Source organism: Alligator mississippiensis, chromosome 14, assembly GCF_030867095.1.
Source record: "Alligator mississippiensis isolate rAllMis1 chromosome 14, rAllMis1, whole genome shotgun sequence".
Taxonomy (NCBI): domain Eukaryota; kingdom Metazoa; phylum Chordata; order Crocodylia; family Alligatoridae; genus Alligator; species Alligator mississippiensis.
In genome coordinates this window covers 9,949,687-10,005,208 of record NC_081837.1, presented here as the reverse complement: position 1 = coordinate 10,005,208, position 55,522 = coordinate 9,949,687, and the positions used below count along the sequence as shown (strand labels likewise).

The following is a 55,522-nucleotide window of genomic DNA, read 5'->3' as shown; positions in this document are numbered from 1 at the left end:
TTTTTAGCAAACTAGGTGTGTTTTTCCAAGTTAGGTCCCTGGTGGTTTGAGTGGGGTGATGATTATTTTAAAATCTTTCTATAAACTGGAGAAAACTCTCTTAACAAATAAAAAAGACCTCTTCAGCAGTGGGTTGATATCAGAAATAGGGGAGGCCATCTCCAACAACCTAGAGCTAGAAGAGAGTTCCTGGGCCTTCAGATCTGTGGCACTATCACTTGTGACCATGTCATATATTCCCTTTCATAACTTAATCAAGCTGGCCTATGTTTGCTGTAGCATATGTTGGGATCCCTTGGAATAAAAAGTGCTCCATAAATATTTCCTATTATCACATAACTCTCAAGGGGCCCTCTGTAAAACACCAGACTTGGAAGTATGCAGCAGGGTTGCTAGTGATGTGCTGACATTTGTTCAGCCAGGTGCTCTTCCAAATCAAGATTCCCCACCTGACCATTTACACAGGTGCAGGTGTTGGTGTCTAGTAAGTCAGCGGTTTCCGACACAGTGGATAAAACTTCAAAAGAACACAAAGTAAAAGGAAGCTGCATTTTGAAGTTGCGGATCGAATGCAATTTTACATAATGGATGAGATGATCGGATAGATCTACATTCTAAGCTTTAATATTCCTATTGGCACCCGCTGCTTTTTCTTTTCAATTCGAATGTGGGCACCTAAACGTTGCAAATCCCTGATCTAGGTGCACATCTACACCACCACCAACATCCACTTTTCTTCGACCTATGCTTCTGCTCTGCAGCTGTCCCCTGAACGCAGGGTTTGGACACTCAGCAGCTCCCAGCTGGTGATTTTGGGGCTCATACACTTTTGCTGGGCAGCTGTCTCCTAAATGCCAGGTCCAGCGGCCCCCAGCTGTCCCCTGAACGCAGGGTTTGGACACTCAGCAGCTCCCAGCTGGTGATTTTGGGGCTCATACACTTTTGCTGGGCAGCTGTCTCCTAAATGCCAGGTCCAGCGGCCCCCAGCTGTCCCCTGAATACAGGGTTTGGACACTCAGCAGCTCCCAGCTGGTGATTTTGGGGCTCATACACTTTTGCTGGGCAGCTGTCTCCTAAATGCCAAGTCCAGCGGCCCCCAGCTGCTGATTTCGGTGCTCATATCCTTTTACTGGGCAGCTGTCTCCTAAATGCAGGGTCCAGCAGCCTCCATCTGCTGATTTTGATACTCATATACTTTTACTGGACAGCTGTTTCCTAAATGCCGGGCCCAGCGGCCCCCAGCTGCTGATTTCGGTGCTCATATCCTTTTACTGGGCAGCTGTCTCCTAAATGCAGGGTCCACACCTAGAGCTCACCCCGCCTGTGGCCCAGACCCAGCTGCGCAGCCCAGGACCCAGATGTTCATCTCACTCTTCATCCACAGGTTGAGGCCAAAAACCCAGCTGTGCGCCCTTCCAGATGTGCGCCCCCCCCTTCACAGGCGACAGCTGTGGAGGAAGCCCCGCCCCCTCCTGTGGTCGAGCCCCGCCCACTCTTGCCCGGCTGTCAATCAACGCCGTGATTTTATTTTTTTTTTATTTTTTTTTTCCCGGGGGCACCAATCAGACTCCGCGACACATGCGGGCTCCGGCCCCGAGCGCGGCCAATCAGGGCGCGCTTGTGATTTCCATGGCAGCGGCGGCGGCCGGCGGAGCGGCGCTGAGGCAGCGGGTCGGGTCGGGTCGGGTCGGGCCGGTCGGGCCGGGCGCTGCGATGGAGGCGGCGGCGGCTGCGCTGCGGGGCTCCCGCCGGGCGGACGCGAGGAGGCGCGGGAGGAGGCGCAGGCGGCAGCAGCCCCAGCCCCAGCCCTGACCCCCGCGCCAGGTGAGGAGCCCCCCCTTGCACGCGCACCCATGCTTGTGCATGCACACTTGCACGCGCCCGTGTGAAGGCGGAAGGGAGATCCGGCGGTTGCCTTTAAAAATAGATGCTCGAAAAGAAAAGGGAGGGGGCAGGGCAGGGGAGGGGGTGGGAAAGGATCCATTATTTTATCATATCCTGATTATTTTATTCATTATTCAGTCTTTGTGCGAGCGGGTGGCTTGTAATCTGTGATTTACCAACAGCATCCGAAAATGCTTTCGTAGGATGCGTGCGCGGCTCTTGGGCGTCCTCGGACAAACCGTCGCGAGGAAGCTGTGGCGTCCGCGGGGGTTAACCGTGCGTCTTCGGGCTGTAACGTCGCTGCCTTGGGTGTGTTGCACGGGTGCCTCTGTCGTTATCTCACGATCCACGTGAGAGAACTTCCCGCTGTTGGGGTGGCTCGGCTGCGTCCCCCGCGTCCGTGGTACAAGCGCTTTTACGTGAGGGTGTTACGGAGGTAGGGCGCGGAGTCGCTTCTTCCCGGGAGCGGAGCTGCCTAATGCACCTTAAATGTGGACGAGCGCGTTAGAAATAGCGACGAATCTAGGCGGCACGTAACAGGTGAGCGGTTGTGGACGGCCGCCGTTTCGGGTTCGCCGTTGGAACAAATGTAACGTAGAGGGAGAATAATAGAGACAAGCGCGCGTATCGTACAGAAAGCCTTGAAATCCTACGTGCGTCGTTGTTTTTGAAGTTGGCAAGAAGCCAGCGCCGTATGTACTTAATGACGTGATTTTTATGCAGCCGTCTTGCTGTCTGATAACCTTCGTGACATTCGAGTGTAAGCCGCGTGCACCAAAGCAGATCTGGGAATTTCTGATGACTATGTCCGATATGATAGATGTGACTCATGTGTCGTTATAATAGTCACGTAGTGTATACTTTTACTCTGAAGCAGAATTTACATTTCTAAATCAGATGATTAGTTTATTGACTTTCAACTGATTTTCAAAATGTTTCTCTCGCTGCACGTGAGAATGGCAAAATTATTGGAATCGGTGTTAAGTTTGTAGCCTGGTCTTTTGAATGGAAAAATTGTGAGGGGTTAGTTTTTTTTCATTTGGTTTAGAAAGGTTGCCAGTGTTAGTAGATGAATCCCCTTTTTAAGGGTTACTGTAGAGGTTCACAAAGAGGTTGTAAACTGGTGAAGGAGGGAAGTGGCTCACTTTGGCTCTTATCTATCTATACTCCATATTGATGCATCTATCCATGTTGATGCATCTTCACAGGTCCTGTAGTAACTACGGTATTAGTGCTTAACTTGCTTCCCAAGTGAGGGCTGGGTTTCATTAAATATATACATATATGGCATCCACAATAGGGAAACCTCAAAATAACTAATATGTAAGTTGGCAGAGAGCCTCAGCATAGGCTTTCCTGGTTCTGGTTTGTTGTTGCAATTTAGGAGAAACTTAATGGAGACGTCAGTTTGGCATCTCTCATTGTGAAAGGATGGGATCTGTTATTTGGTATAAGAAGGAAAGATCAAACCAGGTTTCCCCCCAGGAAACTGTACCAAAGACTTCCCTGGAAACTGCTAACGATTAAGATGTTTGCCATTTACTGTATTTTTATGCCAGGGAAAACACCAGGGTCATGTAACCAGGGAGAGAAAAAATGAGAAAAGGGGAAACAAAGAGCTTGGAGAGGCTCTGCAACATAGAAAACTGGACATGGATTTGGGAGTTGGGACTTCCTGATTTCTAATCCTAATTTGGTTCTTTATTTGACCTTGGGCAAGTCATTAAAATCACCTCTTTGCTATGGCTACGTAAATTGGTTATACCAGGGTGCTCAACCCCAGGCCTGCAGGCCAGATACGACCCTGGAGCCAAGCCATATGATCTGGGTTCCCTGTGGATCACCAAAAAATTGGTGACAGGGGAGTGGTGACAGTGTTAATTGCCATTTCCCTGCTGCTAATTTTCTAGACCTTCAGGGGGCCCCACTGGCTGCGCAGGGTGGGGACTGTGCAGGGACCCAAAACTCAATCCCACCATGATAGGATGGGGTCTGCATGTGGCCTGATCCCAGCATGTGGGATTGGGTGGGGGCAGCACAGGGTCTAATCCTGGTGCATGGGACCCAGTCTGACCTACAGAGTGACCCTTTGCTACTCATCTGGCTTGTGGGGCCAAAAGGTTGAGCACCACTGGGCGATACAAATGGTGTTAATGCATGCTTCCTTGCATACAGGGATGCCATGCATAATGCTTAGAATTTATAAACTCCCCTCCCTCCCCCCCCTGTTGAGTGAATGGGAAGGAATGGCAGATAATCCTCCTTGCTGAACTGGTTGTTTCAATGAGCTTTTCTCAAAAGGAGCAGTTTGGACAGCTGTCCTAAGCGGTATGCAGTAAATACTTCAGTTATGTTTCTTTGCACTATGCTATAGCATTATCTTGTGGCTGTCAGCTTGCCTATACAATCTTCTTTGTGGTAAACATACATGAATAACCAAAGGCCGGCCATCTGGTTGAACTAGAGGTTTTATAGAATTTGCTCTCTACCTCTGGGTTCTTAGAAAAGTGCTTGGAAATTCATTCTTGTTTGTGATGGCTCTTTGTTTTTCATTACTGTTTTGAACAGGGTTAATGTAAATCACTTCAAGTGATAAGTACATGTTTATCTTCAAGGAAACAGTGCTTTCTAAAGTGTTGTTTTTTGGTTGAAAGGGGTTTCCTGGGGATCTTCGTTGTCTATTGCAGTCCTGCTTTTATTGACCGAGTGATACGCTCCTGCTGTCCACATCATTCCTACTAATTCATTTTAAGGTATGTGAGTTACTGCTAATAGAATTTTCTGAAGTGGACCATGGTGAAAAATAAAAGGCTGTCTACTTGAAGGAATAGAAATAAAAAGCCAGATGGCAGAAGTGAAATGGCAGCGTTTTAGATCAATTTGTTTCTTCTTGTGTGTGGATTTGAGTCCTATGGAAGGATGATAACAATTTGCCCAATATGAGTGTTTTGCTTGGCTGTTAAAATGGTATGATTTGGCTCTCTGAAGTTATTCCACATCAATGCAAGTGATGCATCAGTACTGGTAATATGTTTATAATCTTCTAGAGTACAATACCAGTATTTTGCCTAGTTATTAGCTAAGTGTTCCTGTAGTCTGCTGTTTCTTGCTCTTTGCAAATACTTGGCATCAGAGGAAAAAAATCTTTCTTTTGCATGAGGGGCTAAGAACGTCTTATATTGAGTCTTTCTTGCAGTTTATGGGGAAAAATTGGCTGTCATGGAGGGGTGGGATTAATCAGTAGCTGCAGAGCCTGCCAGTTCTGTGTTGCCTCTATTAAGCAACAAAGACTTGGGCTACTTTAAGCAAAATAAGCAGGAGCTGTCTTCAGAGACCCTAGCAGCCAGGAGTAATGAAGATTTTCCTCTGCAAAGAAAATGACCAGGTTAGGTTAGTCCAAACAGCTGTATGGCAGCAAAGCAGAGCCTACTAGAGGTTTCTTTCTTTCACTTCTCCCTATTCCCATCTCCCAGGAGGTCTGGCAACATCAAGATCCAGTTGATTGGAAAGAATGCAACACTGCCTGGACTTGGCATCATCAGTCCCAATTACCTACAATCTCATTGTCCAACACCAAGCCATGTAATAATGGAAGTTAGGACCTGAAGGACTGGTTAATTAGGACATTCAGCTCACCTCCTCATTTTCTCCACCCCTTCTAACTATGTGCTAGTAGTCTAACCAGTCTCAAGTAGACTTCCTTGACAACTGACAGGATTGTAACCTTGGCTGTTGGGGCATCACCCAGTGACTTCTAACAGCGTGAGGTCAGGGGAGATCTAGTAGCTGGATTTTGCAGGGCTGAGGTGCTTGCCCTGTTCTAACCCACTTCTTGCAATCCTGTGGCTTAGACCCTTACTGCAGAGACACAGGCCCAGAAACAAGGGGACCGGGGTGACCTTCCTCTCAAAGCAGGGGTGGGTAAAATGTGGCCCAGGGACCAGATGTGGCCCGCCAGCCCCCAAGGCCGCTAAAAAACTTAGAAAATTTAATATTAATCTGCCCTGGGCTGCCTGTCATGCGGCCCTCGATGGCTTGCCGAAACTCAGTAAGCGGCCCTCTGCCCAAAGTAATTGCCCGCTCCTGTCTCAAAGGGAAAGGGGGAGGTATTATTCCAAGAGAGGCAGAATTTGTTGTGGGGGGGGAAGTCGCCTCTGACCGGTCTTCAGCATTTGTTGCTTCTATCTGCTGCCCCTGACGCTGTCTCTTTTTTTCCCATTTCGTCAGTAGGCCCCAGGGGAAAAGACCACAAGGCTTTGGGTTCAAGTAAACAAAGATGGATCCTGTAGGGGCACACCTTTATTCCAGAAAACAGCCTCTACAGAACCACTGATCCTGGACAAAAACTGAGGCATACAGGCTTGGAAAGGAGGGGACCAGCAGCAGGATAAATCCAGTCTGTTGAGGCTGTTGTGAATTGTACACTATCTTTCTGGGAAGAGGTCCAGTTACCAGATTGAGCCACAGGCTGTTAAGGAGGAAGTGGAGGACAAGGCTAATTGCCCTAGAATCCTTCATTCTTTTTCAGAGGGGCAGAAGCAGTGCTGCCACACTGCTAACTCACCCTCGTGCAAAAAAAGCTGTCTCTGATCAATCAGCAGCTCCAGAAAATGAATGAATTTGACCATCCCTTGCTCCCTTCCCTTAAGTATGAGTCTATTGAGTTTTTTAAATACTGTTAGTAAGCACCTGCATCTTAACTTTTTTTTTCTAACCAAAGAGAAAATATTTCATTTTGGTTTTTTTTCCTAATCCAGCCAAATGGGAACTGAAAGAGCAAAATACATAAAATAGTAGTGTGAACTTGCAGTGCTCTGTGGGCTACATCCTTTGAAGGTGTAAGTACATGACTGTGCACAGTTTGACCCATTGCATGTTTTTAGGTATATTCAGTAAGTGGAGAGTGGGAGTTAATCAGTCCTTTGACTTGGTTAGCACCCCTTTGTGGCCAGCTCTTGACACTGCTTTGTGAATGAATTCAGTTTTATGTCTGGCTAGAACTGCTGTGCAGATATGATTAGAGAGCAGAGAGGTAAGGTTGGCTTCCAAAGCTTTCTAGAAAAATGGCACCTGGGAATGTCTGTAATAAACCAGTGATTAAAAATTTAAAGTGTATGTATTATGCTAACAGCTAAATAAGTAAATAGTTTACTCTTTTTTTTTTCATCTTGTCATTTTTGGTGTGCTGCCCCTTTCGGACCAAGCAGCCATTAAGAAATTGTCTCCAGTTTCAGGGCGTGGATATCTCTTATTCTGAGTTGTCAACCTTTTGCCTGAAGTAGGCAAGGTTGCCTTAAGTTGGAAGTAAAGGTTGCAGCATCAAGTTAAACTAAGTAATCCTAGCAATACTTTAGAACTAACTATATCTTCTCATCATTGAATAATCCATATGCAAAAACTTTTAAGTTGTAACAAAACAAACAATAACACAGTGTTAACAGTAGAGTATTAATGAACCAGTGGTGCTCTTCAGGGTAATTCAGAACACTTGTCCCTTTATCTCCATGGGAATTTCTAGCTACATTAATGTTCTGAGTTGTGTAGATTGCAGTATGTAATACTCAAATGTAAGCTTTAAAAGAGGCCAGTAAATTAACATGAGTTTTCTTTTTGAAAATACAGACCTGCCTTGGGATTTCATATCTCTAGGAAAGAGGAGTTACATTTGGTTCATCTTCCTTCTGTATTTGAAAAAATGCTTAAAAGAAGAGCTACCAGAATGCTTTCTCTTGCTCATTGCCAAGAAGCTAGTTTCTCTGTGTAAGGTGGTTCTGAGTTCCAAGCTGAATGGTCTTTCTGGTTGCTAACTTTTTTTTTTTTCTTAAGATCTAATTCGCTAAGGAGGGATTCTGTAAAATGACAGGAAATGTGTAGTCAACAAGCTAATCAACCCCCCAAACATGCTAGACCATTAACCCAGTATCCATAATTGGACTCATTATTTCATTTACCACATGTGAACCTTTCATGCGTGGCTTAATGATGCTGGTCTTTAAATTTATGTTGCCACAGTAATTTTGCTGAGGTTCTTCAATTTCTTTCAGTTCTTTTCCACTAATTATTGACATCTCGCCAAAGGTTTTGTCAATTCATGTGGGATGCTAATCTGTTTGGAATAAAAGCTGTGCAGGAAATTCAGTGTTTCAAGGTTTGGTTTTGGTTTTGGTTTTCTTTGGGCTGTCACTGTCTTGAGGCCAGTCCTCTGAAGCAGGGAATTCTGGAATATCAGGAACAAAAATGAAAAATATTACCAGAATCATCATCATCATCATTATCCAGATCTCTATACTGAAGTCAAGGAACTTGTAAGTTTGGGGGGTGGTTTCCAATTCTCCACATAAATTTCCCTTGCGATTATCAGTTAGCAAGAGCTTCTTTTTAACTTTTTTTTACTTCTAAGATATCTTCTCTAAATTACGGGGCATAAAAATGGAGGCCATTGGCCACACAGCATCTGGTTCTAATTCTGGTTTTCCATATGTATGATGATTTGCTGACTTTCTGAAAGGCTGAAGTCCTGCACGCATCTACATCAGTGATGGCATCTTGGAGTGTCATGAGATCCTTTTAAGGGTGATGCAGGAAATGTGAGGAGATAAGCAGAGAAGGGCAGACTCAGGCTCCAAGGGCGGGGAGATGAGCAGATAGGCTGCTTACAGATGTTTTAAAAAAAAAACCCATACCAACACACACACAAAAACAAAAAAACCCACGCTGCTAGTTTGACCCGGCTCCGCAGCATCTATATAGATTATGCTCTTCAGTGGGGCTTTTTGGGTGCTTATATCTAAAAGTTGATTCAGTCAACTATTAGATAAAAATGCCAAAAAAGCCCCATTAAAGCACCTCATCTGTGCCAAGTTTAATGTACGCCATTTTTGGGTGTTTTTTTCTTTTTAAACGTCTGTAAGCAGCCCTTATGGCAGACTCGGGCTCTTCCCAGCTAGTACCCTCACCCCCACTGCAAGGCGGTAAGTACTGCAATAAATAAATTAATTTTTGAAATGAGGTGCTGCTCAATTCGCAGAAGTAAGAGGTACCTTGAGTCTAAAAATGTTGAGAGCCATTGCTCTACATCAGTTGTAACAACAATATAAGTTGGCTGCTAGCATAACTCTCCTGAAAAGAACACCAGCAAGTCTAAAGAAGATAGTTAATAACTATCGCATAAGATTTTCAGTCCTTGATCTCTCGGCTTTGTATCCCAGTGAGGGGTCCTGGTTACTACCAGATTATGGCTGTTGTGGGTGTTTGAAACTACCCCATCATCTCGGAAGTAAATGCTGAACCAACAAGAGTTAGAAGATTCTTTCCTACCACACTTGGATTTGTGGCTTAGAGAGAAGTCCTCATATTCACTAACAAACCATTCAGCTTTTTGAGTTTGCTTTTCAGCCAGAATGCTTTCCTATGATGCCCTTAGCTGCGTTTGTTTGGTAGGCAACTGTTTCATGGGTTACTCCTGTTGTAAGAGCCTATAATAAAACAATAGATGGGCAAGATTGTTCTCACCAAAAAAAAAAAAAGGCGAAACACACCGAAGTCCAGCTACCTAATTATTTGCAGTTTGGGCATTTTGTGATCTCAGAAAAGCTGTTCTTCAGAGGCAACAATATAACAGCTTTTTCTGAGGAAATGGACATCTGTGGAAGTTATTAAAAAAAGCCCTAAAAAACTTCAACTTCCCTATGATGTGTAAATATTAAAAATGTTCACTCTGGTAAACTCCTGTAGCCATGCTGGATTTTTTAACATTTTAGATTTCCTGTAGAGATGCATTTGCATCATTTTAATTAAATCACTCGTGTTTAAGCAGCAAGAAGAAATGCCACTTGCTGTTTGACAGTGGTGTTAGGGAAGAATATGTCTGTCCTCTAATTCAGAGTTGAAGCAGCACCTAGTCAAAAGAAATCATTTTTGCACTTGGTGATAGAGGTACTGAAGAGCTGACTGACCTTTGAGCTCAGTGAAGAAAATGTGGGCTTGCTACTTTAAAAAAAAAATGTGTTACTAGCCTACTTTCTGCATGAAAAGGTGAATTGCTTTCAACAAATGCAAACTGTATGTAATGCTGTCAGTGCACCCCTCTGTGCCAAGAGGCTGGGAGCAGGGAGGGGCTTACAGGTTCTTTCTTTCTTGCCCACTTTAAGTAAAATGACTTGGATAAGTTAGGGGGTTACACTTCTAACTGCTCTTTAACCCCAGCCATGGAATCACTAAACTGACCTTAGCTTAGGAGTGTGATGACTATTGATAGGAATGGGTTAAGTCAGTGGGGATATGGCAAAATACTCTCTTACAGTTCATCTGGAAAATTGAGGCTGGTTAAGCTTGTTTCAGTTCTTTTGCAGTGCACCTGGTGCTATAGCAGCTGCTTGTCGGGGAACTTCCCCTTGACTTCCTTGCCTTGGTGTCGGCTAGGTGTGTACTTGGGATGCATGGCTGTAATCCCTGCATCCCTCCGCCTGCAGAATGTGAGGAGGAGGATAGCAGCAACACCAATTTGGCCTTGCCTCTCTTTACTGGTACCTGGTTGTGCAACCAGAAACTGCACAAGCTTGCCTTTTTTACTGCAGTTGTTTGCTACTACTGATCTGTCTGTCAAGAACAGCTGTAAGGTAAGGCATCAGCCTGATGAACCTTGCTTAGGTGTTGATAAGAAGAGCATGGGGAGGATTGAGAGGCACTGGGTTAGTGGCTGAACTTAGTTGGGTGGCAGAACTGGTGGATGTTCTGGGGGTAGAGACTTGGGAGTCCTTGATTCAGTGAATATCGCATGTACTGCTGACTGAGGTGGAAAAGCTTTTGAGGAAGCTGGTTGTTAAAACGTTGGCTGTACGTTAGTATATGGAGCTCTTATACAATTCAAAATGTATGATGGCTGTGTGTGTTAGTTCAGCACTGAAGTAGAAAACCTTAATTTGCCCTAATTCAGACTAGTAGCAGTAGTAGTATTTGAAGTTTTCCAAGACAGCCTCACATCTTCAGACTAGCTTACCCTTCCAGGAGTCTAGTGCTATTGAAAGAATTTTCTATATTAGTCATTCGGTTTTCAACGTGAAATCTGTATTCCTCCAAATATAAATATCCAGATTTTTGTTTCGACACCAGCACCAGAAGACTTAAGGGCAGCTGAAACAAGTTAATTGACCCAATATCAGTTTCTTCCACTGTGAAATGTAATTAGTTGATTTTAAATTTTTTTTTTTACTTCAGTGCAAGCTATTATAAGAGAATTATGTGCAGAAAGGACTTCCCTAAATAGTACAAGGTAACTTCAAGTTTGTCTTCATTCCTCAGTGGCTGAGAAACAGAAATGTTGTTTCCTCCTCCTACAGTTAAATCAGAGAAAACTGATGCCAGAAGTTACCTGAGGGTAGTAATTAAGATCCATTTCAGATTGTATGTTTCTGTAAACTTTTTTTTTATGACAAACAAACAAAATCAAAATGTGGGTTTTTTTGGACAAATAAAACTTTTCAGGCCTTTGCAAAACAGACCTGACTTCTAGTATTTCAAACCTGAAGAAAAATAAGAATCATAATGTTCTTTGTTGCTGAGTTTTTAAATAATTCAGTTAGTTTTCATTACATGGGTCAAATGCCTTAGTTTAATTATTTGTTATCAGAATCATCTACAGTTAATTCCTACCACTAACGAGCATTGGTTATCAGCTCTTTAAAAGGTAATGTCCATGTCATGGCCTTTAAATGGGGAACAAGCATGTCATGGTCTGATGGCATGCTAAAAACCCTTCTGGCCATTTCTAAATTGATTCGATTTAAACTCCGCTCTGAAGTATGAAATAAAAATGATTTTCCCAAATGTCATTTTTCTGACTGTTGCTGTCTTGACAATTTTATTTCTCTTGGACTGGTAAACAGAGGCCATGCAGGAATTTATTACCTTACTGGTAATGGTTACGATATTGTGGTCCCAACCTCAGAAGCCCTCTGTACATTCGCAGCGATGGGTTCTTGACATGAGGGGGTTTGCTAAATCATCCTTTATTTGAATTGCCGGAACAAAAATCAACCTTGCCTCATCCTACAAGAGTCCTCCCCCTACAAAAAGAATAAGCAAAACTTTTGTATTTAGTTTTCAGTTGATTGATGTATGTCCTAAATCTTTGACTAACAGTAAAATTTGAAGTCAGGCAGAAGGTAGCATATATTTGCACCATAGACTAAACTAAATCAGAGATGCATAAACTTTTCCATAAGGAATGGCTTGCTTCATCAGGTGCTACAAAAGGACTGAAGGTAGCAGAACTTCGAAATACAACGCTATTTCTCTTAGTGACAGTGACCAAACATCATTTAAAATCTGCAGCCAGTGTGGTCCCAAACCTTTTTATTGCCTTAAGTTCCTCAAGCCTAGTTAACAGAAAATTAAGTTTCCAGGGAAACAGCAGCTGTATACCCCCAAAACCAACAGACAGTTGCATTTTTATAGGTGTACATTAACAAAGTTTTTATTAAGCTTAAATAAAATGGAGTCCATTGTGCTGTGGTATATCTTCATTTGCAATTGTATTGCACCAGTGTAACAAACAGTTTGCCCTCTTATAACCATTCCCTCTTCATTGTTCCAAAGATTCATGGGAAGACTCCTGTTTCTAATTAAAATAAAGGAGTAAGACCTCTGATTGGGTCATACAGTGGCACACATGGGCATAAATGTTGTCAAAACAGCACCCTTTAAGCACGGGTATGGAGGCTAGAAAAAAACTAGGATTCCAGGTTCTCTCCTAGACTTCATATTGAATTCATTCATTTTATAAGTACTAGCAAAGTGTTTCTAAATTGTCAAGCCCTCTAAACTCAATGTAGAATCTGAATGGTGGATAGTTTCCTATTATAGTAACTAGTCTCAGAGAGTATGGCTCTGAGTTGTCTGTACAAATTCACCAGAGTCTACAAGAATTCACAGTCATAATGGAAGACGGGATGATTCCATCCAACATGTGTAGAAATGAACCATGTATCTATGCCACTTAACTGCTAAGCCAGAATTATTCTGATCCACATTCTTCAGCAGCTTTTAACAGCTGGTTCTTTAAATTAGTCTTATCAGCAGTGAATCTTGCTTTTCCCTAATGTAAAACTTTATTTACTGAGTTATTCGTTAAATCCACATGGTCTTTGGATTGAGGAGCTTATGTTCCTTTTTTTTTTTTTTCCCCTCCTGCCATGTGTGAAGAACATTTATGCTTCAACTAATAATGAAATAACTTTAAAAAAATTCTTTTTCCTGTCCATTCAGAGACTTGCAGACATAACATCTTTGCTTGACCATATCATTTAAAAACAGAGATCCAGTGGTGGAATTCTTCCTAGCATTTTCTTAAGTGTAGCTGACAGTTAATTTTGCTAACTAGTAGTAAGTTATCAGTCTGGCTACAGATGACTCATAACTTTGAAACTGTTGCAAAGAGCTGAATTGTTCCTGATGGAAAATATATTGGTATACAGGTGTTTTGTGTAGTGTTAATATCATGCCAGGGAACTTGTAATTAATCTCTATCTGAAATCTTGATGGGGTGTTGGAGGAATTGCGTGTTAATTAGAAATTTTCTCATGTCTCTACACCACATTTAACCATTTTGTTATGCCTGCTTGTGCTCATTTATTGTACTTTGTGAGATCTTCCATTGTACATGTACCTTCAAGCAGCAGGCGTTGCAGCAAGTGTTTGCATAGTCTGAGGCTCTGCTGCGGTTGCAGGTGGTTGAACTAGTGGTGTGGCGCCACTTCTTCATTAGTTCCTTGGAGTGTCCAACTCCAGTGCATAGGCAGTTGAGACATCGCCACCTTTACCATGGTTCATCATCCCCTGGTGGTAAGGACTCAGCCACTAGAATGTCCATTTTTTTGCTGTCAGGTATTTCTTTTCAGCTTCTTGTTCCACATCTGTAGTTGTCTCCTTGTGTGTGACTTGGGTCACCCTAACCTAACAAGAACTTGGGTGCTGGTGAGGAAGCTCCTGTGTGACTTCAATCATTAGTATACTGTGGGACAGTTGTACAGCAGGTGTCTTGCATCTTTAGTTTGTCTCGATTGTTCTGTCCTGGAAATAATTCTTATTGGGGTCCTAACTCTTGTTTTCTTTTTTCTGTTCCCCATCAGGTCTCAATTATCTTAGATTTAAGATTTCCATGGCATGAAAATCTGCAGATCATCTGGAGGAACAGAGCTGGTTGTTTTTTTACAGTGACTGTTCTTTCAAAATGGTTGGAAAACTCAAACAGAACTTGTTACTGGCGTGTCTGGTGATCAGCTCGGTAACAGTGTTCTACCTGGGGCAACATGCTATGGAATGCCACCACAGAATAGAAGAACGCAGCCAGCCCGTAAGGATGGAAAGCGTGAGAACCACTATGAGAACTGGTTCTGATTTAAATACAAATAAAACCTTTGCTTACAACAAAGACATGCCTTTAATATTTATTGGAGGGGTGCCTCGAAGTGGCACGACGTTGATGCGTGCCATGCTAGATGCTCACCCGGATATCCGCTGTGGGGAAGAGACCAGGGTAATCCCACGAATTCTGGCGGTTAAGCAGATGTGGGCTAGATCAAGTAAAGAGAAAATCCGACTGGATGAAGCTGGAGTCACAGATGAAGTTCTGGACTCGGCTATGCAAGCCTTTTTATTGGAAATCATCGTGAAACATGGGGAACCTGCACCCTATCTGTGTAACAAGGATCCTTTTGCTCTAAAGTCCTTAACTTATCTTGCCAGAATTTTCCCCAATGCTAAGTTTCTTCTAATGGTACGGGATGGTCGTGCATCGGTGCATTCTATGATATCTAGAAAAGTCACTATAGCTGGGTTTGACCTCAACAGCTACAGGGACTGCTTAACTAAGTGGAATCGTGCTATAGAGACGATGTATAACCAGTGCATGGAGGTTGGTTTTGAAAGATGCATGCTGGTACATTATGAGCAACTTGTATTACATCCTGAAAGATGGATGAGAACTCTCTTAAAGTTTCTCCACATCCCATGGAACCAAGCAGTGCTGCATCATGAGGAAATGATTGGGAAAGCAGGTGGCGTGTCTCTCTCTAAGTAAGTATGAGTAGATCTGTAGAGTGTTGCAAGAAATGCATTTAGTTGTTTAGAGATGAATTGCACCTTGATGGCTGTAGGCACAAGTTGCACTTTATAGAAAGTGACTTAGTGCAAGTTTTACTTTGTATTAAAGAAAGGACACGACCAGCTCTCTGCCAGACTAGCTGTCTGCACTTGCAGCTCCTGGCTGGTAGGTCTTCATTGAGCAAACTGCTATCCTGGGATGAAACTGAGTTGAAAAACTGGCACATGACTGAGGCACTGGATATTTACCCCTCAAAAAGTGAGGAGGGACTTTACACAGATGTAGAGCAGATGCATGACACAGCTTTACCCCCCCCTTTTTTTTTTTAACTAGAGGAAACAGTCCCTTTATTCCATAGGAGAGGTGGTGTTGTGAGCCCTTATATGATACCAAGCATAATTGCAGGCTTCAGAAACAAGTACTGACAAATATCAGCCTTATTCTGCTGCTGTCTGCTTCTCACTACAGACATATTAATGTTTTTTATCTCTAAAACAAGCTTAAGGCTCAGCATTACCTTCCATTGATAACTTGGGAGTCTTTTCTGTTGTCAGAACAGAATTCCTGCAGACTTCTTACAATTCAGTCAGAGAGATGTTGGACCAAGGCTAGGGCTGCTAAGCATTAAAGATACAAATAAAGCAGAGGCGAGGTTGCAATAATCCACTATTATAAGGATACGGTGACAACACGTTGTCAGTAATATTTGCACAAATACTGACAGCAGTGCCTTTTTTGGTTGGGTTTTTTTCCCCAGTTGTTTCAAGCAGATTAATACACTACATTATACTCAGTGGAGAAGATAAATGTTAAACCTAAAGAATAGTGTAAACCAACAAACAAAAAATCTGTTTTGCTTATACTGATTAATGCTTCAGAACTATAAAGCTAACTGATTAGATGTTAAAAATTGAAAGCCAGCTATAAATGGCTATAACTAGCTATAAAAGTCCTCAGCTGGCTAAGCTAGTATTTACCTACAGAGCAATTTTTGTTGTTATTATTAATTTATTTATTAAGACTTAGTCACAGATGCATGTGGTTGATACAGAGAAGACCAGTGAAGTGTCAGCCTAGCGCTATAGAAACGATTACCTTTATAAAATCAAGGGAAAACATAATGGGCATGGAATATTTCCTCCTAAGCTACAATATGTTTGGATTATATAAGAGTCATTAATAATATTGGGGAAGTTCCTAAAAGAGATTGGACTTTATTGAGCTGTATGTTTATACAAACATACCAAATGAGGGACAGTGCCCCAAAGGAGCTTGCATCCTAAACATCTGGACAAAGCTGCTAAATGTGCACAGAAACATTTTTTTTCCAAAATAGTATAAAAAAGAAAAGCTGTGTTGGTCCATCTGGCATCTGGGAGGTAGGAACAGAGGGTTTTTGGGGGGACTAGACTCCTGAAGATGGCTAACTTAACACCATTGCTTGCAGTTGTGGCTTGGAGTGACTGGTTTGTGAATGTGGATGTCCTTTTTGCAAATCCCTTCAGGAGTCTGTCAATGAAGGAAACCACTGCTGCCAAAAATAAAAGAGAGAACTCTCCCAGCACAACCCAGCTCATGATGGGAAGCAGGGACTGAGAGAGGAGGGTTTTCTTTTTCTTTTTTTTCTTGTGATACTAGACGACTATGTAATGCTTATATTGGAATATGTGGAAGTAACTGGATCTTTTAAGTCAATGTCCCCATCTGATATTACTATAATATCTTTTTGAGTCAACAGGAACTTGTGAGTCTCACAGCCTTGCAGGCCCTTTAAAACGTTGGCTTTTCTTGGCTGCCAGCTGTGCTGCTACAGCCTTTGGAATATAGACTCTGTCAGCAGTTTCTAACCAATTAATCCTTCAGTAAAGGGAGTTGTTGTGTTTTCTGATGCAACACAGTTAAGCTTTTAAATCAGGAACTCCTAAAAATGTAGCAGTAATTGCAACAGTATTGTGCTTAGGAGTTTAAGTTACTCTGAAACTTCAATTGTGTAGTTTTAATATTAATTTTGCCATTTAAAAAACCCCCCCAAAAAACAAACTTTAAAACAGCGAAACCTTAATGTTCCATATCCTAGCTACCTATGAGATGTGAGTAATACCTAGTATTACTGAGACATCTCCCCCTCCCCTTCATAGCAGAGTGCCTTATGGGTGGTGGTATGAAGTTTCTTATTTCCTACAGAAATGTGGGACTGTTGGTTTGTTTGCTTTGCTTATTAACCATGTTGGGACAATTAATGCAGGCAGCCACTAGCAAAATAGTACTAATCTACAACTTCCAGGTTACTGTTTTTGTGGTGCTTAGATTCCTGGATGCCGAGTGACCTTGTCTAGTCTACACAGTTCTAGATGATCTGTGGTGGGTGAATGGGAGGGAGAAAGAGAGACAGGCCTTAAACTTCAGAGTAGAAAAAATTACTGATAAACATTTTTAAAAAACATGAAACTTTTCTTGTTGTGCAGCTATTTCATGTCTAACATGCAGCGACTACATTTTCCCATAGCAGTAAAGGGGTTGTTTAGAGAGAATGTGTTGGTATTCTAAGATTTGGGCTTAGCATTTGAAAAATAAATTTCACTTCACTTTCATCAAGGACTTTGTGTCCGTTGGGTAGGATGAGACTTTTTATTAGTCTCACAGGGCGTCTATATACATGCTGCAGGGTGGAGGATGGGGCGCTTTAATTGGAGCGGCTGTGGGAGCTCGTTTAACAATCTTTAGTTAAAGTGTCCCCGCTACCAGTTTGAAATGCAGGGACACTGAATACACGACACGGAGGCTGCTGGAGCATGCTAATTGGCATCAATTAATTATTTTACTTCAATTATTTAATTTTATCTAATTATTCAATTAATTAATTAACATTGATTAATAGATGAATCAAGCCTGCTCTGATGCATGAGCAGAGGTCCATCATGTGTATAGATGCCCTTAAACTTTAAGCATGTTTGAATGAAACCAGTATAGGAATTTTTTATGCAGTTTCTGGCTTTGACTCTTTCCATCTCTGCACTCAACAAGTGCATCTCTTTCCATCTCTGCACTCAACCTAGGGTGCAAAAATATCCAGCATACCTACTAACTGGGAAGTGACCTTCTCAGCAGCACAGAAGTGGAAAGGGATCTCGGAGTCATAGTGGACTCCAAGATGAACGTGAGCCATCAGTGTGACAAAATCATCAGCGAAGCTAACCACAATTTATCATGCATCAGCAGATGCATGACAAATAGAACCAAGGAGGTGATACTTCCTCTCTATGTGGCATTGGTCAGACCGCAGTTGAAGTACTGCATCCAGTTTTGGGCACCATGCTTCAAGAAGGATGTTGATAGACTCGAGAGGCTCCAGAGGAGGGCCACTCGTATGGTTAGGGGCTTACAGGACGAGCCCTAGGAACCTGGACCTCTTCAGCCTCTACAAGAGAAGGCTGAGAAGTGATCTTGTGGCCGCCTACCAATTAATTAGGGGGATGCAGCAATGGATTGGAGATGCTCTGTTCACCAGGGCACCTCTTGGGGTAACAAGGAACAATGGTCATAAACTGAGCAGAGAGCAGATTTAAGCTAGATATCAGGAAAACCTTCTTCACAGTAAGGATGGCCAAAATTTGGGATGGGCTTGGGGGTCTTTAAGAGAAGGCTGGATAGGCATCTGGCTGGGGTCATCTGACCCCAGCACTCTTTCCTGCCTAGACAGGGGGTTGGACCTGATGACCTGTTGAGGTCTCTTCCCACCCTAGCATCTATGAATCTCATCATTGAATTCTTTGTTGTCATTTCTTTTCCACATATTAGTCTGACCCCTTCAAAAGCATTTAATGTTCATGGGAAGACTAAGACATCAATTCAAAATGGGTGACGGTTTTAAAGATAGTGTTTTTTTTCTTTTTCCATTTTTAATGATTGTTGCTCCTTTTCTGAGAGGGTCATGGGGGATAAACTCCTGGTCTGCTATATAGGAATATGTGAGCTGTACACATAAAGATGGCATTTATCTGGAATTATGCTGAAGAAAATTCATCAGCACTGAAGAAACTTATGAAGAGTAATGGACAGAAATGGCCATTCCTTAAGAAAATTTTAAGCAAGATATAAAACATGTATTGTTTTAGGCTGACTGTTAAGTAGCACTTTTTTCAACTTAATTCAAGCCAACAGATCTACTTAAATTACCCGCAAAACCCCAAACTTTCTTTAGTGTTAGAATTTGGGGGAAATTATCTCTCTGATTGCAGAATTATACTTGGAGCATGGGCGTGTGACTAAGCTTTCCACCTGGCCATGGCCATTCTCATATTTCACTAGTGGTTGAAGAGAGTAAGCTTCTACTCTGATTGGATCTGTCTTCACAACGCTGGTAATTCATCCCATCTGTAGTCCCTTGATCTGACAGCATGGATGTTTGCATGCAAGTACCATGGACAGGGACTGCTGTAGGCAAGTCTAGAAGATTCTTCTGCAAAACAGAAGACAGGTACCCACAAAAAACCTTTTATATCTAAATGGAGAAAGTTTTCTATGGGTGGTTTTAGCAGGGACCCAACTAAGCCCCATACTTACCAGGGCAGCAACCACCAGTGTGCTCCGCAAGTAGCAGGCTTGCAGCCAGTCTGGCAGGAAAGCAGTGAGCCTGCAAAACGAAGGGGCGCTCTGCCACTTGCCTGTCCACAGGGTGAGAGGAGTGGCCAGCAGGGAGTAGGCTCACAGCTGGCCCCTTTCCCAGGCTGGAGCAAGAGTTGGAGCCTCGGCTCTGTGTAAGCACAGAGCACAGCCAGCAAAGCAGGCAGGTGGGGAGAACAGACAATGCCACCTAGGGCCTGAGAGCCACAGGCGCAAGTGCTGACAAGCCCTTCTGGGGCTCTTAATGCCTGTCAGCAAGCACAGGGCACATGGGGGCAGGCAGGGATCCAAGTCAACCTGGGCCAACCCAGAACTTCCAGTACAGGCGCTGGCTTACACTACATCGCCCCACCAGAACCCAGGATCTGGATCGAGGACCAGCGAGCCATTGACCCTACACTGGGAACACTGACCAACCCTCAGCTGACAGAGGTCAGGTACGCCTAGAAGCCTCACAGAGGCTTGTGGTACCTGTGGCCCTTGATTATTCAAAGGGCTCATCCCAGAACAGACCAGCCCACTTGGACTTGGCTCATGGAAGGGGATAAACCCCAGAAGAGCTGATCACCTGAGACGAAACAACCGAGGTACACTGCTGGATCAAAGAGGCCTGAAGCAGGCATAAACAACATTATTTGAGTTATAGTTGTATATTCGTTTCTCTCCATTATGGACCCATTTGCCTAACACGCAAAGCCGGATGCCTAATGAGACCAGGTGCCCACGCCAATCACTGATGACACCTGAGTGGAAAGGGGTGGGGTATAGGGGGGTGGAGCCCCACAGAAGACTTGCAGGCATCAGAGCCCACATCTCGACGAACCCCAGATTGTCTGACAGTTTTTTCCAGTAGCACCAAGTCACGGTGGGCGAGACACGGAACAGGGGAAGTAAACACCTGCTGAATGTGCAGCACCTGGGCCTCACCCCAGTGCATGGGCGACTGGTGCTTCCTGAGTTTGGGGGGACACCCACAGAAGCTGCCAGCAGCATCGGTGGTGGGGACAGAGCTGGCGCGCTGCCGCAGATGCCGGTGGTGGCGGGGATGTGCCCTCCCCCACCAGTTGCCCATGTTCCAGTGTGGCTGCTTGCCGAGGGTCCCTTTACAGTGGCTTAGAATAGTCTGGACTACGTGGAGGCTAGATTCTTGACCAGTTGATGCATTTGAAACTTTTGGTTCGGTCTTGCACGAAGGCATCCGAGTGCCTCAAAAAATTGGTCAAACTTTTTCCTGCTTGGACCTCCAAAAGCTCCATGTTTCCCCCTGTGTATTTCATGTCTTCCTAGTTCCAATTGCTTCATTTTGAAGACTGAAGAAGCTTCAAATTTTTGCGGCCAGTCCTTCATATGTGACATTTCACAGGGTTTCAGGTGGTGCTGAAATTGAACCTTGAGATCCTCTCCAAGGTGATTTCAGTTTTTTATGAAATTCTATTAATTTTTCTGTCATCTTCTGCCCGAGGCTTACTTTCCCATGTGGACAAGAGCAGACACTTCAGACTATCTGCCACGTACGATGCACATGCAATTTAATTTCTGTCTGATTTTCTGAACTCTTGTTTAATCATCTTCACTGAATTTTTTGCTCATAATCCTGCTAAGGAGTCGGGAAATGGCACCTGGCAGTTCACTTTTTAAATGTGACTAATTAAAACAGTTACAAACAAGTGAATAAGTCTGGCCCAGAGGAAAACGGTGCAATTAATTCTGGGTAAAACCAGGTTGCTTCAGTAGCCTGCAATGGCATCAGAACTAAAGAAGTAAAAAAAATCTTTGGGATGGAACATGGAGAGTGAACTCTTGCTATGGCTCTTTAAAACTATAACCTCCTAGAAGTCATGGCTAGGGTACCCCATATGCTCCAGCTTCCATAGTCTGGTCCTGACTGATTGGTCAAAAGTCCCAGGCTGGAGTCCAGCAGGGACATGGAGTGGCACAGTGCACCGGGCAGGCGATTGGGCAGGCACCACTGCTGCTATGTGGGAGCAATGTGGGTGGACTGGAGCAGGTTCCACCCCTCTGCACATGGCATGTCCTCACTCCAGCACAGCAGCAGCAGTGCCTGTCCGACCAAATGCCTGGCACACCGCGCCACTCTGTCTCCCCCCTGGACTCTGACCTGGGACTTTTGACCAGCCAGCTGGGATCAGACTACAGAAGCTGGGACTGTCCCGGTTTGTCCAGGATGTAAGGTCACCCTGGTAATGGTGCAACTTGACAGAGGAACATGCAGGGGCAGATTTGAGGAAACTGTCTATTAGAATAGAGTAGCCAGATACTGGAGGACAGAGGCGTGCTATGGAAGAGGTGCCACATGCAGGAGGGAAATAGGAAGGAAGATTCCTTAGACTCTGACTGTGCCCCAGTGACTGCTGCTAAGGCATGGTGAGGAAACTAGAAGGGAGCAATGTGTAGGTGCTTTGCCCAGATCTCTGTATCTTTGGGGCCATCTAAGGTAGAATGATGGTTGTATTTAGAAATACTTTTTTTGCAGAATTGGTGCACTTCAGCTATTGTGTATCATGGAAGAGAGGGAAATGAGTGCTCAGAAGGCTTGTGCTCTGGAAAAGGGTGTGCTTAACTGCTGAGTTGTCCTTTGCTGGGTAGGGTGGAGATGGTCAGAAATGGTCCTGGGGACCTAGGGTAGTTGGATCTTGAAGTACCACATCAGTCAAGGGGTGGCAGACAGTCTCTGCCCAGGAAATGTGCTAGAGAAAGACAGTGGTGGATCCTTCTTTGGGCAAGAAATTTTAAAAGCACAGGGATCCAGTGTTGGGATCCCACCACAGCAATTAGAGTGACCAGGCTTGCAACAGGCAAGATTCAACTGGCTATCTCTGGTTTTTATTTCCAGCTGTAGTTGGCTATTCCAAAGGCCATTTCATCACAGAGAACACTTATGTGGTTAGCACAGTGCATCTTGGTCTATTAAAACTATTGGAGAGTCTAACTTTCCCCCTGAATAGTGCTGTCTTCTGTTAAAACTCCAGCAGCATTCCTCAGTGCTTTTAAATCATGTTCTTGTTCCTGCGGTTTGCAGAGTGGCATTGTGAGGAGTTAACCCACTAGCCATCAAACACCGTGCATTTGACTTAGCCTTTAGAGCAGATGCCAAGCTCAGGATGTCATTGCTGTAATCCCCATTCATCTACTGTAGCTGAAGCACCTTGGCTCACAGGTCTGCCTTACACCTGGATCCATGCTGACACATTTACCTTTCCTAGTAACTGGTATTTGAGTACACTTTCAGTATGGATCCCATGATCTTTGCTGTTTTGAGTCCTTAGCTAACATAGACTTTATGCCAGCACCCAGGAACATGAAAAGGGAACAGGGACATGTCACAGATTTGATGGAAACTATTTTTTGAAGACTCTAATCTTGCATGCATGAGGTTCATGCAGAGCTACGTTAGGATTCACCCTGACCACAACATTTTGCAGATTCACAGTTACTGGAGGGTAAGTAACTATTCTGTACTTAAGATAACAACGGGTTTTTGCACTCAGTCTTCTGGACTAATAAAATAAGAGTTGGAATTGTAGGCAAGGAGCCGGATGGCAATGTTTGTGATAAGGAGATGCTCTCTAGTAAGCTTGTTATGTGCAAGGGGAGACTGGTCAAAGGAAATAAGAATTTGGTTAAATTCGGTTGGTGTTGGCGATCTTTAGCCTGAGCTGAGGAGCCTTGTGGTTCTGAAATGTAATGTTTTCCCTTAACTGGCTCAGTGACTTGCCTTAAATTTCTCAGCTTTGTTTTCAATTGTTATAACTTGCCATCATCACTTATTCATCCTTACAGTCCCCCCACTCAGCAGGCTATAGGCTGACATTGGAGCCATGCCACCTTGTTCTAAACTCAGCCTCCTAGTTGGTGTCCTTTGTTTAAAAAGGACTTTTTAGAGAGAGTTCAGATTTTACATCCTTGGACAATGGAAGTCTTCAGTCCCTCCCCCATCCCCACTCTCCTATTATTTAAAAATTTGACTTAAATCTCTTTTTGAGGTGGGGCTTTTCTGAGTGAAAGCTTATGACAACAATCTGTAACCTTGTGGAGGTGTACCCAAAGTAACTTTTTTTTTTTGTGGAATAGGCCATATGTCAAACTGTCTGTCTCGTGAAATCTTTTAGAGCTTTTCAATATGCAACTCATCAAATTGTGTTTAGGATTATATTTACAGGTATGCTGTTTCTCTAGTCCAAATAATGTTGGCCATCTACTGATTTGTTGACTTGTGAGGGAAAGAGAGTTCCTCTGCCTTCACTTTCACTCTTCTTCTTCCTAACTTGGTTATTTCCTCTTAAATCATAGATTGAATTTTTGGATGCTTGTGTCTTGTTTTTGTTTTTTTAATATTCCACACTTTTTTTTCTTTCCCACTTGATTTAGGGGCAGTTGTAAACCCTTCCATCCTCCTCTACATTTGCCTGCTTATCCCCTCTTTCATTCCTTTGTTGCTGTTGCAGATGTTCCTGGAGCCTTACTGCTATTTCACTTCTAGTTAATAAATTTCCCTTGGTGGTTTTTAGACAACTTGGAGAAAATGTTGCAAAGGACATTAAAGATGCAGGATTTGGAGTAGCTCAGAACCTTCTCTGGTTTTAAAATCATTGCTCATGTGGCTGTTCAAGGAATGCATTATAGCATGCTATCTGGGTATAACTAGTATTGCTAATGTATCTCTGGCATTTGCCACCTAACTGGAAGCAGCTCTGGACCATGGATGCAAAGAAATGCTATCCTTTTGAGGCTTAATGGGAAAATAAATGTCTAAGCAGGATTACTACCGGAATAGCTCTTTTCTAATGCATTTTTTTTCCCCCAAGCTACTTGTGGCTAGCTCTGGGTTTGATATTGTCCGCTGTTTCACTCTCTCTCAGTTATTGCTTCACTTCTGAAGTGGAGTTTGAAACTGCCATGCTATCAGTGTACATGCTTACATACATGTGAGAGAGCTTATTGAATTCTGAGTAGGCTTTACATGTAAGACACTTTTCTTGTTGGTATGTAGGAAAAAAACCGTCTGCTCAGATGGTCTAGGCAAGGATCTTTTCCTGGTTTCGTGCTCTCTCAAATCACTTCCTGTGCATTTGCTTAAAAGACCAACTTAGTGTGTCTTCATTCCTGAAGATGAATGACTGGCTGAAGATGTTAATGTGCTTCTGTGTTACCCCTTGCCAGGTGTTAATTGCTGTGAAATGCCTTATATTGAAGCTAATGCTGCCAAAAATGAAAATGAGAACAGGCAGGATTTGTTTTACAAGTACATAATGCTGTTTGTTACTTACAGGCTGTTTTATAAAGCATCCTGATCAATTTATCTATATTATGCTACTTTTCTGGGCCCTTCCCTGTGCAAGACGGCAGAATTTCTCGCTGCCTTGCTGCGATCTGTAAGTGGTCAATGAGGTCTTTGCTTACGCCATGGCTTTTTATAATTTCATAAGTCTTCTGTCACGTGACTTCATTGCCGAGGCGACCTCTCCCCCGACATCCCAGTCCCCATTGGTACAGCCAGTTTATAGTTTAGGGTGACTGTATTTTGGAGAAATAGCACTTAAGTTAGAACTTGCTATGGTTTGCCTGTGTCCATTAGGCTTATTAGCCCAAGACGGAGAGTAAAGGACAGCTGGAGGACAAAGACCAATTTAAAATCACTATGCATAATTCCTCTTAAATGGAATCCAGAAAGTGTTAAGCAAAATTCCTTAAATCATTACAAGCATATAGTTATTTGTTACTCTAAATACAACATGCAGGAATTGTTCAGTTGTTAAGTTAATTAGACAATCTAGGTTAAACCTGTAACTTGACAGAAGTCAATGGACTGACTGCAGTTTCCCCCTCTTTCCCCCCCCCCCCCCCAAAAAAAAAAACCCCAAACAAAACCCCAAACCAAACTCTCATCTATGAGGAAAATATCGTCTAATACCTGGTTATGTTTTCAGGCGAAGTCTGCTATCTGTAATTCTGATTTATCATTTTTTCAATCTTAATCTAAATGTCTTCATTGACTTTTGTTTCATGTACATGCTAGTCAGGTAGCGTATTTGTTTAATCATGCAGGAATCTGATTACTGTTTGTTTTATGTCTTGTTTCAGTAGAAGAGAACTTAAGTATTTTTAAACAAAGTTTTTATAGTCAGAGTTTTTGACAGCAGTAAGTCAGGCACAAGTAGTATAATGGGTGCAAGCAAATGTAGTGGCTGCATGGTTTGATCAGCAATGTCTTCTTACAGCTTTAGGCATTTAATTGCAGGTGCAGGCTAGCGAACCCCTGTTGTGTTATGTGAAGCACAGATGTGAAATACTCCCTCAGGATCTCTGTGTGTAAATATGTGATAATAAATTCTCTTAGGAGAAAGATGAACCTGGTGTCTAAAGAGGTGTGTGCTTTTCCAGTTCAAAAGAACATTTCAAGAATGAATGGGTGCGACTTTTTTGCATGTTCCTTTTGATGCAAAAAGGAGGTGAAGTCTTGATGTTTCCATGTTAAGCAACTTAATTTGGAGCGGTAACTTCTAGAAAGCGTAGTGTAGCATCGTAAAACAAAACCAATAATTACATTAAATATCTCTAATATTAGAGAAGCATTTGGGTACCATTCAATTAGCAAATAACACAATATAAAGCATTGCGGTTATAGCAGTTACTAACAGTTTCTCATTCCGTTTTACCATGCGTTTCCCATTTCACTGTTCTACTATCACTTTTTAGGGTGAACATTTTGAAAACTGCCTAAGTGACTTGGGTATTTATGTCCCGCTTTTCAAAATTGATTCTAAGCACTAAGTAACCTGATTTTCATTGCATCAGACTTAAACACGCGCTTGAAAAGTGCAGTTTTAATTGCCATAATGTTTAATCAGATTCCCAGTACATTCTGTGCAAAGCCAGCTTATTCTCTTATTTGTCTTTTTCAGTTTGAGGTCATAGGCACAATTTTTATCAGCTACAAAATCTGCAAGTCTATTCTGATAGGTCATGCCAACTCTCACGTTCTCCCTTTTGTATTTATGTAGTAGTGCTTTATTTCTTATTAGCTTTATATAAACGTGCTATTAAACAAAATCACAAACTGAAGGCATTGATGCCAGTTCAACAGTAAATACTCCTTGCGGGGACATTACTAACTACTATTTATTTATTTTTATGCAGGGTTGAAAGATCTACAGATCAAGTAATCAAGCCAGTCAATGTGGAAGCTTTGTCAAAATGGGTTGGGAAAATACCCGCAGATGTTCTACAAGATATGCCAGTGATTGCACCTATGTTAGCAAAACTTGGCTACGATCCATATGCCAATCCACCAAACTATGGAAAGCCAGATCAAAAAGTTCTCGAAAACACTAGAAGGGTAAGTTATGTGTGCAAATCGTAATATGCTAAAAACCACATTTGAACTTAGTGTTGTAGAGTTTGTCTAAAACAGTGAATAATGTGATGCTTTCTTAACTCTTAATTTTTTTAGAATTTCTGGGAGACATTCCCAAAGGTACAGTCATTTCACATATGCCTGAAGGAAGGGTGCTTGTGCCCAAAAGCTTGCAATTAAAGATTTTTTTTTTTTTTTGCAAAAATCTAGTTGGTCTAATAAAAGATATCATCTCTACCACAAGTCCTGATTCCTTTTGCTTCCAGACCAATACGGCTACAACCCGGATACCTGACAAAGGTACTTCAGGCAGTTGTCCAGCTGTCAACAACTGGCATTGTAGATAACCAATTGGTTCAGTGGTTAAGCAAGATCTTGTCAGCAACATCAGGGAGTTCCATGGCTTGTTTCATGTGTTAGCACTCATCACACTAACTGTTAGATATCATTTTTGAAAATTTCTTCCCAGCATTTATGTGACTGCCCATTTCCCCCAATATAGATCTTGCCTTTCTTCCCCTGCTTTTACAGAACAACAGCAGAGTCTCCCTATTCCTGAAGAAGGATACTTGTAACCAAAAGCTTGCAAAAAACTTTGTTCCAACTACTCAGTTGGTCTAATTAAAAGACATCACATCTACCCAAAGAACCTTGCCTTTACAATACTGTGACACCAAGCTGAATTTTGCTGGCTAGAGGAAGAAGAAAGGTAGACTGGCCTTCCACTCTATTATGACAGTTGGTTTCCATTGATCCTGTTACAGTTGTTTTTCAAACGCTTTAGGATCCTGCCTTCATCTGGAAAGGATCAATCTGTGCTCTTGCATTCCTTCTCCCATAAGTACAAACCATGCATGTGTCCTTGGTCACCGATCTTCTCTGCTGCTTTGAAGAGTTTTTCTTCTCTGTCCTCCATGTCGGTCTGAGCACAACATGAAGATCTACTTTTTTGGTTGGTTATTGCAAGGGTGATGGACACTAACCTCCCCAAACCAGCTCTTGAATGTTTCTAGTTCTTTTGCTTCCATTAAAAGCAAGAGGTAAAATGACGTCAAGCTAGATTCAGGCAAGCAGATACTATTTTTTCTCTGTGGTGCCTCTTGAGAAATTGGATTGCTTTCTCTGTAACTTGCTAGAGTGAAGCAATATTTGAGTCCCAAGCTTAGGTTCAGAAACTTCTTCACAGGCAGTGTTTGGTTCTGGAACCCTTTGGACCATCTGTTTAGCAAATCCCTAGAAAATGCTCTAAAGGGTTTCTTGAACTTTAATAGCATTTTCTGTTCTGCCAGCACTGATGATTTCATCTGGGTTAGGATATTCTTCACTGAAATAAACCAGAAAGACATTTTCTGTGATGGATTCACAAGAGTAAAGCTGAGCACAGGTGTGGCTTTTTTGTTTTTGTTTTTTTTTGGGGGGGGGGGGGGTTGGAAAAATGCTCAAGATGTTTTTTACCTACTTTTAGAATTACCATCACGGCCAGGTTTGCTCTCTGTTTGGTAGTGTGCTATTTTTGAGGTATGTATGCATTATATAATAACAGTTTCATTATCCATGTGAGAAAAACCACATTCAATGTTTTACAGTAGCTAATCATAAATTAAACTTAGTATTTTCATAATCTAGAAAATGTTCCATAAAGCACAAAAATATGCACAAAACTAATTTTGTTGTTGAGTGTGAATTCACATAAATACTTGTATGTACTCTGACTTCAATATATTTTGGCCCAAGCATTCCTGATAGTAATTCTGTCATCAGTACGATTAAGTATACTTCATGTCCAAGCTGTATTAGAGTTTGGAATTTAAGGAAAGGACAAAAGGAATCAAAACTTGTGGAAGAGTTGATTTCTTTTATTAGACCAACTAGATATTTGCAAACATTGTTGTATTTATCTGCAAGCTTTCAGGCACACACCCTTCATTAGGCATAGGAAAGATTGTACAAGTTCTCCTAGGTAGAAAGACATGTATTTTTACACAGTTGGGATGTGGTACTCTTAAATACTTAAGGAGGGGAGAAAATCTGTGAAGCAGAGAGAGATTGTGACGTTATTATATGCTGTAAGTGGCTCTTAGCAGTTATTTCAAGATTTTTTTTTTTTTAAAGCTTTTACTGAATCGTCACACTTCGGCTGAATTTGAGTTTTGAGCTCAGTTTTCTGCTTCTGGGCTGTCGGGAATTGAGTGACACAGAAATCCTAGTCAAAACACTTGGAGGGTTTGAAAAGCAACTTTTTGGAAAAAGGCCCGGGATGACTGAAATGCCAGACTTTTTTCTTATTCTTTGCTGCCCTTTGAAGAATAAACAAAAGATGCAATAAGAGTCTGATCCAACGTAAACTAAACACTGGGATTTTAATTGGTCTTATTTTGGTTTTGGAATGTAAGTATTTGGAAAAAAATAAGACTATTTATCCCCAAAGATCCCCACTAAAAATCATTATATTTTGTTTGGAATAAAAACGGTTGACTCTGCCTTTGTTCTTATTGCAAATGCTTATTTTCTTTGAGGGTGGCTTTCTTGCATCAGTGAATTCTGTTGTTTTATTTGGTCATCCAATTTTGATTCAGTGCTGTTACTTTGATTACTTCCACTTGCCTTCTGATACTAAAAACCCTGTTTCTGATCCATTCAGCAATATGCACCAGTGGGGGCCTGTACATCTTAAATGAGTGAGATTTCAGCCACCTTTGAATAATTCATATCAAATGCACATTTCATACTGTTTCCATGCTGAGTAAATCACATTCACTTTCAAAAGAGGAATCAGTGGTTTGGTACCTGTATTTCATAGTCACTTGAAGTGTGTATTTGCCATAAACATAGTGCAAAAGAACAAATTAACTTCCCTGCCACCTACGCAATATACTTAAACTCTGCTTTTCAGTATTTGTCTAGTGAGATTAAAACCCCCTTTTCTCAGCATCATTATGTGCTGAAAACCACTGATTCAGAAGTGACTTTGCCCAATTGTATCATCATATTGCAGCTTGAGTTTGACTCTCTGCTTCAGGAGTACATTAACTACATCAGCAAAATGCCTTTTCTGAGGTTTCATTCCGTGGAATGCCAATTAGCTTGGAACTGCAGAAGTGTAGGCCAATGTCATCAGCTTTAATAATAGATTGCCTTTTGTATTTGAAATAATTACTCTCTTGCGTAAATCCATTTAAACCTTAGAGTAGCATTTCTAAGAGTGCAGAATGTGTACTCAGCTTATTAAGGTGAGTTTTGTAATTAAAATCTTAAAGGTCAGGTGAGGCTTAGTTAAGTTTACTTTAAAATAAATGTGTATATCTCTCATGTGATTAAAAATCATGTAAAGGTTCAAGTATGATGTCTACTTCAAATTAGTAAATATAGTAACAAAGTAGGTATAATGTTTGACCTCGGTTATCTTTGGATTCAGTCTGGATATTCCATTCTTCAATTAAATCATTCCTAAACCGTGTTTATGCATGCTAACGTAGCTGGTTTGAAAACCAAACATCTGTTCCATGATACTTTTTGGAATTCCTGGTTTTTATCCAAACTGGGACAAAGAGCCCCAAAACTCAGAACCAAAACTTTTTCAGAATTCATTTCACAAACCATTGAATCATGCTGTTTCTCCAGTAAGATGCTTCTTGGGATCTGGCAACTGCTGGCTGGAACTGATGAATTATTTTTGCTTTGTTATTGCTCCTCTCCTCTCAGTGTCAGTATTGAAACTAGCTTTTTGCGGTTCGGCATCCCCTGTTCCTCGTCTGCCTTGCCATGCTGATTTGTCTCGGGGCTGGGGGGATCCAAGGCCTCTAGACTTCTGGAGCATTTGGCTCCTCATGCTACTTGATTTTGAGGTCAAGTAGCTTGCCAGGTGCTGGGAACCAACTCATCCAAGAGTCTGGAGGCTCTGGGTTTTCTGGCCCACGGGCACTATGCCTGGTTGGGAAGCCAGACTGTGGTGGCAGGAAACCAAACACATTTTGAAACCTTCTTAGCAGGCTGAGAGCCTTTGGAAGGGTAGGTGAGAGAGATCTGACACATTTCTGCAAAGTGCTTTTCTTTCAATGAAGGGTTTTTTTTTTCTCTTTAGTTTTTAAGCATAAAAACATTTAATTGGAAAGTTTCCAATCAATTCTGACTGCCGGTTGAGCGTTTTTATTTGGTGAGGTTTCAGAGGTGGAACAGCTGTTAAAAATAGATCTTTAGCTTTTGCTTCAATGTGGTGGAGCCGCTAAGGTTATTCTTTATATCCTTTATCTTGAGCCTGTTCCCGTTATTAGTGCGTCTGTGTATAATAAAGAGGAAGGCCTCTTGGGTTTGGTTTGGTTTGGGGTTTTTTAAGGCTTTTGAAGCCAAACATTTTGATAAAAGCTCCATCCCCAAATGCATCACAGTTGATCAGCTGATATTCATTTAACCCTTGTAAGCCCTACCAAGTCCCAATTTAATGTCTGAGAACATGAATCTGAGCTCACCCAAGGATTTACTTAAATATTTACTTCCCAAGGGCTTAATAATTTAAAGATGTTGAGGAGTAACTGTTTCTGTAGTCAGTGAGAGTTGTATGTACTCATCAGCTCCCTGGATTTGATCTCAAGAGACTAATTATTGCTGCTTGCAAGTTTGTTAAATTTAGAGGAAGCCTTTGACAAATCTGTTCTTGTTGCTTTATTTTACTGTACAGAGTTAGGGAAAAAAATGAAACTTTTTATCTTTATCATTTTAGTAGACCTTACAAATACAGAATATATTAGTATTCTGTCCTGTTTGCTGCCCATCATTTGAAGCTTCCACCCCAGAGGATGCCCATAGTTAGTCTGCTTTCACAGCTTTGCTCTGTCATTTGTGCACTCAGTTGAGTTATTGTTCCATTTGTCATTTGTGATAATTTATGTTAAATCTGCTTTACAGAAATTTTGGTTCTGGAAAGAGAACTTTTCTGTAAAAAATAAATAAATAAATAAATAAAAATAAAAATTGCTTTTCAAGTTTTTATAAAAATAATTACAAGATCTTTTTTTCATTTTCACTTTGGATGTGCTGTGTTCTGCAGTGTTGGCCATCATAAATAGATATAGCACCTGCTTCTTCACAAACTAGAATGTGCTAAAAGCAAAATAATCATCTCTCTGAGAAGAGGGTAATTATCAAAGATTTGGTGTTTATCAGCTGCTCTTCACTTCCCAGACTCCTACAAGTATGAATTGTCCTCATCTAGTACAGCATTGCTTATAACTGAATCCACTCTATTCATCTGCAACCTGGTTTAACAAATCCTCTTCCATTGTTGCTGTTTACCAGCTGGGACAGATTGCTGCTGACCTTACCCTGAAGATACTGTAAGACACAAAGCTCTTGCCATTCAAATGAAGACCTTCTCAGGTTACTTTTCAAGCTTAAGAAATGCATGATTAACATTTTATGAATTTAGTCTCCTTCCAAATGGCTTAATCTTAAACAATTTCAGCAACTTGATCTGACAAGCAGCTGTTTTGTTTTGTTTTTCTATTGCTTCTCCTTTTTATTTTTCAAAAGGACGGTGTTGAAATGTAGTTGCGGTTACAGGCTTTTCAAATTCAAAATGGACAACAGAAGTTGAAGAATTTTGTCCATAATAAAGGCCAGTTAAGCTAGGCCTCTGAGGCTCAACTGTATTGATTCCACTTGTAAAAACACAAGATTACTGGAGGGCAATGCTCATTCCCAAATTTCACAATCCCTTGGAATGCTTTGGGATATAAACCCATCTGCTCTCAGGTTCTTGTTCCATCTTGCTGGGGCTGAAGGGCAAGATCCGAGGCCTCCGCTGGAATCAGTAAAAGGATGACACGCTAGTTTGTCTTAAAATTAATCTTGGTATTAAAGTCCTATAATAAACTTAAAATGTTTAGGTTTGTTTTATACTCCAGGAAATCAGGTGGTATTAATTCCCTGGACTATAATACATTTTAATTTAAGCTACATAACAAATTGTGAATCTAAAATTATGAGGACAAAATTAAGCAACGTATTGAACATAAATCAGCGCGCAAGTAACTACTGCTTCAAAAGACTGTCTTTTAAAACAAAGTAGTCAACATGATATGGCTTTAAAAAGTTTGAGCCCAATGTGAAGCACAATTCAAATGAAACAAAACAGAACTTAGGCATTCAACTTTGAAGTGTTTAGCTGTAGGCTAAACAATATTATTGTTAACTCCAAAATTATTATTGTTAGCTCCGTCAAGTGTGAGAGTGCTCATATTGAAGAAAAATCTAGAGAACTTAATAGAATGGTTAAAAAAATTAAACGCATTCAGGGAGGTTCACTTTTTAGTAGGATTGCAGTGCTGTTGTAGCTGTGACGGGCCAGAGAATCTGTGAGAAGTAAGGATGGGGTGGCAATCTCTTTTATTGGATCAACTATATCATTAGGGGAGATGTTAGAGGATTCATTGTTCTACCTGGTATTTAGTTTAGACTGTATCTGCTGCTGGTCCAACATTTCTCCAGTTACGTACAATATTTTATTGGTACAGTAAAAGATACTGCCAAACAGACGTTGGTCCTAATTTTTGAAGCAGGAGGAATCTAAATACTACCTGTTTGCTTCCATTTTGCGAGCAGAGACGCTTCTGAAAGGGCGTATACAAGATTCCTACTAAAACCAAATATTTGAAGATGGGTATTTTTTCCTGTGGTTGGAAGTAATTCAAGGAAAATTTTAAGGCATTCATTAACTCTAGGATTTTCCTTTTACAGGGTAATAGAGCTGAACCAGGATGCTCTCCCACACTCCCCTTTCCTCTTAAGACTTGTGTGCATCTCAGCTTCCAGCAGTAGTTGTAGTTTTATTTTGCAGTATTGTCCAGTGTTACAGAATATGAAGGCAACTACCTCTGTGATGATACCTGCTTAGGTAGAGCCAAGCCTAGCAGAACTTGAACGGTCATCTCTGTGCTATAGCCATCAGCAAAAAAGTAGTAGAATATTGCTAAAAACCTCAGTTTCATGGTAGGACTGTCACTATTGTCCTTTATTCTGTGCATGGCATGTCACATCCATTTAGATTCAGAGCCCTGGATTTGGAAGGTAGAAAATACCTGCAATATAAATTGGCGTTTCCATACTTCTGTATACTAATGTTTATTTACGCACAGATAAAACAAACATTGTCTCTAGATGCATTAGTGGGGTGGTTGACTTTTCGATGCTAGTTCTGTCATAGGATCATAGAAAATTAGGGTTGGAAGGGAACTCAGGAGGTTGCATCTGGTCCAGCCTCCTGTTCAGGGCAGGACCGTCTCCAGCTAGATTATCCCAGCCAAAGCTTTGTCTACCCAGCTCTTAAAAACCTCTAAGGGTGGAGATTCCACCACCTCTCTGGGTAACCTGTTCCAGTGTTTTATTATTCTCCTAGTAAGAAAATTCCTCCTAATATCTAACCTAAACTTCCCTTGCTGCAACTTGAGACCATTGCTCCTTGTTCTGTCATCTGCCACCTCTGAGAACAGGCCAGCTTCATCCTCTTTCAAACCCCCTGCAGGGAGTTGAAGGCTGCTATTAAATCCCCACTCAGTCTCCTCTAGAATAAATACGCCCAATTCCCTTAGTCTTTCCTCATAAATCAAGTCTCCTAGCCCCATTTTTGTTGCCCTCTACTGGACCCTCTCCAATTTGTCCACATCCTTTCTGTGGTGGGGGGGGGCCAAAACTGAATACTGTACTCCCAGATTTGGCCTCACCAGTGCTGAATAGAGGGGAATAATTACTTCCTTTGACTTGCTGGCAACACTTCTACCAGTGCAGCCCAGTATGCTGTTAGCCTTCTTTGCAACAAGGGCACACTGTTGACTTATATTCAGCTTACTGTCCATTGTGACTCCCAGGTCCTTTTCTGCAGAGCTGCTGCCCAGCCAGTCAGCCCCCAGCCTGAATCGGTGAATGGGATTGGTTTGTCCGAAGTGCAGGACTTTGCACTTGTCCTTGTTGAACCTCATGAAATTCCTTTTGGCCCAATCCTCCAATTTATCTAGGTCACTCTGAATCTTAGCCCTACCCTTCATTGTGTCTTCTACTTCTTCACCACCTCCCCACAGCTTGGTCTTATCTGCAGACTTGCTGAAGGTGCACTCTATGCCATCTTCCAGGTCGTTGATGAAGACATTGGACAAAACAGCCCCAGGACTGACTCCTGGGGGCGCACACCACTTGATACCAGCTGCCAACTAGACACTGAGCCATTGATGATTACCCTCTGAGCCTGATGCTTCAGCCAGTTTTCTGTCCATCTATAAGCATGTCTGCATACTTTTTGCTCATAGTTGTTCCTGTAAGCAAATCTTTCTTGTTGTGCTCATTTTACTAGAATGACCTGCTAGTCAAAACTGAAATTGGTGAGTTTTTCAGGGAAAATATCAGTGTTTTTTTTCCCTAAAAGTGAAAGATGACAAACTCTACTTCTTCACACATGCAAGGAACCTCTTTTTACTAAAGTCCACCTATGAATGACTTATTTTCTGACAGCCCACATATGAAGAACGTATGTATTAGGATACCTTTATTATGTTTTAGGAGTATCTTTCTTTCTCTCACGATGGCAAACTTGCATACTCATGTTAACAGTTTAAAAAACTATTTCAAAAGCCAGAAGATTCCTCATGACTCTTAGACTTTGAGATATGACCAATCAAAATGGGCTGATCTTTATATTATGACTGGCTATGCCATTTCCTTCCACATCTGTGACATATTACCTTACATTTTCTTTGGCACACAGTCTGCACTGAATGAATTTGTGAACACAGTATTTCATATTCCAGTTACTACTCTAGCACTGCAACTTCAGGGAGAAATCTAATCATGGAGGGTAAGAAAGAAACAGGAGGGTAAGAATGAAACAAAGCTTTGCAGGTGCCTTCTGACTAATTGCTAGTGGCCCTTTTATTTCAAAGAAGAAAAATTGTACCTTAGTCTGCTGCATCAGATTCTGGCTGGACATATGATAGCAAAGGGAAGAAATTGAGCCCTAGCAACCCTGCTGTTTCAAAGTTTAAACAGATACCCAGATTGGGTCCTGAAGAAATTTTCCCCGGTGTTATCACTTGAAATTCATGTGATAAATTCAAATACTGAGTACTTGAATGCAAAAATATGAAAAAATCAAGAATGTAACATGAGAGTGAGTGCACTTTGACATACCTTGGAGACAGACTAATGGAAGTGGTGTTGCTTTTCTGGGTGTTAGAAAGGATCAAGGTTCACCTGACTTTTTTTCTTTAAGCTAGAGCAAACTGATGAAAAATGCAGGTTGTCATGCATCTTTTATGCACTATGTTTTTTAACCTATAAAACATACACTGTACTTCTTCCAAACCCGTACGCTTTCTTCCATCTTCAGATTTTCCTTAGGATATATCTGAGTTAACAGAAGGTGAAAATTGTAGCCAAGCTCTTGGGAGCAGCTTAAAAGTCATAAATTTAGTGCAGTGTTGGCTGTGAGGCTGACACATTTTAGAAGAATTTGAGTACAGCCAGGTTTGATCTCTAGCAAAATTATCAACCTGACTATTCAGTATTGCCAACTCTCATGATTTTTGGCATTGTTCTTAAAGTTATATGAAAGAGCTAAGTTTTTCACATTCCTGAAGCTTCGACTTTTAAGAACAATGCCAAAAATCATGCAAGTTGGCAATACTGCTATTTTAAAAATGATTTTTCTTTTAAATTTGTTAGGTTTCCAAATTTTTCTAAACTCGTTAGGCTTCAATAGCAACTTTGCCCAGTTTTCCTTAGTTTATATGCTGTTGGTTATCTATTTTTTCCACTCCTGAATTCTGTGAAAGTCGCTTAAGAAAATTCACAGTGGTGTAATCTTGATGGTATGGCACTCTTCCTAGTATAATGAACTTGAAGAGTATTCTTTTATAGAAATTTGCAAAATACTGTCACTGTCCTACATCATCCTAGATTCCTTTTCCTCAGCCTCTCCCCATAGCTCCTCACATTATGTACTTGAGGGTTAGATGGGCCAAAAGTGGAATCTTTTACATTCCTGTGGCTGAGGTTGGAGGTTTTCCCATATGAGTCTTTGGGACAGAATTCATTCCTATGGCTTTGGCTTAGAATTGACTTCCAGAGCTGTAATGCATCCATTTTGAATATAATTTAAATGCAGCAGAAACCTTGAAAGAACAGCTTTAAGTATCATGGCTCCTTCAGACTAAACTTGGGGATGTAGTTCTTAAACTCTAATGAACAGCGTTTCTTGGCTTATTAGATGTTGTCTTTAGTAACGTTTGCGTGTTATTTGGATTGAGTTCTAGATGAACTGTACGTTGTTGGTCTTTATCATGCTTACTCTGGAGCAGAGGCAAAAAAGATAACGTAGGAGGAGATGCATGTTCTTATTGCATACTAAATTATTACAGCTTCAGCATGCTGTTCAAAATAATGATTTTTGCTGGTGAATAGCAGGCCAAGCAGCTACATTAAAATTATGTAATGTAACTGCTACATTTCCATAACTTAATTTCTAAATTGTAGTTTAAATAACCATATTTTGAAAAGACAACACTGTTTAAATCAAAATGTCATCTGTTATTTCCAGCATGTATGAAGGCTGACATATGATGAAATATCCATTAAAGCAGCGTAATGTGCACTCTGAGGAACAAGACTAAAGTGTTATCCTGTTTAGCACCATATAGAGTGAAATTATAACATGTAACTTGGAGACTAGTGTAGTTTTTGCCTACCTAAAATTTTTTTTTTTTTAACATTTGGCACCCTTAACGTTTTGATCTGTTCTGCTTCTAAATACATAGTGTGCCTTTGATTCTTCAGATATTGCCGACCCATATGTGAAATTTGGATATAGTCTTGTCTGAAATCCACACAACAGTCAGTGCATGGTGGTCACATTTTTGCATCTTATTCAAGTAGAGCACTGTACAGGCAGCTTTCCCTTTCTAAGAGTCTGGCATTTTCTCTGCTGTTTTTTCAGTAGAGGTTGGAGGAAATGTGGGATAATTAGTATGAGGAAATTAAAAAATATGGGCATTATTATGAGCTTATTTAAAGTCTGTAATATACTATGTTAACACAAAATCTTTAGGGAAGGGACTAAATGAGATTTGGTTTCTTAACTTAGAAAGGTAACTGCTCAGAGCAATAGCGTCTGCATAAACTGCAGTACCTTAATCATTATTAGGTACCTTCCAAAGTCATCGCGAGACCAAGGATTTTTTGTGGCCAGCTCGTGGTGCGCAAAGGCAATTTCATGGGCATTTCATGGTGGCCCCACCCCTCACCTCTGATTGGCAGAGGGGCTCTGATGGCTCTGCCTCTCGCCATTGGTTGGCGGAAGTTCCTTCATTTGTCACTACTGATTTTTGCCCTGCTCCTCACCGCTGATCGGCAGAGGGCGTCTTCATTCAGTCTGCATTGCTACTATTTTTTCGGGGGAGCGGTTGGTTGATTTTTGTGGGAAATTGCAACCAGTGCTGGATTTCCTGGTAGTCACAGACAACAATATTTTTTTGCGGTTTCTGTGAAATCTGCAAAATTGAGATTTTTAGGTAGGTCTCTAATCATTAGTATTTGTAAGTTTGTATTTTCATATTTAACTACAGTGCTGAAAAAAAAGCTGGAAGTCAAAGTTTTTGAAACACGCACTACTTCCTGCATTGTAGAATGGATGCACGAGCCAGGTTATGTAAAAATTCTCATTCTTTCTCTTGAACTCCTGATTAACTCGTCTCTAGCATTTGGGCTATTGTTTTTAGAAGACGTTGCTGTATTGGTGCTTTGTATGAAACGGTATTTGAAGATTCTGGTTTAGATCCATTTTGTGCATGATTTGCTTAGGAAGCTAAATATTCCTAGACAGATAGGAACAGAAGTTCCCCTAGGTTATAGACATTTAAATTTTTGTTGTTTGAAGCAATTTTTTTCCTTCAAGACATAAATTAGTGAAATTAAGAATAACACAAATGATAACTCTCAGCACAGCAGAATAACTTATTGTACATTACTTGTATTTATTAAAAACTTGCAAGGCTGTGGCACGAAAAGCTCTGCTGCCCTTTTAGTTCTGCCGTAATATTCAAATTCTGCTTGAGACGTTCTTGACTTGGATAGCATGTGAATAACTGCACAGGTGTTTCTCATCTGTAGGTTGCATCTCTTGCATGAAAACTTCTTTTGAGCTTCTGTTGGTTGACGTAGTCTACTGTAGCGCAACGGAAAAGGAAAGCTTTATCTGAATTTAAATCCTTATCTAGTACTTTCTAATCCTACTTGCATGAACCTGTGTTAATTGTGCAAATATTGAACAACCTATTCATGTTCAGTCTGTATCGACTTTTTAACGTTCATGTTGGAACCACTTGCCAAAAACAAGAGCATTGACTTAATCTGAGTTTGGGTACTTTAAAAATAGCCGCGCTTATTGTTGTGGCGATGATGATTTATGTTTCGATGTTAGGAGCTGCAGTTTCTTTTTTCCTTGTTGCCAATTGATTAAATAGTTTGTGTTTTCATAACTGGAATGTAGAATTTGTTTGAGGAAGGATTCATATTTTTATATGAAAACACATTGGTTAATCATTCTGAGGCAGTTCACATTCATCCATGGGAGGGAACCTAGTTTGTTTTTTTTTTTTTCATGTCGCCAATGGGTGCGTGGGTAATTCTTTGGCCGGCAAGGTTTTTGGGGTATATGTAATATCTTTTATTAGACCAACTGAGTAGTTGGAAAAAAGTTCTTAGCAAGCTTTTGGGTGCAGCTACCCTTCGTCAGGCATAGGGAGTCTCTGCTGATCTGAGTTCCTTAATATTTTTGTGGCAGAGTTGTTGATGTGTCACTTCCTTAGCTGTCCATAGAATGATGAACCGCCTTCAAAGGCTTAGTTAGAAGATGGAAGTATAGTACGTGTAGGATTGCATAGGCCAGTGTGTCTTTCCTCAACATCACTGTGAAAGGACCAATACCCTATTATGGAATATAACTGAGGGCTGTGCCTGCTATCCTGGATGCTGCTGTTCTTCCATCCTTGTCCATCTACTTCTGGGATACCAAGTTTTGGGGATTTACAAAATACATAGTGGTTCCTCACTTTCTCGTTAGCCTTTTTAATTGTATGGTTATCTGGGTATATTTGTTCAGTCTCCCGATGGGGCTGGAGAAATGAAAGCTTCCGGCTTCTTCAGCATGACTCATGGTTTAGTTTTGCAGCCCTGTTTTGGGGGGAATAATCTTGCAGGCAGGAAAATCTGAGCTAACTCAATTGCGGTCATAAGACCACTGCAGTATATTGATTTAGTATAAACTGAACACTCTCTTTTCGACTCTGATCTTAGTGTCAGTTGCCAAATTTGTGCAAGTAAGTGTCTTGATTTGGAACTCATAAAAATTGATTTTGGCCTCTGGCTTTGACACACTGTGAGATAGTATTGTGCATGTTTACCCAGGCCAGTACTATCTTAACTTTCTGGGCAAAGATTTATGAAGAAGAGATCAAAAGGTAACCAAGAAGCTACAAAAGATGTGATGAATACCTATCACCTAGCTCAGAGGTGGGCAAAATACACAGGCTGGATCCAGCCCGCGAGGCCATTCTATATGGGCTGCGGGGCCCCTAAAAAATTTAGAAAGTTTTTATATTTATCTGCCCTTGGTTCCTGTCAAATGACAGGAACCAAGGGCAGTAGGACCCAGGGGAAGCCCGGTGGCCCCCACAACAGCAGGGCCTGCCTGACCCCACCCCCCCAGCTGGAAGCCCTAGCGGGGGCTTCTGGCCTGGGACCACGTGGCTGCCCCGTGCTGGAACCTCAGGTAAGGGGGAAGGGTGGGGGGAAGGGAAGGGGAGGGGAGGGGAGGACCCCGGGCAGGGAAGGAGCCTGGGGAAAAGCTGTGTGTGGGAGTGGGGGGAGCAGCTCCTTACCCACACCACGACCTGCGCTGCAGCCTCTCACAGCCCGCCTGGGGCTGCCTGTGCCTGCTTTGGACAGCCCCATGTGGGCTGCGAGGGGCTGCAGCAGGGAGCGCCGGCCACGGGGCAGGCAAGGGACTGCTTTCCTGCCCCCCCCTCCCCCCAGCTTTTCCCCAGGCTCCTTCCCTGCTCCTTCCCCATGCAGAGGAAAGTGGCCCCTCCCCTCCCCCTTGGCCAGGGTCCCACGCTGCAGCCACTCGCAGTCCACCTGGGGCTGTCTGGAGCAGGCACAGGCAGCCCCACGCAGGCCATGAGTGGCTGCAGCGTGGGGCATCGGGCATGGGGTGGACAAGGGGCTGCTTCCCTCCTGCACCTGCTTGTAACCTGGCCCTGCTGCCAGTTTGGGCTCCGCATGGCTCCAGGCTCGCCTGTTGAGGCTGCACGTGGCAACAGCAGCTGTGGCCCCCCCCCTGCTTGCCGAGCCCAGAAGTGTTTGCCACTGCTGCCTGTGGGCTGCCCAGCATGTGAGCTCCGGGTGGGCAGCAGTAGCCAACACTTCCTGGCGCGGCAAGTGAGGGGACCGCAGCTGTTGCCGCCACGCACAGCTCCGATGGGTGAGCCTGGAGCTGGTGGGGCCGGGTTACAAGCTGGTGCTGAGCGCGGGGAAAAGCAGCCCCTCACTTACCCCGTGGCCGGCGCCCTGTGCTGTAGCAGCTCACAGCCCATTTGGGGCTGCCTGTGCCTGCTCCAGACAGCCCCGCGTGGGCTGTGAGCGGCTGCAGCAGGGAGCACGGGGCAGGCAAGAGGCCTCTTTTCCCGCCTGTAATGTGGGGCTGGGGGGCACTGGGAGTGAGTGGGTGGGGATCCAATTGGAGCACAGGGCCCACACCAGTGTCCCAGGGCTAGTGTCAGCAGGGCCCAGCTCAGGGTGGCAGGAGCGCAGGGGCCCAGCTGGCAGGGGCTCTATGGAGCCGGGCCAGCTCCCCCCTCTCCCTGCTGGTGCAGCCCAGCCCAACTCCACAGACCCCTGCCAGCCTGCGCCCTGCTTTGGGCCCCACCGATGCTGGCCCTGGGACATGGGTCCCAAGATGGTGACCAGGGGGCGGGGCACCTGTCAAGGGGCAGCACTACCCATGCGGCCCTCGACAGCCTGCCAAAACTGGGTAAGTGGCCCTCCACCCAAAATAATTGCCTGCCCCTGCCTTAGCTCCTCAAACAACCTTCATTTAATGCAAAACTGACTCATGTTAATCTAAGAAATTTTAAACAGCTTCTAAATTTTCTATCCATACGTTTTGCCCTTCCATTTCTACAGCAGTGGTTTCTTCTAGCACCTCTTTTAGGCAAAACACAATTAGGAAGCTGTGGGGTAATTCCTTAAATACTAGAAGATTTTCTTCACAAGTGACTCTTTTTATTTCACAATGATTCACGTTATCCAGGACAGCACAAGGTCATGACTTTGGGGTATTCATTGATAGAAGTGAGAAATGTCTGTAACACACGGTATTACCTGTTTTTAATAACATACCCATATAATATTGTGATCTTGTAATCAGCCTGGTTGGTTTTGGTTGGGTGTTGTTGTTGTTGGGTTTTTTGGTTTTTTGGGGGTTTTTTTTTGGGGGGGGGCGTTAAAAACCAAACCAAACTAAGAATGTATTAATGTGGGATGCGATAGATTGAACCTTTATTGTGGTATTAAAAAAATTCTAACCTTATTTTGTGTCGGGCTTATACCTGTGAAAATGCATCATGCCACTTTCCACTGCATCTTCAAATGGACTTGCAGTACGTCAGAATGCGGGTATCACTTTTAAAATATTATAGGACCTAAATATCTGCATTTGAAAACTGCAGAAATTAGTGCTTTTTAATAGAGTAATGTTGATCATAAAAGGCTTTACTTACCATAAGAACTACTGCCAGTGCTTTATAGTTGAAGTAAAAACTGTTTTAAATTGTTATTAAGCCTAAAGATTATCTGAAGGCTGAATTATTCAAATTACAGAAACAGAAAGAAAAAGTGGCCAACTTGGTGGGGAGGGAAAGCCCAGACATTGCTGTTTTAGCATGACTAGCTCAAGGTAACCCTGGCAGATCTGAAGTGATTCCTTTTTAATAATTGTAACATCCAGTAAAAGCATCTGTGTAAAGTGTTATCTTTTTTTTTTTTCTTTCCTCCAGGTCTATAAAGGTGAATTTCAGCTTCCTGATTTTCTTAAGGAAGTGCCACAGGTATAGTATTGGATTGTTTTCCTTTTCTGTGTGTGTTGAAGTGCAAGAAGGGGAGAGGGGTGTGCGTGTGTGTGAGAGAGCGAGCAGTGAAGTTTTCAATAAATCTTACTTTATAGGGAGAATGCAATTATTTTTATTTTGCGTTTTATATATGATTGAATCAAACAAATTAAATCTGTCTCTTAAATTTGTGATACCACAGAGTAATTGATTTTCCTTGGAAGGGTGTTTAAGTAGTCTGAGGCTATAGGCATTATAATTTTATTTCTCCTTAGAGAACTTCTTTATCTGTATTAATGAAGTTGTATCACAACTCTAGACATTGTACATAATTTGTCTCGGGTTACTTGCCCTACTCTCTAGAGTCATGAGCTCTTAAAACCTCAAGCATTCATTATCCCCTTTCTAATATTTTTTTCATGCCTACATTTTTCTATTTTGGTAGTGAGTGGGTGCTCCTACACGAGATGCTTAATGTACAGTAGACTAATTCCACCACACATTAATGCACATGGGAAAAACTGCGCTAAAACACTAATGTGCAGTAGTATTAGCCTACTGCGCATTAAGCGTCACATCAAAAACATGATGATACCAATGCATAGTATGGCAACCTACTGTGCATTAATTTAGTACTTGATTAAGTAAATACTAAATTTAACACACAGTAGGCACAGCGCATTAATGAACATGTAGATGTGCCCAGTTATTATAAAATCTTGATTGGGGCACTTGGAAATTTTAAAGCAAGAAAGCAACCATCCAGAGCACATTGGCTGATCTTGATCAGAGTTCAGTGTTTGTTTGTTTTTATCAGATTGAGACAGTATGCTGTAGATGAATCCAGGTCATAATTCAGCATATTAATGGTTTACTCTTCTGCTAACTAGTTTGCAATGAAATTAATGTGAGGGCAAAATGAATATAGGTATTCAAGCATATCCTATTTTCTAGTAATAGTATTGCCATTAATTAGCACCGGATTTAATGCATGGCACAATTCTGTCCCAGAGGGTATTGTACAATAGGTAGAATAGATGTATTTCAGTGGTAACAGCTGAAAAAGCTATCCAAAGTGGTCAGAAGTCCTTGCCTTGCCAAGGGAATGACTAAAATGGAATGTGTCTCACCTCAGTTTTGGGGCTTATTTGGAGTCTTCTGCTAACAGCTTCCTGACCAATACTTTAATTCTAGTGAAATTCTGAGATTAGTATGTAGATGCCGTGTGACAGTAGAGCATCCCTCAGCTCTGAATTTCTTAAGATAGTTAAAGATTACATAAACTAGTTATGTAAAACATAGCATAGTTGTGGTGAGCGTACAAATTAGCTGTTATTCCTGGGAATGCATACAGGTTTAAAGCCCAGTCCTACAGCTTTTTTCCAAGGAAAAGCCCCCAGTAATGTAAGTAAAAGCTACATATAGCTCAGGGCCCTCAGTAGTTACAGATTGTGGCTAAGTACAGACAGTGAAAAAGCCCACAGCTAAATTGATTCAGTCTTTGCAGGTTAGTCTAAACTGCAGAGATTAAACTGAGAAACAACTGCACAGACAGTCGCTCTTGATTCAGGAAATACAGCCACATACTTGCAGTGGTTCAAGCCAGAAGTTGAGAGATGGTAGAGCACAGCTCTCTGGCACATAGCCAGCATGGGCTGTGTGTTCACTTCCTTTTTCTGCTACCCCAGAGGTCTCTGGGATTTGTGGTCCAGAATCGCAGCAGCAGGACTCTGCAGGGTTGCTCATCACTTCCTCTTTCTGCTTCCAAGTGCCTCTGGGATTTGTAGTCCACAGTTGCAGTCAGCATTAAGTTTTTAGAAGGGCGGGGTAGTAGCTCTTTGCTTGAGGGAAGAAAAATTTAACCCCCCCTCCCTGGTCCCTTTTCTGCTGAAGCAGACAGCACAGCCCAGCCCATGCCTGGGCTGGAAAGCATGCTGGGATGCTGAGGGACTGTGATTTAACTTGAACCAGGAAGGGCTCTGGGACAGAAATTTCATAAACTGGCTGGACCCAAATCAGCTAAATCTGATACTGCATTCAACCTGGTCTATCTTAAACCAGTTTCAGCCATTTTGAAACTGGTTTATGCGCACTGAACTTCTGTTCTGTTACAAGTTTAAACCAGTTTCTGATCACTTAAACTGACGTATGTGTAACTTCCAGAAGCACTCTGTAAACAGTTGTTGCTGTTGTTGTTTCAAGGTTTATTCAAGAAGGGTGAACTCTTGGCAATTTAGAAGTTAACCTTGCATCTTTGTCAGTTGAATGCAGTGATTCTCAACATTTTTAGAATCAAGGCACCCCTCATTAGACTCCTGCTCAGTGCAAGCAATTACGATGTCATAGGGATCACGGAGACCTGGTGGGACTCCACCCATGACTGGACCATGGGGATAGATGGCTATACCCTGTACAGGAGGGATCGTGTAGATAAGAGGGGCGGGGGTGTAGCTCTCTATGTTAAGGAAAGCTACGCGTCCCTGCAAGCCGATATTGGCGACCAGGGTGGATGGCTGGAGACCCTCTGGGTTAAAATCCGTGGGGAACACGGCACAGGGGACACAATGGTGGGAGTCTATTACAGACCTCCCACCCAAAGTCCTGAGCTAGACCAGGAGTTTGCCCAGGAACTGGCTGAGGCAGCTTGCTCCAGGACCATGGTTGTCATGGGTGACTTCAATTACCCAGACATCTCGTGGGAGGATCGCTCAGCAAAATCTGAGCGGTCGCAGAGCTTCCTCTCGTGCGTGGATGACCTCTACCTGACTCAAGAAGTCTGTGGGCCAACGAGAGGCAAAGCGCTGCTCGACCTGGTGCTGGCTACTGGGGAGGACCTAGTCGGCGACCTAGTGATCGATGGGAAGCTGGGTGACAGCGACCACGAGCTGATCACCTTCACCATCCGCCGAAAAGCTGGCAAGTCAGTCAGCAACACGCAAGTCCTTGACTTCAGGAAAGCTGACTTTGACAAACTCAGGAGGCTTGTCAGTGAGGCCCTAAGGGACTGTGACCACAGGGAGAGGGGAGTTCAAGAAGAGTGGTTGCTCCTCAAGGGAGCGATCCTCAATGCACAAACGAAGTCTATTCCATCTCGGAGGAAAGGCAGCAAGAGGGCACAGCAGCCCCCCTGGCTCTCCAGGGACCTAGCAGACCTCCTGAGGCTAAAAAGAAAGGCCTACAAAGGATGGAGGATGGGAGTCACCTCCAAGGAGGATTATTCTGCACTGGTCCGGTCCTGTAGGGAGCAGACCAGGAAAGCCGAGGCTGCTACTGAACTCCAGCTAGCTTTGAGCATCAAGGACAATAAAAAGTCCTTTTTCAGATATGTGGGGAGCCAGAGGAAAAACAGGGGCAACGTTGGACCCCTGCTGAACCAGATGGGGCAACTGACAACTGATGCCCAGGAAAAAGCCAACCTATTAAATAGGTACTTTGCGTCGGTCTTTCATCAGCCCCATGGGACGCCCGTGCCCGCTACAGGGCCGGGAAGTCCGGGTGAGGGTGATCCCCTGCCCTCCATTAATGCTGACTTTGTGAAGGAACATCTTGAGAAGCTGGATACCTTCAAGTCAGCCGGCCCTGACAATCTTCACCCCAGGGTACTCAAGGAGCTGGCGAGCATCATAGCCCAGCCTCTAGCGCGGATCTTTGAAAACTCTTGGTGCTCTGGTGTAGTGCCCGAAGACTGGAAGAAGGCCAACGTGGTGCCTATTTTCAAGAAAGGGAGGAAAGTGGATCCGGCTAACTATAGGCCCATCAGCCTGACTTCTATCCCGGGGAAGATCTTAGAAAAGTTTATTAAGGAGGCCATCCTTAATGGACTGGCCGACGCCATCATCTTAAGGGATAGCCAGCACGGGTTTGTTGCGGGTAGGTCTTGCTTGACCAATCTCATTTCCTTCTATGACCAGGTGACCTATCACCTGGACAAGGGAGATGAGATTGATGTCATATATCTTGACTTCAAAAAAGCCTTCGATCTGGTGTCCCATGATCGTCTCTTGGAGAAACTGGCCAATTGTCACCTTGGGTCCCCCACGATCCACTGGCTGGAAAATTGGCTCCGGGGTCAGACCCAGAGGGTAGTAATTGATGGAAGTCACTCATCGTGGTGTCCTGTGACCAGTGGGGTCCCCCAGGGCTCTGTCCTTGGACCCATACTGTTCAACATCTTCATTAATGATGTGGACACTGGAGTCAGAAGCGGACTGGCCAAGTTCACCGATGACACCAAACTTTGGGGCAAAGCATCCACACCAGAAGACAGGCGGATGATCCAGGCTGACCTGGACAGGCTCAGCAAGTGGGCGGATGAGAATCTGATGGTGTTCAACGCCGATAAATGCAAGGTTCTCCACCTTGGGGAAAAAAAACCCGCAGCATCCTTATAGGCTCGGCAGTGCTATGTTGGTTAGCACTATGGAAGAAAGAGACTTGGGGGTCATCATTGACCACAAGATGACCATGAGCCTGCAATGCGATGCTGCGGCTAGTAAAGCGACCAAAACGCTGGCTTGCATCCATAGATGCTTCTCAAGCAAATCCCGGGACGTCATTCTCCCCCTGTACTCGGCCTTAGTGAGGCCGCAGCTGGAGTACTGCGTCCAGTTTTGGGCTCCACAATTCAAAAAGGATGTGGAGAAGCTTGAGAGAGTCCAGAGAAGAGCCACGCGCATGATCAGGGGTCAGGGAAGCAGACCCTACGATGACAGGCTGAGAGCCCTGGGGCTCTTTAGCCTGGAAAAGCGCAGGCTCAGGGGTGATCTGATGGCCACCTACAAGTTTATCAGGGGTGACCACCAGTATCTAGGGGAACGTTTGTTCACCAGAGCGCCCCAAGGGATGACGAGGACGAATGGTCACAAACTACTACAAGATCGTTTCAGGCTGGACATAAGGAAGAATTTCTTTACTGTCCGAGCCCCCAAGTCTGGAACAGCCTGCCGCCGGAGGTTGTTCAAGCGCCTTCATTGAACACCTTCAAGATGAAACTGGATGCTTATCTTGCTGGGATCCTATGACCCCAGCTGACGTCCTGCCCTTTGGGCGGGGGGCTGGACTCGATGATCTTCCGAGGTCCCTTCCAGCCCTAATGTCTATGAAATCTATGAAATCTATGAAATGCCAGCTCTTACTTTGCACGTTTTTTTGAGTATAGAAAAATAATAGAGCAATTCTTCTGTAGCAAAGAACTCAAAGATCATAACAGGTCAGAATGTTTTTAACACTTGGGTTCCTGTTCAAAATCTCTAGGTTTATCTTGTGAATCATGTTTTCACACCTAACGTTGTGTGGCACCCCACATCACTCTTGAAAAAAAGCTCAAGCCCTACCCTGGGTGCTGCAGTACCCTGGCTGGGGATCACTGGTTTTAATGTGTCTCAACACTACAGAAATAGTCCATAGAGAAATATCTATATTTCTTTGCCTGCAGAACCACTTCCTGATTCTCTGTATTTCATGGTCATTTTTTCTCCTCTCATCTTCCTTGCACAAATTCTGTCTCTGACACCCCCGCGTGTCAAATGGAATCAAATGGCCTTATGAACTAATTATTTTAAATTGTCTCAAGCACTGCACCCCCTTTGGCTGTCATAGGAGCTTTAAGTGTTCAGTTTAAATACCAGCCCACTGGTGACTCTGATTTATTTTTAAAAATCCCAATAATAAGACGTTGTCCAGCCTCCCCCAAGCCATTGAGCAGGTTGAGTCTGCCATCAAGGGCTGAATGCCAGAGCTATTCTCTTTTCATCCTTTTATTCTGTTTGGCAACTTGCTGCCTTATAAAGGTCCTTAGCTCAAAGGGTTCATTAGCAATTTTGACCAGTTTTGCTCCTCTCTGCATAGGGTGCTGGTGTTTTAAGGGACTACATTTGCATTCAGCTGAAAGACAAAAATAGCGGGGCAGCAGTAACTTTACAGTGCACCTCTTGCCAGGCTTGGGAGGTGTTGCATTACGTGGGCAAAGGAAAGGCATCTTTCCCCTACCAAATTGTCTAACTTTCCTATAGGGAGAGGCAGAAATGCCCGGGATATAAATCCTGTGCCCGTACGACAGACCCATATGTATCATTGCTCTTGGATAAAGAATAAAGGCAATTCCAGCAATCTTTCAGCAGTGCATAACTGTTTTTGAGGAGTATCCAGTAATGACTTGAAGACTGACTGAAGTGCCTCATCTCCCCAGTCCACTGCCTGCACTTGGTCAGATCAGTGTGCTTAAAATTTCTAAATGAAGCTCACGAGTGCTGTCTTTGCAGGATAGGAGCCTGGGCCTTAGGGCTCCTGTGTTCTGGCTCAGGTTCTGTTATGGGCTGTTTGGTCTTAGCAGGCCACTTTCCCTTTTGCCGTCATGTAAGGTTATGATGATGATTGTGTCCTGTTTTAGTGGGAATGGTGGTTGTTTTTAGTGTTACGCTGTCAGATAAAAGGTTAGGCAAACTTTTCACTAGAAATCCAGAAGACATAAGCCCTTTTTTTTTTTTAATTATTATTCTTAAGGATAGCTTAATTAACTTTAATCTGCTAAATCTAGAGATTCTGAAAAAAAATGAATAAAATTGCCACCAGGGTGAGGGATGTGGGGAGGGAGCAAACATTTTGACTAGTTCCATCCATTCAAACGAAAATTCATTTATTTAAAAGGCAAAATGGTCTCTTTTGTTCCAGCCAAAGAAGACAATAGAAAGGAAATCCCGTGGCAAGATAAAATGAACATGGATCAGTAATGTAGAATAGCTACGGTGTCTGTTTCATGTTTTCAGAGCATAAAACCTTGCTGCAGGCATTCTGATTCTTTCTGATAAACCTTCTTTGTGTGTGATCTCTAACATGGGCTTTGCTCTGTTACTGGATGTTTGCCTGTTCTTGGCCTTTGAGCAGTTAGTACTCATGCTTTGCAAGTTGTGCTCAGCTAATATAAAACCATTAAGAACCTGACACCATGCAGCTGGATGTGCTCTTGCTCACAGTATTGTTCAGCTCAGCTGCTGGCCAAAGTGTGTGTGTTTGCAGCTTTATCAAAGGCAAAACCAGTTTTAAATGTGTAGCTCTTACCAGTTTTAATTAAACAAACTGAATTGAAGCGAAAGTGTGCAGTAACTGTTTCATGGCACTGACTAGTGGGGGAAAATATTTTAAGATGGGGTACAGCATTGCATCTAAAATTGCAAAATGCATGGTATAAGAAAAGGAAAGAAGAAGGCATGAGACTATAGCACTATTCAGATATTTAAGAATATACAAGCAAATAAGTCGGTTTGTTTAAATACATACGTAGAGCAAACAGATGCGATGCTTAACAGGAAGATGACAATTAATGCTAATAAAGTAATACTGTAGGCAGTTAGGAAACCTGAATGGCATAATTAAGAGCTTAGTAGTAGGTCAGCAAGACCTAACATGCAGCAAACATTTATTGTGTTCCCAGTGAGATAGGCAGGATTGCAAATGGAATTAAAAAAAAAATGTTAGTGCCTGAATTAATACAGATTAATTAAATCTATTTAGTTATTACATGTAGAAGTAGTAAATAAGAAGCAGAATCTAAACTGAAGTCATGAACTTCAGAGGGATGATAGAGTTAACATGCCTCAAGGGTTATATGTTAAATTTAAATATAGTCCCTCACTGGAGAGATCGATATCTGTAGCTGGATTAAAAATTGCTTCTCTTCAGTTAGTTTTATTTTTAACAATTTACTCATGACTGAATTAACATAATAAACATAATAAAAAGAACCAAACAGCTAATAGGCTATTGCGCAGACATGAGTGGTGTTAAAAATACCTTTCCTTTAATCTTGGTGGACTATAACTAATTTTGGTTTTATTGGCTTATTTGCTTTCACAGACTGAACCTATGGAATAGATGGTTTGATGGACGTATCTTGCACATAAGGTAATAAAAGTCTACTTCGTCACTTAAGTGATAGTTCTGATTTTTGTTTTTAAACTTGCATCATGCCTTCAAATATAAAACTGAATTCTGCTCTAATATTTAATAGGGGGTTGGGTGGCAGAGGGTGAAGGGATTAGTCCAGGCCCACATAGCATTTGTAACAGCCAACTTAATGTAACTGGTATGCTGAAGATTCAATTGCCTGCTATATCAGGGGTGTCAAAGGTATGGCCCATGGGCTGGATCTGGCCCATGGAGCGCTAAACTCTGTCCATTGGGTCTCAGACCATCCTCACACACAGCATGAAGCATGTGCTGGTCCTAGCCCCATGTACTGCATGTGGTATATGGAGCCAGTCTCGAATGCGCTGCATGTGGCTGGGCCCACTAGAGCAGGTGCTTCACATGGAGGTATGAAAATTAACAAGCTAGCAGTTTTACTAGGTGTTCAAATTTATTTTTAACTTGTGTTGAAAGCAAGGTATAGATAACATACTTGTCCATCAAAACAAGGTGCATGTTGAACAGATTTTAAGAATACATTTTTATTTTTTTTTTTTGTATCTTTAAAGCCAGTTGTTTCTTCAAAGACAGGGGAAAATGAGCTAACTAATGCATCTTTTGCTGCTAGCAGGGTGGATAAAAATCAGTAATTTTTTTTAAATAAAAAAATGGATTGATTTTTATTTAATTGTATTTTTTTATTTTTTTGTCAAGTTGTTTTAAAAAGCTAAATTTGTATAAAGATATTTTCATTTAAATTATGTTAAAGCTCAAAGATATGACCGTGGAATAGGGATTATAACTTCTAATGGTATACTATTTGAGACATTATATTTATGCAACCTATCTTTATAAATAGGTCACAACAGGCCATGGACTATATTAGGGGCCCAATCTTACGGGGTAGCCAGAGGCTGGTCTATGGATTAGTAAGGATTAAAGAAAGGAGACTGAGTGGGGATTTAACAGCAGCCTTCAACTACCTGAAGGGTGGTTAAAAAGAGGACGGAGCTGGACTGTTCTCAGTGGTGGCAGATGACAGAACAAGGAGCAACCGTCTCAAGTTGCAGGAAGGGAAGTATAGGTTAGATGTTAGGTAGAATTTTCTTACTAAGGGGGGGTAGTAATACATTGGAACCGGTTACCCAGAGAGGTGGTGGAAGCTCCATCCTTGCGGGGTTTCAAAACCCAGCTAGACCAAGCTTTGGTTGGGATGATGTAGTTGGGGCTGGTCCTGCCTTGAGCGGGCAGGTGGACTAGATGACCTCCTGAGGTCCCTTCCAACCCTATTTTTTTAATGATTCTGTGACTCTGTATTCAGTCCCATTAAGCATCTCTGTGTTGCTTACTTTCAGTTCTTAAACTGTGGATTTGTGTCTCCAGAGATCATAGGCAGACAAGATTCTTTGGGTAGATGCAATATCTTTTATTAGACCAACTAAATAGTTGGAAAAATAGTTATTTGCAAGCTTTAGGGCACAAATGCCCTTCTTCAGGCATAGGGAGAGTTTGTGTCTCCAGAGATAACATCCTTGTTAACAGCAGTCCTGTATATGGAGAGGAGAGATAGCAGACCTGATTAATTACCCACCTATCAGCCCTATTGTCTCTCTGCAAATGTGTGTACACACTCCTACCTTTCTCTAAAAGTGCAAAGTTTCAAGGAGTTCAATGAATAAAGGATATCAAACAAGAATGTGCTTTTTGTAGAAACCAATGATTAAGTTGAGGCTTTCTGTCCAGTATTTTAAAGTGTGTTTTAAATCATGATTTAAATTAAACCTGCCTTGGCTGTTAGTGTCCCAGCACTGCTGAAGCAGCCTCAGGAAAATAGTTTTTTGTGGGGGTTTTTTGTTTGTTTTTTGTCATGGGACCTACAGTGACGAGTGTGTTGAGTGATGATTTTAGTGTATTTTTATTTCAGTGCTTTTTGTCCTGGATCACTAGTGAATAGCAAAAGAATTCCTACTGATCAACTGGGATCTTACTGTTAGGATGTTCCTGGCTTAAAATACTCCTGGGCCTGACACAATAGAACAAAACACATCTATTTTAAACAAATCTAAAGGCAATATGGTTGTATTAGAAATGAATATTAAACTTAGAACAAAGGAATGAGTTGAGTTGTACAGAAACAGATTTCAAAATGAAAAATGTTTACAAGTGATCTATGTGGAAAACAGTCATTTTAATATAAAGTATGAGGCGGTATTAAAGAACTGAAAGATGCATTCCTCTGAAAAAAGTGTTTTAAATGTCATTTGAAAATTTAACTAAAAATAATTGGAATGAATACAATTGAGGCATTCAAGTTGAGAAGCAAAGTCTCCAGTTTCCCATTAGGTTCTTTTACTGGCTTTGTGATAGAAGAGAAAGTTGTTAATAAAATGAATTTGCATCTATATAGGGAAAGAATATATTGATTTTGCTGGAGCTAAAAAGCTTTCCATTGCCTTTCACCTTCAAATTCACTTGATGTCAACAGGTAGTGGCTCTCATTTCACTCTTTCGAAGCATCCAAACTGGGTTGGAATAAAGGTTTTGAGCAGTTGTGTTTAGGTTTGTGATTTTGGGCCTATTGAGATTAATTGTTACACTAAACATGTATCATTATTTGCTTCTGAAAATAAATTGGCTGGGGTGTAAAGTGAAGTCTAGCAAAAAAAAGTGTAAAAACCTAACTTTTTTTCTTATTTCTTTTTTAATTAGGAAAGACTGCTGCCTTTTTCAATGGAAACAACAGTGTGTTGGTCATCTCGCTCACTTCAGTGAGGTGTAATGTTGATAGCCTGCTTTTTTTCTCTCAAAATCTTCTCCCATTCATTCCTTTTCATCCTGTGGTTTTAGTTTTTTATATTTTTGTTGTTGTTGTGAGCACATGTAAAACTTTAAGAGTAAAAGCACTTTTCTGTTATGAAGTCAATGCCCTTCGCTGATGACAACGTAGTACTGTATCACGTACACAAAGGTTTTTAAGGTTTGAAAAAAAGCAAAGCAACAACTGATCTACATTGAAATTGCTAATCGTGGCTCTCTCTCCATTTAACTGAAGACCGTTGTTTTAAAGGATTTTTGTAAATGTTTTATTTAAAATCTGGATTTAAATGTATGGAACTTGGGGGTGGTCTGTACTTGTTTTAAATGTGTTTTGTTTGTGTATTGCTTTGTTTTAGGGGTGAGGGTGGTAGAAGAGTTGTGCCTGTTTTCAATTTTATTGACATGTGGAACTTGTTAAATATCTTTCTTTAATTATTTAAAAACAATTTCTGAGATGTTGATAAATTACATGTACATTTGCAATTGATCTTTTGTATTTTATTTTTCAAAATAAATGCTTTAAATGTGATAGTTTTGTGGTTCACGTTAAATATGCAAATCTTCACATGAAGTTAGGACTGCAAAAGCAAGAGAAGCAATATAATCCAAGACCCTGAATTTTTTTAAATACTTGGTTAATTTTCAGTACGTCATTTTAAAGTTTAAGCAAATATTTAAAAGATTTGCATCGTATTGGAATAGCTTGATAGAATTTCCTGTGTCTACAAATGCTGTTTGTATAGTTTTTTTTTAGCATGAAATAACACAATTACTGATTGCAGTGGTATGCTGAACTAATTGGAACAATCGGTAATTTTAAAAGGCAATTAAATTAGTTATTAAGAATATAATAAACAGTACAACTCCTAGTCTGTTAAAAATATTCTCTATCGGTTATAAATCAAGAACATCTGAAATATCAGCTGTTCTGTTTTTACCCAGGGGAAGCCTTTCTGTTAGGGACAGAGCTCTGTGTGTGTGTGTGTACATACATGCAACTTTCTATTAGGGATAGGTGTGTATGTGTGAGACAGATTTATGGGTTTGGGAAGCTTTCTTCTGTTCTGGAGTGCAAACTTGACGTGGTGAAATGGATCCAGAAAAAGATATCTGTTTTTGCAGTACTGGAAATATGGCAACCCTACAAAATCTGTACAGGAAGATTTTTAGGTGTACTTGAGAAAGCAAGTTTTCACAGTTGTTATGCTAATTCTTGTGGCATGTGTAAACTCTTCCCTTCTGCAAACGAAAGCGCAGGGCATCCCCTAGCGACAGGACAAGAGAAGTGCTATTTTGTAATTTCGTGTCTGAACGACGTATGCACAAAGCTGCTGAGGAAACCAGTTTTGTCTTGGTGCTGTCAAAGTAGTAGGCTTTCTGCAGGCACCCTCTGAAATCCACTATGGAAACGCAGATCATGAACAGTCATAGTGATGAGCATTTCTGAACACAGACACAACCCAGTGAAGCTCTTGTGACATCTTATAATCAGCCAGGTAATGAATACTATATTGTCAATGGACTTATTTTCTTCACTTCCTTTCTCCTTTTTAATATTTTATTCCGGCCTGGCATATTAAGTCAGAGATGGCAACAGAAACATCTGTAGAGGTTTCCCTTACTGAAAAACTAATTTTGATTAATTATGAGCTACTGTAGGCCTTTTCTGCCTCAAAT

The 55,522-nt window shown here is 42.0% G+C and overlaps 1 protein-coding gene across 4 annotated transcripts; it reads left to right on the top strand.

Annotated features, from left to right (window-relative positions):
• The first annotated feature begins 1,651 nt into the window (after nucleotides 1–1,651).
• Nucleotides 1,652–54,374, top strand: TPST1 (tyrosylprotein sulfotransferase 1). 4 transcript variants are annotated; one of them, XM_014608133.3, is made up of 6 exons: nucleotides 1,653–1,824; nucleotides 14,013–14,958; nucleotides 26,768–26,966; nucleotides 43,076–43,126; nucleotides 50,978–51,025; nucleotides 53,738–54,374. In XM_014608133.3, exons 2-5 carry the CDS (start codon nucleotides 14,114–14,116, stop codon nucleotides 50,993–50,995), a joined length of 1,113 nt encoding a protein of 370 aa, XP_014463619.1. In that variant the 5' UTR covers nucleotides 1,653–1,824; nucleotides 14,013–14,113; the 3' UTR covers nucleotides 50,996–51,025; nucleotides 53,738–54,374. The 4 variants fall into 4 exon arrangements, with proteins under 4 accessions (XP_059573707.1, XP_014463619.1, XP_019349011.1 ...); XM_059717724.1 differs by lacking the exons at nucleotides 50,978–51,025; nucleotides 53,738–54,374 and adding an exon at nucleotides 49,796–50,971 and having other exon boundaries at nucleotides 1,652–1,824; XM_019493466.2 differs by lacking the exons at nucleotides 1,653–1,824; nucleotides 50,978–51,025; nucleotides 53,738–54,374 and adding exons at nucleotides 4,539–4,637; nucleotides 49,796–50,971.
• The last annotated feature ends 1,148 nt before the right edge of the window (nucleotides 54,375–55,522 follow it).

Bases quoted from the DNA above. Each gene is read 5' to 3' on its own strand.
- TPST1 (XM_059717724.1), top strand. From the start codon at position 14,114: ATGGTTGGAAAACTCAAACAGAACTTGTTACTGGCGTGTCTGGTGATC. The intron at 26,967-43,075 runs GTAAGTTATGTG...TCTTTCCTCCAG, and splicing joins TTCTCGAAAACACTAGAAGG to GTCTATAAAGGTGAATTTCA. The intron at 43,127-49,795 runs GTATAGTATTGG...CTTTTGTTCCAG, and splicing joins TTCTTAAGGAAGTGCCACAG to CCAAAGAAGACAATAGAAAG.